Genomic DNA, 70,196 nt, shown 5'->3' on the forward strand with positions numbered 1-70,196 from the left:
CATGATAAATTTTGTCAATTTTGATTTATAATGCAATAATTTAACTTGCTCGACGTTATAGAGAAGAAAATTTGAACTTAGCTGGAAGGAGACGAATATACTACCTTGACTGGCTACTAACTTTACAAGCCATGTAGTTATGAGAATAACTTCTTTTCTTTTTTTTTTTTTTTTTTTTTTTTGGATAGTCGTTCTGGGCCCCAAAATAGTCCAATTTGATTCACCTGAAGTCTAGGAGCCCAGCCCAGAAATTTCAATCCATACAATTATATAGTTTCAAATTATCGCCAAAATTATAATTTAGAAAACCTTTGGGCTTTCTCCGAATTCTGACATTCCCATGATTCGCGGGGGCTAAAAGCTCTCCCCTCCCTTCCCTCAACATTTTACCGCCAAATCCACATTTCAGAAAGCTCAGCTGCCCTAGTTCCCTAATCCCACCCCGGAAAACCTCCATTCCCTCTGAAACCGGACGCCATGGAAACCAGAGCTCGGCCGCAACCAATGCGACTCGTCGGATTCATCGGCGGTCGAACTATCCTTGTGTCGGTGGCTTCCGAATCCGCCCTGAACCTCATAAGCACATCTATTGTAGGTGAACTCGGCCTCGAAGTCGATCGGAATCTCTCCCTTTCTTTTCCGCTTGCAAACGGCACGGCGGCGAGAACCGACGACGTCGTATCGAATCTGCGGGTGGAGATTGAAGTATACGAGTACGTTTCGGACTTTCACGTTTCTCCGCTGCCGGATTGCGACGTGGTGTTCGGGGCCGATTGGCTCGAGTCTCTAGGCGCTGTTGTTTGGAATTTTAGGGAGAAGTGGATGAAATTTACGGTGGATGGAATTAAGCACACGTTGGTTGGTAAGCTCCGATGACGATTCTTCTGAATTGCATTGCAACTGTTTGATAATATTGAGATTTTACTGAAAACAGATGAGATTGTTGGGGCCTTCTTCCAATTCTGTTTTCTCTGCAGGACTAAAGTGCAATTTCCAGTTTATTTAATTTCGCTTACTGTAGTCTGTTTGGTACTTCGATTTCTCTATGAGATTGGATATGTTGTTTAAACAGTTCGGATTTTAAAATTGGAAGAGCTAAATGTTTATTGCATGTTTAGTTTTTGTGTGAGGAATTGAATTGTTTTATATTTAAGGCGACAATTGTTCACTCAAATTATAGCGTTTTACGTAGTCTATACTTGCTTGTATAAGGAATTACATGATTATCTCGAGATATTGCCACCGTGGCACCTCATGTGCATGTAAGTTCTTATCGTAGAAGAAGTAGAAACGAAATTAGAGTCCTAGGGATTGGAACAAAGACCTACCGGACTTTGATGCCGTTAAGCAAATTATATGTATTTGTTAGGGCCATATCTCTGTGCTCAATTGGTTCATTGTTTGGAAAACCTGTAAATACTGACGACTCCCCCTCTACATTTGGAAGCGCAGGAGTTGGAGCGTTAGAAAGAATTTGGTCAATATCGAGGATGCCTGTCTGCGAAGATAAAAGTCACGAGGAATTTAGATGGGAAGATTATCAGTTGGGGAATAGAGGTACCTTTTAACTCACAAGTATTATATTTTTTAGTTTCCACTTTAGTCGCTTGTCAATAACCTCTATCGGCTTACACGTATTTGTTATCCGCGGTATTTCTTTGTTATTTGGTTAACATGTTCTTGAGTTCATTTGCGAGAGAGTCATCTTTAAATGCGCAATTACTCCATTATTTTGAATACCTTTAATGACTGAAGACTCTCTCTCTCTCTCTTTGGGAGCACAGGAGGTGAAGCGAGTACATTGCAGTCAATGTCGAGCATGCTGGTTTCTGAAGATAAAAGTCACGAGGAACTTAGATGGGAATATTACCAGTTCAGGAATATAAGTATGTTCGATTCTTCATTTTCCTGTCTTGCACTAGCGTGTGGTTTTCCAAAATCGAAGAGGCACCGCCCTCCGAATCTCGAGAGCCAGACTCCCAACATGATTACTTTCTCAAAAATCGAAGAGACTCTGCTTTCCGAATCTCGAGAGCCAGACCCCCAGCAGGATGGCTTTCTCAAAAATCAAAGAGGCATCGTTCTCCGAATCTCGAGAGCCAGATCCCCGACAGGATTGCTTGTTCGAAAATCGAAGAGGCACCACTTTCCCAACTTCAAGAGCTAGATCTCCTTGGATAAAGCTTGTCTGTAATCTTCACACGCAACATCAGCTTTCCAGATACCACAGACCACTTTTTCAAAGTGCTCTGACAGAGTTAAAACATGTGAAGCTGGCAGCTCCCACTACCGTGCTATAACCAAGCAGGGTAAAGGAATAGCATTATTACTTGATGTTAGGGAGACTTCTATATATGTCGACCTCCATCCCTAACGGACAGGCAGACCTGCAAAAATGCTCAACCCTTTCTCTTATCTGAGAGGGCACTCCCAACGAAGCCTTTCGAAATATTCAGCTTTCTTTCCCCCCGATAATACCTCTGTAAACAAGCTATACTAGAGCAAGAATATCTCATATCATCAGGGTTAAAAGCAAGAGTATCCCATATCATGCTTTTTCCCTGTCTTTTCCTTTGGCCTTGTTCTTACCTGCAAGACAAGGAGAAAGAGAGCAATCAGTCAGCACTTGGAATCAAGCTTCCAGCCAGGAACTGACTGCCTGGAACCCCTTACCTGATTACTTACCTGGCATTGCTCTCGAGTACTCATCTTCAACATCTTATGCTTCTAGGGAAGATACCGCATCTGCCTGAGGAACAAATAGGGCAAGTGAGAAGGATACAAGGAAGCATGTGGAGACAAGCGTAACAGCACACGTGCCGATACATCCACTACTCTGTCAAAAGCAAAAGTATCCCATATCAGCAGGGTCGAACGTACTCTAGATTTGATGGACTTGTTTTGACCCTCAAATTCTTCAGTCGGCCTTATACTCTGGAGGAAACCAGAAAACCCTCCAGCCCAGTTCAAGAATAAGCCTGTGGAAAGTTACTTCTTCAAAAGAAAAAGTATCCCATATCATCTCTCCTCATTTTTCTTCTCTTTATCCTTCATGCTGCCTGCAAGATAGGGAGAATGTGAACAATCAGCCGGAGCTCTGATTGCTTACCTTGTCTGTCACCTCTTTCAGCAGATCCCCTAGCTCGGCGACTTGGGGGACTCCTACTACATGGTTTGTATCGCGCTTGACCAAGCATGAAACTACAAGTAAGCTTCAAGTGAAATTGATACATTACCTTGTGCATCTCCACCAGTTACAGATACCACCCCTGGATGGAGGAAGAGTACTTCCAGAGAAGATGCCACATCTACCTATGAGACAGTGTTTGGACCCAAATTTACATCATCGGCCCGTGTAATCGAGACCGTAGAGTAAACATAGTTCTTAGCCGTCGGATGGAAAAGTGAAAATATTTTTGTTAAAAGATAATATTATGGTTTTTATCATGATTATCTTTTAATTTGAATTATCTTGACATATTCTTAAACGGGATGGATATGATGCAAATTATATCCTCAAGTAAGAGTGTTTGGGCTCAAATTAACATGTTGGGCCGAGTATAGAACCACTCTCGGCCCGGGAGGCCTGGCGACAGGGGAGCCTTGGATCATTTAGTACGTGGGCTCCTAAACCTAGGTCGGCTAGGTCATATTACATTTACTAGTCGAGTCCTAACGCGATAAGGAGTCTCGGCAAGGGTAATAACCCGGAAGTGAATCCGGCTCAATAGAGGACTAGGCTCACAATCCTAGTAAACATAGGACTGGTCGAGTGGGTGTTTGATCCGGAGAAGAAGACCTAGTTCGAGTAGGGTTTTGACTCGACTTCAAAGGTATCTAGTGCTATAAATAGAGGAGGCTGTGCATCATTCAAGGGGACCTCTCCAACACACACAAAACTGCCCTGCGCAAACTTTCTCAACACCTTGAGATTTTTTATTTTCTTTTTTTCGCCGACACATCTTCCGTTGGCATCAACAGCACTGTGAAGGCAACCGGTGATATCTTAAGTCGGCATAGATAGCTCTGTCACCGTAGAATCAGCTGATCTCGCAGCATCTTCCGTTGGCATCAACAGCACTACGGCGAGGACGACTGGTTACCTATCCAAGTCTCGGTCAAGAAGGATTTCCGAATCCTTATTGGTCGAGGTCATCTCATCAGCCTTCTCGGCGAAGTGAGGTGTTACCAGGTTACTGTATTCGGCACATTGACAGCCGAATTTGAGATTGAACTTCGCAAATTAGCAGCCTTGTCTTCAGGCTCTAGAACCCAAGAGGCCGAGAATTGTTCCTTCCTCGGCCGCAATCGCAAGACACAGAAGTCAGCAGCGCGCTCAACGCAACATCATCAAATTTACTCCTCGGCCGAGCTCGGTCGACGAGTTGGCACGCCCCGCAATCACCGAAGGACGTAGTTAGCTTAGAAAATACTCGGCCTGCGCGCCACGTAGGCTTTGTAATTTCTAGGGTCAACATTTTGGCACGCCCAGTGGGACCCAGTGCTAATACTACGAAGTTCATATGATATATCAAGATTCCAATCTGGCTCAACGTAGCCGATTGTACGAGCTCCTAGAGGAATTGAGAAAACACAATGAGGAATGTAAAAGATCTTTGGAAGTGGAAAAAGTTCTTCGTGGCCATGGAGAGATGCAAAAGTCATTCGCTTGCATGTTGAGAATAAAAGCTCCTGTTACCCTGCAAAGGCAATGGGTAAATGAAGACAGGGCTCGATTTAATGCCTGGCTAGATGAAGAAAATTTTCCTTACGTTTCTGATTACAGATCAATTCCATTTGAAAAATGGTTAGGCTCAAAGGCCGGGGGGCAATTTTTCGCTCCGGCCGTAATCAGACATCGGCCTAAGAAAATTGTTAATTTGGCCGAAGAACAAAGGCCACCTATTTTTTCGGTCGAGGCTGAAGATATGGTCGGCCACGAAGAAAAACCTAGGCCACCTATTTTTTCGGTCGAGACTGGAAGTGTGGTAGGCCTAGAAGAAAAAGTTAAAGTTTCTGAGCCACAAATCGACTCAGAAAATGATTCGTCAGAGGAGTGCTCCAATGACGAACGAGGCCGAGGCCTAGCCCAAGAATCTACGCCAATTGATATGATTATTGGCGATAAAGTCGATATGGAGAAATCCTATTCGGCTAAGTTGTTTGAATTAAACGCCGAAATTATGCCTGGGGGGCATAATACTTGTTCCACACATTCGGCGGCCGAAAATGCAAAATATTTCACCAAGTTAGAAATATTGGGAGATGATCTTTTATTCGGTTTTGGAAAATGTCAAAGTGAAAATTTTGATGTAAAAAGATCTCGGCTTGGAATAAAGCATCGTTGGCCTCCTCCTGACTACGTTTCGGCCACTTTTCTTTTCGTTTGCTAAAAATATAATTATATATAATAAATTATTTTCTTAACCATTCGGCCCTTGACCGATACTTAAGAAAATAAGAGGGGCAACAAGTGGTGTGCTCGGCAAAATTTTGGTCATTTTGTTTTTAGCCGAGCTCGACAAACAAGCCGACCCGAGAAAAGTTATTTTCGCTGCTATCAATAGTACCATGCCTATGGTTAAAGTGTGGGGACAAGTTTCAAAACCATTTAATCAGGAAGATGCTAGGGTCAAAGTTTGGCCGAATAAGTCATGGTTGCTGTTTTGAGGTTATATATATATATATATATATATATATATATATGTATATAGTCATGATTGCTGACAATGGGTTTGATATGCATATATATGTAGGCAGGCCGAGCTGCCAAGAAAAGACTCTTCTCGACCTCGGCCAAATTTATCCTCGACCCCAATTCCAATTCTTCTCGACCCTGGTTCATAACTGTTTATCTTCGGCCATGAGTTGTTCTTTGGTCGAAAGGAGCCGTGAGTAAACAGCAGCAAGGGATGACGGTCAAAAGTACATCTGATTAGGCTGGAGATACTTAATTTCCTTAATCATTCGGCTTACGAGCCGAAGTTCAAGGAAACTGGGGGGCAATGTTTGGACCCAAATTTACATCATCGGCCCGTGTAATCGAGACCGTAGAGTAAACATAGTTCTCAGCCGTCGGATAGAAAAGTGAAAATATTTTTGTTAAAAGATAATATTATGGTTTTTATCATGATTATCTTTTAATTTGAATTATCTTGACATATTCTTAAACGGGATGGATATGATGCAAATTATATCCTCAAGTAAGAGTGTTTGGGCTCAAATTAACATGTTGGGCCGAGTATAGAACCACTCTCGGCCCGGGAGGCCTGGCGACAGGGGAGCCTTGGATCATTTAGTACGTGGGCTCCTAAACCTAGGTCGGCTAGGTCATATTACATTTACTAGTCGAGTCCTAACGCGATAAGGAGTCTCGGCAAGGGTAATAACCCGGAAGTGAATCCGGCTCAATAGAGGACTAGGCTCACAATCCTAGTAAACATAGGACTGGTCGAGTGGGTGTTTGATCCGGAGAAGAAGACCTAGTTCGAGTAGGGTTTTGACTCGACTTCAAAGGTATCTAGTGCTATAAATAGAGGAGGCTGTGCATCATTCAAGGGGACCTCTCCAACACACACAAAACTGCCCTGCGCAAACTTTCTCAACACCTTGAGATTTTTTATTTTCTTTTTTTCGCCGACACATCTTCCGTTGGCATCAACAGCACTGTGAAGGCAACCGGTGATATCTTAAGTCGGCATAGATAGCTCTGTCACCGTAGAATCAGCTGATCTCGCAGCATCTTCCGTTGGCATCAACAGCACTACGGCGAGGACGACTGGTTACCTATCCAAGTCTCGGTCAAGAAGGATTTCCGAATCCTTATTGGTCGAGGTCATCTCATCAGCCTTCTCGGCGAAGTGAGGTGTTACCAGGTTACTGTATTCGGCACATTGACAGCCGAATTTGAGATTGAACTTCGCAAATTAGCAGCCTTGTCTTCAGGCTCTAGAACCCAAGAGGCCGAGAATTGTTCCTTCCTCGGCCGCAATCGCAAGACACAGAAGTCAGCAGCGCGCTCAACGCAACATCATCAAATTTACTCCTCGGCCGAGCTCGGTCGACGAGTTGGCACGCCCCGCAATCACCGAAGGACGTAGTTAGCTTAGAAAATACTCGGCCTGCGCGCCACGTAGGCTTTGTAATTTCTAGGGTCAACAGACAGATAAGGCAAGTCAAGACGATACCACACTCCGGTACTTAGAAGTTTCGTGGCTACGAGATCATTCTCCCATAATATTTCCTAATGTCATTTGTACTAAATCATTCACTTGTACTCACTAAAGGAGAGCTTGAACCTATGTACTTGTGTAAACCCTTCACAATTAATGAGAACTCCTCTATTCCGTGGACGTAGCCAATCTGGGTGAACCACGTACATCTTGTGTTTGCTTTTGTGTAAACCCTTCACAATTAATGAGAACTCCTCTATTCCGTGGACGTAGCCAATCTGGGTGAACCACGTACATCTTGTGTTTGCTTTCCTATCTCTATCCATTTATATACTTATTCCCACACTAATGACCGGAGCAATCTAGCAAAGATCACAAAAAGTGACCGTTTTCGCTACCTAGGATCTATCTTGCAAGAGAACGGAGAATTAGATGGAGATCTCAACCATAGAATACAAGCTGGATGGATGAAGTGTAAGAGTGCATCCGGCGTGTTGTGTGACCGTCGTAGGCCACTGAAGCTCAAGGGAAAATTTTATAGGACGGCAATAAGGCCAGCGATGTTGTATGGCACAGAATGTTGGGCAGTGAAGCATCAACGTACACAAAATGGGTGTAGCGGAGATGAGGATGCTTCGTGGGATGTATGGGCACACGAGAAAGGATAAGATTGGGAATGAGGTTATCCGAGGTAAAGTAGGAGTAGCCAAAATTGAAGGAAATATGAAAGAAAATCGGTTCCGGTGGTTTGGACATGTGCAAAGAAGGCCTACTGACGCTCCGGTTCAAAAATGTGACTACGGGACAGAGGTTCAGGGCCGAAGGGGTAGAGGAAGACCTAGGAAAACTTTGGAAGAGACCCTAAGAAAAGACTTGAGTACTTGGATCTAACGGAGGATATGACACAAAACCGAGCGCAATGGCGTTCTAGGATTCATATAGCCGACCCCACTTAGTGGGAAAAGGCTTTGTTGTTGTTGTTGTTGTTGTTGTTGATGTCAGTCATGTGTAGAACTATATCCACTTCAGAAGCTTGCCAATAGCCTCCATCTAATTATATGGATGTGTTATCAGCTCGTGTTCAGTTGACCGTGGTGACTTTTATGAATTGGTTGCCTTGCCTCTGTATGAAATGCAGGTTGCTTCAGTGGTTCAGCAGGCATTCTTGGTCAGAATCATTTGGGACGGTTGTAAGTTATCTCTTGTACTTAATGTATCCCCCATGCATGTTTACGTTTTAGATTGACTGTCGTTGTTCTTGATCCAAATTCGAAGAAACAAAAAGTGGTATATCTTCTGTTTGATCTTAAATGCCATTCACTGTCATTGGAAAAACATTGTGAGATGAACCAAATCTCATTATCTGTGAATGTCTTAGTATTTCGTCATTCATTCCCGTCCCTCTAACAAATAGTTTTGAGTTTACTTGTTTGTTACGGAGAAAATAATTCTAATCTCATTAGCTGTGAATGTCTTAGTATTCCGTCATTCATTCCCGTCCCTCTTTATATTCTGTCATTTGAAACTTTCTAATAAACATTTGGACTTGAATTGGGAAGCAAATGACATCCTGTTGTTTACTCAAAGCTCTGCAGGGACTCAGATGTCAATCCATCGTGGTGGAGCAGCACCGTGGATTCAATATGGACTTTCGACCATGCCTCTGATGTGAAAAATCGTATGTTGTTTTGTTTAATCTGAAATGTTGTTGTACTTGACTGGTAGAAGCTATTAGGGAGAGAGATTTCGAATCCAATGATTTAGATTAGGTAGTATCAAAGTTAAGTTTCTTGATTCGACTACGAAACATACTTAGACTTGAGTTAGAAGAAAAGAAACACATGAATTTTCAAATGATTATGTAGCTATTTCAATTCTAATCTCACCCTCTCTAGTTACTTGAGCAGTATTTGAGCGTAAAATTTTTAGCGTGTTTACTTATGTGGAATAGTTATTGAAAATATACATTTTCATAAACGCCCTCGATTGAAGATGTCCTAATCGATTTTTTCATTTTCTTGACTCGCGACTTCACTCATCTCGGATAAGTTAATAAGTCGTTAAAGATAATAACAATACCTTCGTCTCATTTTCCTTTTCAACATTATTTTTTTTTCTTGACTCCCAATTTCAATAATTGAAAATGAATTAAACATGTGATTCACAACAATGTGCATTTTCATTCAATTCGTTTGCTTTCTTAGCTTTACTAATTTTCTTCTGTAATTTCACCCATTCCAAATAAGTACGTTAGTATGGACGATACGATACTTTCATTCTAACTCATTTTCTTTTTCAACTCTACTTACGTTCTTATCTAACTTGCGATTTTACCGGTTTCGAATAGGGTAACGTGGCCCTAAAAATATAGACTATTTTCCATTCAACTCATTTTCCTTTTTAGCTTTACATATTCGTGATTCACGACTTCACCAACTCCGTATAAATAAACATGTCATTAAGGATAATACCTTTATTTTCTTTCTTATTAGGTAATGTGTTTGCATAACATCTTATGGTTGCAATTTGTTGGTTTGGACGCCACACTAGCAGCTAAACCCGTTTCATATAAATTAATCTCCTCGACAAAACTTTCAAGATCAATTTGATAAAGTCAAACATATAATCTTAAATAAATGAATAAATATTTTTAATCACTTGAGTTACAAGTTGTGTTTAGATAGCCTATTACTAGGCTGATGACTCTTGTAGTCTCATAACAAGTCCAAGACCTTAATCCACTTATTTTTAATCACTTAAGTCAATATTATTAATTACTTAAACTCCAAGTAGCTTGCAGATGTGAATTAAGAGTTTGAACACCTTAACTCAAATACTAGGAGTTTAGGGGACGGAGTTAGGAACTTAGGACTGCCTTCCATTATTCAAATTAATTTTAATATATGATGCTTCAAGGGGGTGGATTACCTAACTCTTTGGCCAGTTAGGTGAATCACTAACCATAACACTTGTTGCTATTTTCACAACCGAGAGTTCACTTGCTCTTGATTTAGGGATACTTCTCTTCCGAATATCGGAAGATATCCAAGTTTGAAGTCTCTCTCCGACTGATTCAAATTGATCCAAGAAACGCACACGAAATAAACAATAAGGAGTCGATTTAAAAGAGATTTGCCATTTCACTATCTCAATGAATCCATAATAATTCTTTTACAAAATCCCAGAGCATAACATTGATTATGCACCAAGTGAGTTAGAATAAAAGCTCAAATAAAAAAGAAGAAAAAGTAGAATTACAAGCAAATGGAGAAAAAAGAAAGAAAGAATATACTACCACATCTCTACTACCTTTCTTTTTTTTTCTTCGCCAGTCCAGTAAGTTTTCTCAGCAAGAGGAATTTTCTCTGGATTAAAAGGTCTGTTGGAGTATGTGGCCAAGTGGCCACCTTTTAATTAAACAAATCAAAAAGAAAAAAAAGACAAAATAATTATGTCTCTTCCTTGTTTTGGGGAAAAGAAAAGGGAATTGGTCTAAAGTTGTCTTGGTCCATGGGAAGTCACGGATGAGTTCTTTGAAAGAGAAATAATTGCTATTTTTGATGAAGTGTAGTAATGAAGCCATAAGAGAGGAAAAAACGTAGCAGAAAATGAGAGCAAAAACAGAGGTGCTGCAGCCCCATTTTGAAGAGAAGAAAGAAAGGTGATTTTCTTTCTTTGTTGGTACTCACTCAATCAAAGTTGTATTTGTGTATTAGCTTTGAGCTTTGTATAGAGAGGAAATTATTCACTATATTTCCCTCTCTATTTGTTTCTTTGGTGTGTGAGAGCTATTGGGTGTATTGGGCTTTTGGGTTGTGAGATTGTCAACACTTTGTAAACTCCCATTTGGTTGATAGTGGATTATTGGGTGAGCTCCTACTGCTCCGAGGACGTACTCCAGTTACACTGACTGTTGAGGAACCTCGTTAAAATCTTGGTGTCTTTAATATTTTGTTCTTGCATTTCATTTGATAAATTTCCTGTGGGTTAGCTTGAGTTGGTTCCAACGGGTTTGGTGCTATCTTAGCACAACAAGGTCCACTTTCATGATCCATAATTTGGCTCTTCCACCTCATTCCGTCGGTAATCGCCTTTATTTTCACCAGGATCTCTACAGTATCCCTGAACACAACAGTTCCTTCCGGCCTCAGAATCCTATCCATCTCCAGTAAAATGAGTGTTATGTCACACCTGCAATGTACAAACCACATTAGGCCTCAAAGTAACAAAACTCAAAGACCAAAGGCATATTGTCGCGGAATGAGCTTTACCTGTCCTGATATATGCTGAAGACTCCCCCAGCGTGGATGAGATCATATGTTCTGGGATAAGTTGAAAATGCCTCGCACCAATCCTGGTATGTTCCAATGAAACCCCGTTCGTAAATCACTCCAAGAGTGTCCTGGTTTGAGTTGGCAGGGACTGTGTTCATAACCCACACTGGATATTTTGACAACGCTGCAGCAAATCCACCGAGGTAAGCATTCATGTCCATCACATTCCTATACCTTCCATTGGAAATTGGTATGATACGCTTGTATTGTTCCACCCTTTCTTTCCACAGTTGATTATCCTCGCGGAGTTTCTCAGCAGTGATTCCTGGTATTGAACCACTGCTGATTCTAGGAGGGACAGCAAATGCACGCTCTGGCCATTTCTCCAACGCCCCACCAGCAACGTCATTGGGATTGCTGGTCTCCTGTAGAGGAGTAATGCATCTCTCCATGTCTCTTTCCCTTTTAAGCACAAAACATGGCACATTAAGCAGAGTTAAGTACAGGAGAATTTGCATTCCAAATCAAATAAACGAAATCACAAATGAAGCTCAGGGAGTATTACCAAGCCATATCTGGATTGTCTGATTTGCATATATGTGGTGTTTTATACACCTTCCTGCTCTTAACGCATTTGACGTGGTTTATAGGTTTTTGCCAGATTGCAAGATCGTTCTTCTCGATCACCTTCTTCCAGCACAGGCGCTTTGCAACAGACTCAATAGAATCTTGCTCTTGTTTTAAATCCTCTCGAGTTCTGTTCCATCCCCTCCAGTTCTTTTTCCAGTGAATAGGCGGCCCAGAAAGAATCCAATAACCACCAGGCCTTAGAACTCTGTCCACTTCAATTAGATACATACCACTGCAAAAATAGTCCAAGAAAAAATCCACATGCTTTCGAAATTGGTATCTAATCCAAAATTTAGTTGAAGCTGTTAGTTGAGGAGGTTTGAATAGATATATACATACATATACACACACACACACACATGCCTACTTGAAGTATGCAGCTCCAAAAACTTCAAGTAATGTGAGATAGTCTAATATGTTGAAGCAAACTAGAAAGAGAGACATAGACACTTACCATAGTTCATCCAAGGGATCAAGCAGCGGGAACAATGGGCCATATCGAAAGCTCTTGCAGGGTAGGGAAGCCTCTTTGAAGCCAGGGCACCAATCATAGCAGGAACTCCGCGCTCCAATGCAAACTGGACCTGTGCTTCGTGCGTATCTCTTGGCGCAAAAGACATTGTCACGATGTCCCTCTTCAACAGGTAAGCACCCCAACTGGCTACCTAAATACCCAAACAGGAAAGTGCATCAGAATTTTCTAGCAATACAGGAGTGTGAATCAATTATACATACATACATATATCTATACACATATATGTGCTACTTACACCACAGCCAGTATCAATTGCAGTTCTGATGTTGCCCTTAGTGAGAGGAATGAGCGCGTTAATGTCATCTATGTACGCATCAGCTCCCCTCCGAAACATGGTACCTCCCCCGGGGAATCTAAACCTGTCACCCATGACTTGAATCCAATTCTGGCCAGCTTTCTCAATGCTGAGTTCTCTATGGGGAATGTTGTCATACCAAGCAAAATCACGACTCCGAGGCCACTTGAAAGGGATCTTATACTTTGGCGGAGCAGGAATAAGGCAAAAAAGTTGTTCTTCTTGGGTAGGGCAATGCCTCTCTCTGTTTTTCCACATGTTCCTGTTGAATTTATTCCCCCTTGTTGGATCCTGGCATGGAGTGTACTCGCTGTAGGACATGTCACACGGTGGGAACTTCTGAACAGCCTTGGTTTTGTTGATGTCCGCTTGATGATGGCTTTCGAAGTCCAAGTGAAGCGATGATGATGACATGGATGAGGAAGTTTTGTTCCGGGACTGAGATAACGTTTCATCACAACTGACCCTTTGGTAGAGCTCAGATTGATTGACAGGGGCAGAAATGGTTTGCCAAGCTCCTATCATGTAACATACTATGCAGAGGGCACTAACCCCGAAGATCCAAGTGAGCCTCTTCTTCTTGGATTCTAGGTAATGGTGCTTTGGCGATCCACCACTACAATCCATGGTCATTTTTTTCTTTCTGCAAGAAGTTCCAATTCGAATGAAGCATCAAGAAATCACATTTTACCCATCAACCAATACCTCAAGAATTTCGAGCCTTTTTCACAAATCATAAGTTCCCAATTAATATAACCATTCACAATTCATCAAGATCACACTCTTAACAGTAACAATCAATCGAAAACGTAAAGATTCAATCTTTATTCATAAATCATAAACCACACATGAAAAAAAACATACATATCTCTATATAGGAATAAGCAGAAAAAGCAAAATGCAAAACATTAGGATCGCTCACTACTCTATCAACCAAATATGTAAAGATTCAATCTTTGCTCATAAATGATAAACCCAACATCAATAAAACTTACATATTTAACTTGGAAACGCAAACAAAGCAAAAAAATGCAAATCTCACAAAGCAAGAACAAGATCCAAACACTTGGAAGGAAAAGCTCAAAAATCCCATTGAACAAAAAAAACAAAAAAAATTAGGAAATGGAAGGAAAAGAAATGAAAAGCACTCAGAAATGTACCTATTTCCAGCAACAGAAGTTTGAATCTAGAAACAAAACAAGGTACTCAGTACCCTAAAGTTCTCACAAACTCTTAAAAGAAACTCCACTGAAGTCTGAATCTTTCTGTCCCCAAATTTTATTGGCAAGAACATCACAAACCCAACAAAGTCCACTGGAAACAAGCAAGGATTTGTACTCAGAAGCAGCAGCTGCAAACTGGGTAACTTGTATTTCTCTAAAGAAAAAGTTTCTGAAGTGGAAAGTGCTTTTTTTACCTGATGTGAAAAAAATCTCAGCCAAGGCTCTCTGTTTAGACCTTCCTGACCTCCCCCAGTAGAATAGTACGTCAAACAGAACCTCAGAACTGCAGAAATGGTAATTTCCAGTGGTCTTTGTTTCCATCTTTGTTTAATCAGAAAGATTAAAAATTGGAAAGAGGACGCAGAAAAGGTTATTTATTTAATAAGAGTGGGAAGCATGGGAGGAAAGGTGGCGTGTTTACGCGGAGAGCGGAACGAGAGGATGAACGAGAATTGCACTCAATATTCCATGTGATTCAAATGTTTAATCAAAATATAGGTGGGACCCATAAATTATGGAGATTAGACTCCCATTTTTTCGGAATCTGACTCCGAACAATGTGTGGCATTTGGATTCCGGGAGAAATCCTGCATCCGGAATCAACTTTTTCTATACAAAAGATGGAAGCTGAAAAGAGTTGGAGGATGGGGAAGAAGAACCAGGATGGGGTGCGGGCTTCACGAGAAAGAGTAAGAGAGAGGTTTTAAATTTCAATTGCCGCAAAATATGATTAGCTTTCAATTTGATTCAGTTTTATCAGAAATTTAATTCTACCTCTACCCATTTCAATTCCTCTTCAATTTATTGCCACTCAATTCTTCCTCCACGACTACAGGAAGAGGAGGAGGGTCGGTGGTGGTTGGGGAGTGCAGGCAATAACCTTTGTTTCTTAATCAAGTTTCCTTTTTTTTTTTTTTAATGAAATGGAGGAAGTGAAAGAACAAGCAGTGAGTGCAGGGTGATTTAGAGAGAGAGATGGAGTTGTGATTGGGTGCCATTAACAACAATGTGGTAGTTTCGTTCAACTCATTCTTTTATAATTGTATTTACTTTCTTTTTAACTCGTGATTTTATTCGTCTCGAATAAGTAAACATGTCATTAATAATAAAACAGTACTTTCATTCAACACATATTGCATTTCAGCTCTACTTTTTTTTTTCCAACTTACAATTTCACCCATTCCAAATAAGTAGGTAGAGTCTATATGATACTTCATTCAACTCGTTTTCTTTTCCAACTCTACGTACTTTCGCGTGTAACTTGCTATTGTTATACGAACTTGGATCCTCTCCTGAGCTAATGAAGAGGAACCTCCTGACCACTAAGCAATGGCCGTTGAATTTTTATCTAACGGTTACAAACAGGGGATCCCTTTAAAGTTATAATAATTATAGCAGTTGGATAAAAGGATACTCTCCATTAGCTCAGGAGACGATCCAAATCCTTGTTTTACTAGTTTCGAATAAATTAACGTGTTGTTAAAGCAATACAAGATTTTGTCAGTCAACGAACTTTCCTTTTCATGTATTCACAATTCAGACTTCCCAAATTCCTCAACATACTATCTGACATTTGTGAGAGTTCGGGAGGCTGCGCCAACTCGCCCTCGCTCTCTCACTCTTTTCCCTTCTGCGACTCCAAACCTTCCTCTCTCGACCTCTCTCCGCCGCCTTCTGCCGCCTCCGATCTCAAAACTCACCACGTCCGTCGAGTTCAGATCGACCACCGACGCCTCCGCCTTCCAAATCCCTACTTTCGCCTTCGCTCACTTTCAGGTACTTAGAAAACCCTAATCCTCGGGTTTCTTCTGGTAATTAGGTTTACGATTGCGCTTAAGGCCTGATTTAATGCGTTAATGCTGTCGTTTGCGTTTTATACGACTCGCGTTTTAGGGAGTTCTTGTGTTTTTGAATCCTCGATGCTTTGTTAAATATGTCTTTTGTGCTGCAATTTGTGTTAACGTTGTGTATGCGTTACAGCTCGAGATGGAGGAAATAGCCCGGGTTTTGATTGCCGAATCGTAAGAGAAGATGTTCGGTTCTTCTAATCGTAAGCTTTTTTATCACTCTATCTTTTATTGATCCTTGGAGTCAGATTTTGTTGCATCATTTTAACTGCATTCAATATATTTTAATTTGTTCCGATACAAATAATTGCTTCCTGTATTTTTCATCAATCATATGTGATATGCTTCGTTGTAAGATGAGTATGACATGCATTTATTAGCAGCATTTTTACGGGCAATTTCTTGTGTTTATCTGGTCTTCTGTTTATAATGTTTGATTGTCTGATAAATGTTCGGGCTTGGTAATTTTTTTCGTTGCGAAAATAATTTAACTTGTGGAATATTGTTTAACAGCTTTTGGGCAGTCATCTAGCAGCCCGTTTGGGTCTCAGTCGGTATTTGGGCAGACCAGCAGCACAAGTAACAATCCTTTTGCCCCTAAGCCTTTTGGTAGCACAACCCCATTTGGTGCGCAAACAGGGAGTAACATCTTTGGAGGAACTTCAACTGGTGTATTTAGTGGCACTCAAGCTTCTTCACCTTCGTCTTCCTCCACAACCTTTGGTGCTGCGTCCTCACCAGCTTTTGGAAATACAACGCCTGCTTTTGGAGCAACTTCTAGTCCTTGGACTGCTTGTAGCACCAAAGGTTGGGGTGCTTGTAGCACCAAAACTTGGGGTGGTGGTAGCACCAAAGGCTGGACTACTTGTAGCACCAAAGGCTGGGGTGGTGGTAGCACCAAATGCTGGCTGACTTGATCCACCAAATGGCGTGGAGGAACCAAATATACTGCTCCCAAATGCTGGCTGTGATGCTTGAGTTGTACTTCCAAAAGGACTTGTTTGAGCAGGATTGGACCCAAATGCTCCAAACACAGGCTTCTGACCAAAACCAGATGAACCTGTTGAGAGAGGTGTGTGCATACGGGGGAGAAAACAGAGAAAAAAATCATCAGTGACAAGAAGTTATCAAAATAGCGAAACAATTGAGCTCAGAGAGATGAATAACATGTACCCAAATAACACAGGAATTGTATGGATTGAGCATCCCATTATAACTAGATCAATCTTGTTGATAAGCTTCTAAAGTGGAAATGATTCCGCACATAAACTAAGAAGCAAAGTGAACACATGCCCCTTGAAATACAAGATGAAACATATACCAATCGAAGTGTGGAAAGTTTTGGGAGAGACAGGTATAACATGGCTCACTGACCTTTTCAATAGGATTTTGAAAACGAAGAAGATGCCAAATGAGTGGCGAACGAGCACTTTGGTGCCTATCTACAAGAATAAGGGCGACGTACAAAATTGCATGAACTATAGGGGTATTAAGTTAATGAGTCATACAATGAAGCTCTGGGAGAGAGTCATTGAGCATAGATTGAGGCAAGAGACACGGGTTTCGGACAACCAATTCGGGTTCATGCCAGGGCGCTCAACCATGGAGGCAATCTATCTCTTACGAAGATTGATGGAAAGATATAGAGATGGGAAAAAGGATTTACACATGGTCTTTATAGATTTGGAAAAAGCGTATGATAGGGTCCCAAGAGACATTCTTTGGAGGATCTTAGAGAAGAAAGGAGTACGAGTAGCATATATCCAAGCTATAAAGGATATGTATGAAGGAGCAAAGACTGCCGTAAGAACTCATGAAGGACAAACCGAAAGCTTTCCCATAACTGTAGGATTACATCAAGGCTCATCCTTAAGTCCTTACCTTTTTGCGTTGGTAATGGATGAGTTAACAGGACATATTCAAGATGATATTCCTTGGTGTATGCTTTTCGCAGACGATATAGTGTTGATAGATGAAACTCAGGAAGGGGTAAATGCAAAGCTTAACCTTTGGAGAGAAGTGTTGGAATCTAAAGGTCTTCGCCTAAGCCGATCAAAGACAGAATATATGGAGTGCAAGTTCAGTGCAGATGGAGGCCAAAACGAGTTAGGGGTGAGGATCGGAGATCAAGAAATACCAAAGAGCGACCGTTTTCGTTACCTAGGATCTATCTTGCAAAAGAACGGAGAATTAGATGGAGATCTCAACCATAGAATACAAGCTGGATGGATGAAGTGGAAGAGTGCATCTGGCGTGTTGTGTGACCGCCGTATGCCACTGAAGCTCAAGGGAAAATTTTATAGGACGGCAATAAGGCCGGCGATGCTGTATGGCACAGAATGTTGGGCGGTGAAGCATCAACACGTACACAAAATGGGTGTAGCGGAGATGAGGATGCTTCGTTGGATGTGTGGGCACACGAGAAAGGATAAGATTAGGAATGAGGATATCCGGGGTAAAGTAGGAGTAGCCGAAATTGAAGGAAAGATGAGAGAAAATCGGTTACGGTGGTTTGGACATGTGCAAAGAAGGCCTACTGACGCTCCGATTAGAAGATGCGACTATGGGATAGAGGTTCAGGGCCGAAGGGGTAGAGGAAAACCTAGGAAAACTTTGGAAGAGACTCTAAGAAAAGACTTAGAGTACTTGGATCTAACGAAGGACATGACACAGGACCGAGCACAATGGCGTTCTAAGATTCATATAGCCGATCCCACTCAGTGACTTAGATTTTCCAAGTCTCCAACCGAGAAGTTTTCCTCACTCGAAAAATTAAGGGAACACTACCCCAACCTACATGCTCCACTCAGAAAGCTTCAACATACAAGCTTCAACAAAAGAAAATTCAAAGAACTTAGCGAAGAAGGCTTTGGTGTATTTAACACAATACGTTGAAATGAAGGAAAACTTATTTATTGATATCCCCGATAAGCTACAAATATGTACATATACATGAGTCAAAATAAACAAACAAGATGGAGCCTTCACAAAGGTTGCTTAGGAGAAGTCTCAGCAGTCGGTAGAGCCCCAGAAAGAGAAGGCATCGGAGGGGGATCATTCGGAGCCTCAGTACTGGACAGAACCCTAGACGGAGGAGGCATCAGAGGTTGATCATTTGGAGCTTCATTACGCGGTACAGCCCCAGAAGACGAAGGCAATAAATGCCTTTGGAACAAACCCACAAATCTCTGATGATCAAGTAAAACCTGACCATCAGTTTCCTTCATCTGGTCAAGCTTCCTCTTCATGTTTGTAGCATAGTCATGTGCGAGCCGGTGCAACTGTTTATTCTCATGCTTGAGCCCTCTAATCTCCTGTTTGAGACTCATCACTTCGGCCGCCAATGATTCAACTTGGCGGGTTCGAGCAAATAGGCGTTGGGCCATATTAGACACAGAACCTGCACACTGAACACTGAGAGCCAGTGAATCCTTAACAGCTAACTCATCAGACCGTTTGGAAAGTAGTCTGTTATCTTTGGGAGTGAGAAGGTTCCTGGCCACCACCGCAGCGGTCATATCATTCTTCATCACGGAATCCCCAACGGTAAGAGGACCAGTAGGGGAGACGAAGGATGGGCGCCATATGTTGTCTGGAGAAGGCGGGGCTGCCTCTTCAACAAGGTTCAAGTCAAAACGACGGTCGGAGGGGCCAGACATTTTCAAAGGTATTGAAGAGAGAAGAGGTCGGACAAATCAAGATCTTAGAAGTGCAAGAATGGAGCTTCTACTGGTGGAGATACAAGTGTGCTTTGGAACTTAATGCCAGCCCCTATAAAAAGCTGCACTCGACGGAGCTTTAGACATCGAAGAGGCGCCTGCTCAGAAATCGAAGAGGCGTTTGCTTTCTCAAAAGCTGGGCTGCTTAGAGACCACGAGGGTTGATCTCATAAATCGAAGAGGTGTTTGCTTTCTCAAAAGTTGGGCTGCTCAAAGACCACGAAAGCCGATCTCAGAAATCGAAGAGGCGCTCGCTTCCTCAAAAGCTGGGCTCCTCAGAGACCACGAGGGCCGATCTTAGAAATCGAAGAGGCACCTACTTTTCCAGCCTTGTCAGCACCTGTCACACGCACACTCAGCTTTGCGGAAATTATGGGTATTCTGTCGAAGACTTCTGGGGAAGTAGAAAACACATGAATCTTACTGTCCAATCACCCACTTCCCACACGCAGCAATAGCTCATGGGTACCACAGATAACTTTGCCAAAGTTCTCTGCCAAAGTTGAGCACGTGAAGCTTGCAGCTCCCACTACATCGCTCTGACCAAGAAGGGTAAAAGAATAGCAAAGAAACAGCACTAACAAAGTTTAGACCCATAAATTTTGAAGGTCTAGCTACCATATTATTACCCACAAGGGTAAAGGAACAGTACCACTGTTGGATAATTGGAAAGTCCCTGTGTGTCAACCTCCGTGCTTCGTGGCAAGGCAGACTAGCAAACATGCCCAACCTTTACTCACATTCGAGAAAACACTCCCAATAAGATTGCTTGCTCCAAAATCGAAGAGGCACCGTCCTCCGAATCTCGAGAGCCAGACTCCCAACATGACTACTTTCTCAAAAATCGAAGAGAAGGTAAAGGAACAGTACCATTGCTGGATAATTGGAAAGTCCCTGTGTGTCAACCTCTGTGCTTCGTGGCAAGGTAGACTAGCAAACATGCCCAACCTTTACTCACATTCGAGAAAACACTCCCAACAAGATTGCTTGCTCCAAAATCGAAGAGGCACCGCCCTCCGAATCTCGAGAGCCAGACTCCCAACATGATTACTTTCTCAAAAATCGAAGAGACACTGCTCCCCGAATCTCGAGAGCCAGACCCCCAGCATGATTGCTTTCTCAAAAATCGAAGAGGCATCGTTCTCCGAATCAATCGAAGAGGCGCTCGCTTTCTCAAAAGCTGGGCTGCTCAGAGACCACGAGGGCCGATCTCAGAAATCGAAGAGGCACCTTCTTTTCTAGCCTTGTCAGCACCTGTCACACGCACACTCAGCTTTGCGGAAATTATGGGCATTCTGTCGAAGACTTCTGGTGAAGTAGAAAGCACAGGAATCTTACTGTTCAATCACCCACTTCCCACACGCAACAATAGCTCATGGGTACCACAGATAACTTTGTCAAAGTCTCTGCCAAAGTTGAGCACGTGAAGCTTGCAGCTCCCACTACATCGCTCTGACCAAGAAAGGTAAAAGAATAGCAAAGAAACAGCACTAACAAAGTTTAGACACATAAATTTTGAAGGTCTAGCTACCATATTATTACCCACAAGGGTAAAGGAACAGTACCACTGCTGGATAATTGGAAAGTCCCTGTGTGTCAACCTCCGTGCTTCGTGGCAAGGTAGACTAGCAAACATGCCCAACCTTTACTCACATCCGAGAAAACACTCCCAACAAGATTGCTTACTCCAAAATCGAAGAGGCACCGCCTTCCGAATCTCGAGAGCCAGACTCCCAACATGATTACTTTCTCAAAAATCGAAGAGACACTGCTCCCCGAATCTCGAGAGCCAGACCCCCACCATGATTGCTTTCTCAAAAATCGAAGAAGCATCGTTCTCCGAATCTCGAGAGTCAGATACCACATACCACTTTTTCAAAGTGCTCTGACAGAGTTAAAACATGTGAAGCTGGCAGCTCCCACTACCGTGCTATGACCAAGCAGGGTAAAGGAATAGCATTACTACTTGTTAGGGAGACTCCTATATATGTCGACCTCCATCCCCAACGGACAGGCAGACCTGCAAAAATGCTCAACCCTTCCTCATATCTGAGAGGGCACTCCCAACGAAGCCTTTCGAAATATTCAGCTTTCTTTCCCCCCGATAATACCTCTGCAAACAAGCTATACTAGAGCAAGAATATCTCATATCATCAGGGTTAAAAGCAAGAGTATCCCATATCATGCTTTTTCCCTGTCTTTTCCTTTGGCCTTGTTTTTACCTGCAAGATAAGGAGAAAGAGAGCAATCAGTCAGCACTTGAAATCAAGCTCCCAGCCAGGAACTGACAGCCTGGAACCCCTTACCTGATTACTTACCTGGCATTGCTCTCGAGTACTCATCTTCAACATCTTATGTTGCCAGGGAAGATACCGCATCTGCTTGAGGAACAGATAGGGCAAGTGCGAAGGATACAAGGAAGCATGTGGAGACAAGCGTAACAGCACACGTGCCGATCCATCCATTACTCTGTCAAAAGCAAAAGTATCCCATATCAGCAGGGTCGAACGTACTCTAGATTTGATGGACTTGTTTTGACCCTCAAATTCTTCAGTCGGCCTTATACTCTGGAGGAAACCAGAAAACCCTCCAGCTCAGTTCAAGAATAAGCCTGTGGAAAGTTACTTCTTCAAAAGCAAAAGTATCCCATATCATCTCTTCTCATTTTTCTTCTCTTTATCCTTCATGCTGCTGCAAGATGGGGAGAAGGTGAACAATCAGCCGGAGCTCTGATTGCTTACCTTGTCTGTCACCTCTTTCAGCAAATCCCCTAGCTCGGCGACTTGGGGGACTCCTACTACATGGTTTGTATCGCGCTTGACCAAGCCTGAAACTACAAGTAAGCTTCAAGTGAAATTGATACATTACCTTGTGCATCTCCACCAGTTAAAGATACCACCCCTGGATGGAGGAAGAGTACTTCCAGAGAAGCTGCCACATCTACCTATGAGACAGATAAGGCAAGTCAAGATGATACCACACTCCGATACTTAGAAGTTTCGTGATTACGAGATCATTCTCCCACAATATTTCCTAATGTCATTTGTACTCTAATGTCATTTGTACTAAATCATTCACTTGTACTCACTAAAGGAGAGCTTGAACCTATGTACTTGTGTAAACCCTTCACAATTAATGAGAACTCTTCTATTCCGTGGACGTAGCCAATCTGGGTGAACCACGTACATCTTGTGTTTGCTTTCCTATCTCTATCCATTTATATACTTATCCACACTAATGACCGGAGCAATTTAGCGAAGATCACAAAAAGCGACCGTTTTCGCTACCTAGGATCTATCTTACAAGAGAACGGAGAATTAGATGGAGATCTCAACCATAGAATACGAGCTGGATGGATGAAGTGTAAGAGTGCATCCAGCATGTTGTGTGACCGTCGTAGGCCACTGAAGCTCAAGGGAAAATTTTATAAGACGGCAATAAGGCCAGCGATGTTGTATGGCACAGAATGTTGGGCGGTGAAACATCAACACGTACACAAAATGGGTGTAGCAGAGATGAGGATGCTTCGTGGGATGTGTGGGCACACGAGAAAGGATAAGATTGAGAATGAGGATATCCGAGGTAAAGTAGGAGTAGCCGAAATTGAAGGAAAGATGAGAGAAAATCGGTTCCGGTGATTTGGACATGTGCAAAGAAGGCCGACTGACGCTCCGGTTCGAAGATGTGACTACGGGACAGAGGTTCAGGGCCGAAGGGGTAGAGGAAGACCTAGGAAAACTTTGGAAGAGACTCTAAGAAAAGGCTTAGAGTACTTGGATCTAACGGAGGACATGACACAAAACCGAGCGCAATGGCGTTCTAGGATTCATATAGCCGACCCCACTTAGTGGGAAAAGGCTTTGTTGTTGTTGTTGTTGTTGTTGTTGTTGTTTCGTTTTGTGTTCGCTCACCACTTTTCAACTGATTCTTTTGATTCAACTCTTATGATATATGGTTATTGGAAATCATTGGCATTGTCCCTTCAAGTTTGCATTGAGTTTTTTTTCTGGAAATGTATGAGTGGATTATGCTTTCAGTACGTGATATTAGTGGATTATGCATTCTGTACAGGATGGATATATTGTTGTTGAAACTTTCTGTTCGGTACACATCTATTGGTGCAGTTGGCTTGTGAAACGACAAATATCATAAAGGGGGGAATTAAGACTTTGAGAGTGGAATAGGGATTATTACTATGCCTTTACTACTCTGGCTGTAATTTTTGTGTGGTGGATTGGTTTCATCTTGTATTTCAAGGGGCATGTGTTCACTTTGCTTCTTAGTTTATGTGCGGAATCATTTCCACTTTAGAAGCTTATCAACAAGATTGATCTAGTTATAATGGGATGCTCAATCCATACAATTCCTGTGTTATTTGGGTACATGTTATTCATCTCTCTGAGCTCAATTGTTTCGCTATTTTGATAACTTCTTGTCACTGATGATTTTTTTCTCTGTTTTCTCCCCCGTATGCACACACCTCTCTCAACAGGTTCATCTGGTTTTGGTCAGAAGCCTGTGTTTGGAGCATTTGGGTCCAATCCTGCTCAAACAAGTCCTTTTGGAAGTACAACTCAAGCATCACAGCCAGCATTTGGGAGCAGTATATTTGGTTCCTCCACGCCATTTGGTGGATCAAGTCAGCCAGCATTTGGTGCTACCACCACCCCAGCCTTTGGTGCTACAAGTAGTCCAGCCTTTGGTGCTACCACCACCCCAAGTTTTGGTGCTACAAGCACCCCAACCTTTGGTGCTACAAGCAGTCCAGCCTTTGGTGCTACCACCACCCCAAGTTTTGGTGCTACAAGCACCCCAGCTTTTGGAGCTACAAGTAGCCCAGCCTTTGGTTCCACAACAAGTTCTACATTTGGAAGCACATGAGCTGCATTTGGGGTGTCAAGTTCTCCCTTGTTTGGATCTGGGGGAGCATATAGGGCTTCAAGCACTTCGGCTTTTGGTTCATCTAGCTCGACCTTTGGTACTTCAAGTAATCCAGCTTTTGGTGCTTCAAGTGCTCCTAGTTTTGGTTCATCCAGTACTCCATCTTTCAACTTTCTATCAACTCCCGCCTTTGGCCAATCAAGTTCTACATTTGGGAGCAGTATATTTGGTTCCTCCACGCCATTTGGTGGATCAAGTCAGCCAGCAGTTCGTGCTACCACCACCCCAGCCTTTGGTGCTACAAGTAGTCCAGCCTTTGGTGCTACCACTACCCCAAGTTTTGGTGCTACAAGCACCCCAGCCTTTGGTGCTACAAGTAGTCCAGCCTTTGGTGCTACCACCACCCCAAGTTTTGGTGCTACAAGCACCCCAGCTTTTGGAGCTACAAGTAGCCCAGCCTTTGGTTCCACAACAAGTCCTACATTTGGAAGCACATGAGCGGCATTTGGGGTGTCAAGTTCTCCCTTGTTTGGATCTGGGGGAGCATATGGGGCTTCAAGCACTCCGACTTTTGGTTCATATAGCTCGACCTTTGGTACTTCAAGCAATCCAGTTTTTGGTGCTTCAAGTGCTCATAGTTTTGGTTCATCCAGTACTCCATCTTTCAGCTTTCCATCAACTCCCGCCTTTGGCCAATCAAGTTCTACATTTGGTAACTGTATATTTGGTTCCTCCACGCCATTTGGTGGATCAAGTCAGCCAGCATTTGGTGCTACCACCACCCTAGCTTTTGGTGCTACAAGCACCCCAGCCTTGGTGCTACAATTAGTCCAGCCTTTGGTGCTACCACCACCCCAAGTTATTCATCTCTCTGTGCTCAATTGTTTCGCTATTTTGATCTCTCTGTGCTCAATTGTTTCGCTATTTTGATAACTTCTTGTCCCTGATGATTTTTTTCTCTGTTTCTCTCCCCCATATGCACACACCTCTCTCAACAGGTTCATCTGGTTTTGGTCAGAAGCCTGTGTTTGGAGCATTTGGGTCCAATCCTGCTCAAACAAGTCCTTTTGGAAGTACAACTCAAGCATCACAGCCAGCATTTGGGAGCAGTATATTTGGTTCCTCCACGCCATTTGGTGGATCAAGTCAGCCAGCATTTGGTGCTACCACCACCCCAGCTTATGGTGCTACAAGCACCCCAGCGTTTGGTGCTACAAGTAGTCCAGCCTTTGGTGCTACCATCACCCCAGCTTTTGGTGCTTCAAGCACCCCAGCCTTTGGAGGTACAACGAGCCCGGCCTTTGGTTCCACAACAAGTCCTACATTTGGAAGCACATGAGCTGCATTTGGGGTGTCAAGTTCTCCCTTGTTTGGATCTGGGGGAGCATTTGGGGCTTCAAGCACTCCGGCTTTTGGTTCATCTAGCTCGACCTTTGGTACTTCAAACAATCCAGCTTTTGGTGCTTCAAGTGCTCCTAGTTTTGGTTTATCCAGTACTCCATCTTTCAGCTTTCCATCAACTCCTACCTTTGGCCAATCAAGTTCTACATTTGGTAGCAGCCAATTTGCCGCTTCATCTCATTTTGGAGCACAGAGTTCTCCGTTTGGTGAGTATTCCCAATGCATATGGGTGGTGGTACATTTTGAAAAAAATAAAATGGTCCAACGAGATGCCTCATTCTGTTTTGTATCGTTGTAGTTGTATTATATTCTTATAATTTGTGATGCAGGAGCTCAATCAACAACATTTGGGAACATTGGTGCCTTTGGGCAGTCAGCTTTTGGGGGCTAGCAACGCGGAGGCAGTAGAGTGGTAGCATATGCTGCAACTCCTGAACCCGATGGTGGAACTGGGACTAGTGCTGCTGGGAAATTGGAGTCAATATCAGCAATGCCAGCATATAAAGAAAAAAGTCATGAAGAACTCCGCTGGGAGGATTATCAATTGGGGGATAAAGGTTTGGTTTCTAGTTATATCGTTTCAGTATCTAGGAACTTTTCTGCGTTTGTCAGCAATAATGACATTTGCTAAGTTCAAAATGTTATTTTTTTTTACTTCCAGGTGGTCCAGCCCCTGCTGGTGGGAGTGGGTTTGGCATTACTACCTCACAGCCAAACCCTTTGAATCCTGCACCGACATTCCCTCAAGCATCAAGTCCTTTTAATGCCACAACTTCATCTAATTTGTTTGCTCCAAAAACTTCATCCTTCACGAATACAGGCTTCACAACAACGTCTACACCAGTCAGTTCAGCAAGTTTTGGGATTTCTACTTCAACCAGTCCTTTTACACCATCACAACCTTCTACGGTTTTCCCTCAAACCTCATCTCCGTCTCTCTTTAGTTCGTCAAGGTCTGCATTTTTATTTTCTGCATCTTCACCTTTTCCTTCCTCCACAACCTTCGGTGCTGCGTCGTCACGAGCTTTTGGAAATACTGTTGTGCTAGGATAACACCAAAACCGTTGGAACCAACTCAAGCTAACCCACAGGAAATTTATCAAATGAAAATGCAAGAACAAAATATAAAAGAACACCAAGATTTTAACGAGGTTCCTCAACAGTCAGTGTAACTGGAGTACGTCCTCGGAGCAGTAGGAGCTCACCCAATAATCCACTATCAAACAAATGGGAGTTTACAAAGTGTTGGCAATCTCACAACCCAAATAACCCAATACACCCAATAGCTCTCACACACCACAGAAACAAATAGAGAAAGAAATATAATGTATAATTTCTTCTCTATACATATAGCTCAAAGCTATTACAACAACAATTATGATGGATGATTGCTAACAAAAAGAAGAGCACTTTCTTCTTCTTTTCAACGAAGGGTTGCTGCACCCTTTCTATTTTTCTGATGCACTCCTTTTCTCTGCAGCTCTCTACTCACTCTTCTCTCTTCTCTAAAACAAAATGAGCCTTTTTTTTCTCTTATTGCACCAACCGAACCCTTATTCTTTTCTTTAAGAAAAAGCCAAAGAGACATCATCATCATCCAATAAAAAATTCAAAAACATCATCATGACCATCAACTTTTCTTTTCAACAAACATAATCATGATGCCTCCTCATCATGATGTCTTTCACCTTTTTTTTATTTTGGTTTGTTTATTAGCCGAAAGTTGTTTTGTTTTGTTGTCCACTTGGCCACTTGGCCACAATTCAACAATCTCCACCTTGGCCAAGTTCCGAAAAACGCCATGATAAGCCAACCAACACAATTAACACACAACATCACTCCCAAACACTAGCAAGAGAACAACTCATACCGAGCCAAATCCTCCAAAACTCCTACTGCTCAACGCCTTCTTTATATAGGCATAATGTGAGCCAAGTTCAAACAGTGAACAAACTTGGCTACACCAACAACCTTAGTCAACATATCAGCGGGGTTGTCTTTAGTTGGAATCTTCTGGAGAATGATTTCCCCTTCACCAACAATTTCACGAACAAAGTGATAACGCACATCTATGTGCTTGGTCCTCGCATGATGAACCTGATACTTAGCCAAATAAATGGCACTCTGACTATCACAATGTACCTCCACCTGCTTCTGATCAACCCCCAAATCTCTAATCAGCCCATGTATCCAAATGGCCTCCTTTATAGCTTCATCAACTGCCATATATTCAGCCTCTGTAGTAGACAAGGCAACAGACGACTGCAAAATTGACCTCCAACAAACTGGCCCTTTAGCCATAGTAAACACATAGCCTGTAGTAGACTTCCTTCCATCCAGATCACCTGCATAATCTGAATCAACATAACCAACTGCAAAATGACCAATACCAGAGTCATCTCTCTCAAAGCATAAACCAATATCTCGAGTACCATGGAGATATCTCAATATCCACTTAGCTGCTTGCCAGTGCTCTTTACCTGGATTATGCATATATCGACTCACCATGCCAACTGCATGAGCAATATCCGGTCTAGAGCATACCATTGCATACATCAAACTACCAACCAAATTTGCATATGGTATATTTTTCATTTGCAGCTTCTCTTTATCATTTTTAGGACATTGTAGAGAACTCAATTTAAAATGAGGAGCCAAAGGGGTACTAACCGGTTTGGTTGAATCATGAACTCCAAACTTCCGAATCAACTTCTCAAGGTATTGTCTTTGATTCAAACTGACCAAACCCTTCTCTCTATCTCTAGTGATCTCCATGCCAAAGATCTTCTTCGCTTCACCAAGATCCTTCATCTCAAACTCATTCTTCATTTGCTTCTTCAATTTTTCAATCTCTTCAACATTTTTTTTCTTGGCATACACCCATTTGCAACCGATAGCTTTCTTGCCCTTAGGCAATTTAGCTAACTCCCAAGTCTTGTTCTTCAAGAGAGAATTCATCTCATCACCCATGGCATTGCACCACCTCTTCTTCTCCTCACTCTCAATGGCTTCCTCGAAATTAGATGGAATATCATCAGTGATAATAGGAAGAGGAAAAGAAACATAGTCACTATACCGAGCTGGCTTGGTAATTTGTCTCTTTCCTCTGTTTTTGGCAATAGACTCTTGAGGTGAAACTTGCTCTTCAACTTGAATAGAATCTTCAAGTTCAACTTCTTCAACATCCTCATGGTCTCCCACTTCTTCACTTGTAGTGGCTTCGACATCAGCGGAAATAGGATTTGAAGTACCAGAGGCAACTTTATCAAGCTCCACCTGTTGGACATCTTTCACATTCTTCTCAGAGACTTTGTACATACTTTCTTCGTCAAATGTCACATCTCTGCTGATTACAAGTTTTTTCATCTCTGGGCACCACAACCTGTAACCTTTGACACCACTACTAAAGCCAAGAAAGATAGCCTTTTTGGCTCTAGGATCAAGTTTATTTTCAGTCACATGAAAATAAGCAGGTGAACCAAAAATACGGATATAGTCATAATCAGAAGAAGGTTTTCCAGTCCATACCTCCATTGGTGTCTTACCCTGAACAGCAGCTGAGGGTAACCGGTTGATGATGTGACATGCATAATTAACTGCTTCTGCCCAAAATGACTTGCTTAAACCCGACTGGGACAACATACATCTAACCTTCTCAAGCAAGGTTCGATTCAATCTTTCTGCAACTCCATTTTGTTGTGGAGTTCCCCTAACACTGAAATGTCTCACAATTCCTTCTTCTTTGCAAACTTTAAAGAAAGGATCGGATGTGTATTCACCACCATTATCCGATCTCAAAATCTTAATCTTTCTCCCAGTCTGGTTCTCAACCATTTTCTTCCAACCCAAGAAAATGCTTAACACCTCACTCTTGTGCTTCATAGTGTAGACCCAAGACCTTCTTGAATAATCATCAACAAAGGTCACGAACCAATGTCTACCACTCAAAGAGGGAGTCTTTGTAGGACCCCAAACATCCGAATGCACATAATCAAGAATGCCCTTCGTCTGATGTACAGCAGTACCAAACTTCACTCTAGTTTGCTTCCCCAAGACACAATGCTCGCAGAAATCAAGCTTACAAGTCGTGGCACCTTTTAGAAGACCTTGTTTCACAAGCCCTTGTAGAGCTTTCTCACCGGCATGGCCTAATCTCATATGCCACAGTCTAGTAGTATCTGAATCAGATGTGCCCATATTTTCAGAGACTACAAATGCTTCACCTGTCACAGTGCTTCCCTGCAATAAATACAAATGGCCACATCTAGGAGCTTTCATCACAACAAGTGCACCATAAGTAACTTTCAATGTCTGTCAATCTGAATGAAACCTGAAACCCTTGGATTCCAAAGTACCCAAAGAAATAAGATTTTTCTTCAAATTCGGTACATACCGAACACCTGTCAACTCTTTAACCATGCCATCATGCAACTTCAAACGAACTGTACCTGTTGATGCACAAAACCGGATGGTCTTGGTACAACGTAAATCCGATCGTGAATCTGCATGTAATGTAAATAACACAAGATGTATCGTGGTTCACCCCAATGTTTGGGCTACGTCCACACTGTAGTTGATTCTGTTTCTCTGTAAGTGTATGGATACAAGTGTTTGGGGGAAGTCCCCCAGAGAAAGAAGAGAAGGGAGAGGAGAGCCTCGGTGGTGTGAGGTCTCTCCTGAATGTAATGAGAGCTTCTCTTAGCCTTCTTAGGCTTGGCTATTTTCCTCCCCTAGAATGAGGGTAGGAGTCCCCTTTTATAGAATAAGGGGCTCCTCCTCCTTTACAAAGTATGGGCTTTAGTGTGAGGTCTAAATACAAGGCCCAAGGCCCAAATATACGAGGCCCTAAATATGGTATAAACAGTAGTCCCCCAAGTCTTCAGTCAAGAAAGTCTTTTGGCTGGAGACTTGAAATTCAGTCCATGTGTGGGCCGAAGTAACTGATGCTCGATATAAGGCGGTGCCCAATCTGAAATGATGCTCAACTAGAAGTAGCACATGTTGCGATGCCGCTCGGCTCGTGGTTTATGTTGCCTTGGCTGGCTCGGCTTGTGGCGTTTGAAGGTGAGGGAGTCCCTTTTATAGAATAAGGGCTCTCTCCTCAATACATAAGTGATGGGTTAGAGTTGATGCTCGCAGTGAGACGGTTGCTCAGTAGGCGGCGATGCTCTCTAATGGTGGTGAGGGAGTCCCTTTTATAAAATAAGGGATCGCTCCTTAATACATAAATAATGGGCTAAGTCCCCCAAGTATTTTTCATGAGGCCCAGTTGAGGCCCAATATATGGTACATAATGTAGTCCCCCAAGTCTTCGGTCAATAGAGTCTGTTGGCTGGAGACTTCAAATTGTATCCATGTATGGGCTTAAATGAAGGTTGTTCGGAGGCGGTATTTGTATACCCTGCACTGAAGTTTTGTAGGTGAAGCTTTGCAAGTGAAGCTTTGAAGCTAGAGCTCTGTAAATGAAGCTTTCGAAGCTGGAGCTTTTGTAAATGAAGCTTTGAAGCTAGAGCTCTGTAAATGAAGCTTTCGAAGCTAGAGTTCTGTAAATGAAGCTTTTGAAGCTGATTGACATGAGTGATGCTCATGAATGTTTATATTGATTGACATGAGTGATGCTCATGGATGTTGTCATGAGTGATGCTCATGAATGTTAACATGAGTGATGCTTATGAATGTTGATATGAATGATGGTCATGAATGTTTATGTATGATTGTCATGAGTGATGCTCATGAATGTTTATGTATGAATGACATGAGTAATGCTCATGTATAATTTGGAGTACTGGGCGTACTTTTGATCGTCTGGTTGGAGCTATTTTGGGCTTTCGCCCTCTACAACATTCCAGCCCATTTACTTTGGGCTTTGCCGTTTTTTTTTTTTTTTTTTTTTTTTTTTTTTTTTTTTTTTTTACCCTCTGATGGGGTTTATACATATTACCTTCTGATGGGGTATTTATTCCTTACTTTTGCAGTATTTTTCTTCTGCACTCTCTCTGTCTCTGTCTTTGCGTTGCCAGAGATCTGGCTTCCACTTGGTGACGCTGTTCCTTTCCACTTTGGAAAGTAGACAGCTCCTGTTTGTAAAAGCAAGAAGATACCGTTTGTAAAAACATCTTTTCCTTTTGCTTTTTTCTTTCACTTTGTTTCCCACTACTTTTCTCTTTTGCTTTTTGTGCTGTCATCTGCTGCTGGGGATCTGAAAGTGTTATGCAGTGGGCATCTTCTCAATGGGAGTGACAAAGCATCATCGTGGCCTTGTTATGCCATTATCGTCACAGCAGTGCTTTACAGTAATGGCTCTAGCTAAAGCATCAAGGTCTTCAAGCAGTTTCCCAATTCTGACCTCATTCCAAGGATCCATGTACTGCTCCCGCAATATATAATCCGTCGAAAAATTGCACAGAAACTTGACCCGGACCTTTCCAGCCTGCGGCGGAGCCACATGTACGTCTTCGATCACCAACGGCTTATCGGGTTCCCAGGCCATCGCTGCTTTGTTGGTGACGACTTGACCTTGGGTAACCATGGATTTGAATCTACTTGTCGAGCTCCTGCCATTTATTGAGAATCTGGGTGCAGCCTAACAAGGCTTCGGTCCTCATGAAACCCATAGCATTGGCAAACTGGCTGTACGAAGCAATACCATTGTTGGCGGTGAGGATGACACATGCATACCATTATTGGCGGTGAGGATGATCTTCCATGGTTTGTTCACCATTTTCTGAGGTTTGTGAAGCTCACTCACTGTGTGTTGATCGTGGTGCGTACGGGATTCGGCAAGGTCGCCTACTATTTTCTTCACGGCGGCGGATGAGGCCATGGCTGCCTTAGAAAAACCACTGGCCCAGGTGGAGGCTCGTTTTGAGCTTTATCAGCACATTTGTTTTCTCATTCTCTAAAAGCTGTGTAGGTGATTTCCGACACGGGAAGGAAGGAAGGGCTGCAGTGTGCATTCAAGGAGAGTCCAAGAGAAGTAGAGAGAGAACTGCGGTGGGCTCACGGTATCCGAATGTCACCACTTTGCTGCTGCCTTTCCGTTGCTATCGGCCGAGACGAGTGTGCACGTTGCTATCTGGGCTCATGGATGGGACTCTCGCTGGGCAGAGAGGAACAAGGAGCAGCCGCCTGGACCTTGGGGGAGTCGACAGCAGCAGGGAGCGGAGAGCGTCTCTCTTGCTGCTCTCATGATCTCCGGCTAAGCCGCAAGTGGGAACTGCCGTGCCATGCTCGGGTCGCTGCTGCTGGGACCCGGTTCTCCTCCACTCGGGCCGGCTTGCTGCTTTAAATCTGACGGGGGTAGGTAGCATGGATGGCGCTGGTGGCAGCTCCTGGGTTTGCTGAATAGTCAATTCTTCTGTTCTCTTCCTTCTTTTTTTTTTTTTTTTTTTTTATTTGCTCTTTCTCTTTCAATCTTTTGTAAAAGCTTTTCAGAACCTCTCTGACAAGTTACCAATTTGACAAGGGCTGTTTGTTTTTCTCCACCTCTAGTTTTCAGATCTAGGAAGTAGTAGTTGCAGAGAGATTAATTGTGAATTAGAGAGAGAGAGAAAGAGAGAGAGTGAAGGGAGGAGACAGAGATTTGGATCTTTTTGTTTCTGGGTTTTTGGGTGGATTTTGCAGATTCAAGGTGGAGATAAGAAAAAATGAAAGAATCAACATAGCTTTTCGTGTCGATTCCCACAGACGGCGCCAAATGTTGATGCACAAAACCGGATGGTCTTGGTACAACGTAAATCCGATCGTGAATCTGCATGTAATGTAAATAACACAAGATGTATCGTGGTTCACCCCAATGTTTGGGCTACGTCCACACTGTAGTTGATTCTGTTTCTCTGTAAGTGTATGGATACAAGTGTTTGGGGGAAGTCCCCCAGAGAAAGAAGAGAAGGGAGAGGAGAGCCTCGGTGGTGTGAGGTCTCTCCTGAATGTAATGAGAGCTTCTCTTAGCCTTCTTAGGCTTGGCTATTTTCCTCCCCTAGAATGAGGGTAGGAGTCCCCTTTTATAGAATAAGGGGCTCCTCCTCCTTTACAAAGTATGGGCTTTAGTGTGAGGCCTAAATACAAGGCCCAAGGCCCAAATATACGAGGCCCTAAATATGGTATAAACAGTACCAATCCCTTTTGTTGTGCAAGGATTGTCATCTCCCATGAACACAACGCCACCATCAAACTCTTTCAAGCTTGAAAACCAATCCTTGTGATGAGTCATATGATGAGTACAACCCGTATCCAACACCCATTTAGTAGCACAATCAAAAGATGAGGAAGTGGTTAAAGCAAAATCAGAAAAATCTGTTTCAACCTCAGCAACATTAGCTTCAGAACTTTCTTTGCCTTTGGTCTTCAATTTAGGACAATCTTTCTTCCAATGGCCCTTATTACGACAAAAGGCACATTCATCCATTTCCAAAGGTTTTCTACCTTTAGAGTTTCCTCTAGGTCGAGACTGTGATTTTTTTCTGCTAGAAGATGATCTTCTCTCCGATGATCTACCTCTAACAAATAAAGCTTCAGAGGTACCATCATGATTTTTATCTCTATGCCTCATTTCATAATTCATCAAGGCATTTGACACATCTTCAAATTTCACAGTTTCTTTACCATGCATAATAGTGGTAACAAAATGCTCATAAGAGTCCGGCAAGGAATTCAACAATATTAAGGCCTTATCTTCATCCTTAATATCCTCATCTAAATTTAACAAGTCGGCAATCAACTTATTAAAAGCATCAAGGTGTCTAATCATTTTTGTACCTTCTTTGTATTGGAAGCGGTAGAGCTTTTTCTTCAAGTGTAGCCGGTTCTCTGCACTCTTTGTCATATACTTGTCTTCCAATTTTTGCCACAACACACTTGCTACCGTCTCCCGCATCACAAAATACTTCTGAGTTTTTGCAAGGCACAACCGAATTGAAGAGCAAGCCCACAAATTTAATTTCTCCCATTCCGGCTTCGACATAACTTCCGACTTCTCTCCCAAAGCGGCAAGTAGATCTTGTTGAGCCAACACATCTTTGACCTCACATTGCCACATCCCGAAGTTGTTTGTGCCATCAAACTTTTCCACTTCGAACTTTGCATTTTGCATCGTAGTTCTTGCAAACCCAGAGCTGCTTCCAAAAGGATTCTCATCTTGCCCGTCTGACATCTTTGGCAACTAGACAGTACCCAAGAGCAACTAGTGCTCTGATACCAATTGTTGTGCTAGGATAGCACCAAAACCGTTGGAACCAACTCAAGCTAACCCACAGGAAATTTATCAAATGAAAATGCAAGAACAAAATATAAAAGAACACCAAGATTTTAACGAGGTTCCTCAACAGTCAGTGTAACTGGAGTACGTCCTCGGAGCAGTAGGAGCTCACCCAATAATCCACTATCAAACAAATGGGAGTTTACAAAGTGTTGGCAATCTCACAACCCAAATAACCCAATACACCCAATAGCTCTCGCACACCACAGAAACAAATAGAGAAAGAAATATAATGTATAATTTTTTCTCTATACATATAGCTCAAAGCTATTACAACAACAATTATGATGGATGATTGCTAACAAAAAGAAGAGCACTTTCTTCTTCTCTTCAACGAAGGGTTGCTGCACCCTTTCTATTTTTCTGATGCACTCATTTTCTCTGCAGCTCTCTACTCACTCTTCTCTCTTCTCTAAAACAAAATGAGCCTTTTTTTTCTCTCTTATTGCACCAACCGAACCCTTATTCTTTTCTTTAAGAAAAAGCCAAAGAGACATCATCATCACCCAATAAAAAATTCAAAAACATCATCATGACCATCAACTTTTCTTTTCAACAAACATAATCATGATGCTTCCTCATCATGATGTCTTTCACCTTTTTTTTTATTTTGGTTTGTTTATTAGCCGAAAGTTGTTTTGTTTTGTTGTCCACTTGGCCACTTGGCCACAATTCAACAAATACAACGACTGCTTTTGGAGCAACTTCTAGTCCTTCACCATCACCTTTTGGTGGTAAGCCATTGGATTAAATTTAACTTTTTTTGTTTGTTTTGTGTTTGCTCACCACTTTTCAACTGATTCTTTTGATATAACTTTTATGATATATGGTTATTGGAAATCATTTGCATTGTCTACTATGCCCTTCAAGTTTGCATTGAGTGTTTTTCTGGAAGTGTATGAGTGTAATATGGTTTCTGTACAAGATGGATATATTGTTGTTGAACTTTATATTTGTTACACATCTATTGGTGCAGCTGGCTTGTGAAACGACCAAATATTATTAGGGGGGAATTAAGACTTTGAGAGTGGAATAGGGATGATTACTATACCTTTACTACTCTGGCTGTAATTTGTGTGTGTGATGGATTGGTTTCATCTTGTATTTCAAGGGGCATGTGTTCACTCTACTTCTTAGCTCATGTGCGGAATCGTTTCCACTTCAAAAGCTCATCAACAAGATTGATCTGGTTATAATAGGATGCTCAATTGCCTGCCCCTGGCAGCTTGGTGGTTTTGCGAACCTCGCGTTACCCACAAGGTCCAGGGTTCAATAGGCTATGTATAATGGGATGCTCAATTCCTCTGTTATTAATTTACATGTTATTCATCTCTCTGTGCTCAGTTGTTCCTCTATTTTGATAACTTCTTGTCACTGATGATTTTTTCTCTGTTTCGCCCCCCCATATGCACACACCTCTCTCAACAGGTACATCTGGTTTTGGTTCTTCCAGTACTCCATCTTTCAGCTTTCCATTAACTCCTGCCTTTGGCCAATCAAGTTCTACATTTGGTAGCAGTCAATTTGTCGCTTCATCTCCTTTTGGAGCACAGAGTTCTCCATTTGGTGAGTATTCCAAATGCATATGAGTGGTGTTACATTTTGAAAAAATAAAATGTACCAGCCTGATGCCTTGTTCTGTTTTTGTATCATTGTAGTTGTATTATATTCTTAAATTTGTGATGCAGGAGCTCAATCAACAACATTTGGGAACACTGGTGCATTTGGGCAGTCAGCTTTTGGGGGCCAGCAACGCGGGGGCAGTAGAGTGGTTGCATATGCTGCAACTCCTGAACCCGATGGTGGAAGTGGGAAATTGGAGTCAATATCAGCAATGCCAGCATATAAAGAAAAAAGTCATGAGGAACTCCGCTGGGAGGATTATCAATTGGGGGATAAAGGTATGGTATCTAGTTATAACGTTTCAGTATCTTGGAACTTGTCCGCGCTTGTCAGCAATAGTGACATTTGCTAAGTTCGTAATGTTATTTTTTCGACATCCAGGTGGTCCAGCTCCTGCTGGTGAGAGTGGGTTTGGCATTACTACCTCACAGCCAAACCCTTTGAATTATGCACAGACATTTCCTCAAGCATCAAGTCCTTTTGATGCCACAACTTCATCTAATTTGTTTGCTCCAAAAACTTCATCCCTCACTAATACAGGCTTCACAACAACGTCTACACCATTCAGTTCATCAAGTTTTGGAATTTCTACTTCAACCAGTCCTTTTACACCATCACAACCTTCTACAGTTTTCCCTCAAACCTCATCTCCGTCTCTCTTTAGTTCGTCAAGCTCTGCATTTTCATTTTCTTATCCGGCTGCTACAACAACTTCCACATTTAATTCAAATCCATTCAATCCCACACCTCAAGCTGCCCAGACAGGTGGTGCTTTTACCAGTCCATTTGGGCAGAATACAACTCCTTTTTCTCACCCATTCAGTAACCCTTTTTTGGGGGGCCAACAACTCGGGGGCAGTAGAGTGGTTGCATATGCTGCAACTCCTGAACCCGATGGTGGAAGTGGGAAATTTGAGTCAATATCAGCAATGCCAGCATATACAGAAAAAAGTCATGAAGAACTTCGCTGGGAGCAATGTTCTAAAAATCGGTTTAGGCGGCCGCTTAGGCGGTGCCTTTGCTCTAGGCGGTGCCTAAGCGCTAGGCGGTAAAGGCCCGCTGTGATATTGTGCAAATCGTTTTGTAAAATCAATCTGGAGTTATGCGGTCCTAGGAGGCTTGGCTGTTTGGTTTTATTTATTTATTAAAAAATAATTAACTTAAGTGGCTCGTGTCCTTGCCCCGGTAACCTAATTGCCTAAATCGAATTGAAGAAGTATTTCCACATTTCTCCCTCCCCGGTCGTCTCGACCCTGAAACTCTCGTCCCTCTGTGCAAGTTCTCTTGCCTGGTGTCTGGCCATCGTCTTTTGGTCTGCAACTACAAGTCTACAACAACCCCAGCTCTCGTCTTAAGCCGTCTCCAACTCCGTCTCTAGCTCTCATCTAATTGTACAATATGTGCAAGTTCCCTAGCAAATACAAACTCGCATCTCCAGTTTGGCAGGTTTGCATTCCATTTGAGTACGTTTCTTGTTAGCTTTTTCGTTTGATAATAGCTCCACGGTCTCCAGGTACTTCTGCATCTGCAAGGGAAACATTTGTTTTGATATTACAGAAAGATAAAAGTTAATTGGTTAATTAACTTAATTGGTATCTCCGCTAGGGATGGGCACGGGCTGGGCCAGGCCGGACCGGACCCAAAATTGAAGGGATCAGACTCTACTCTTTTGAAAATATAGTGGGGCGGGGCAAGGTGAATCATGCAAAAATTGAAATGGGAACCGGATCTAATCCGGCTTGTTTCCTAGGGGCCTCGCGGGTACAATTCCAATTCATTCCCTATCAAATTTCCCAATACAACCAATTTACCCAAATCATAAAACTCAATCATAATTTACACACCCAGCCCATCTCCTCAAGAAAAACCTTCAAAGCAACAAACTTTAATACAAAAATTGAATTTTTTACAACCCAGATGACTACTTTTCCAAGATTGCTTAACAATATAATAACCCAATTGATCAAAATCCGAAATTTAACAACTTACTACAACTTTAGCTCCAAATTAGTGATTGCATACAACATAAAAAATAACAAATTCCCTCTTTGGATCCTTTTGTTTTATTTAGAATTCCCCACAAACAGCTTCAAATCAAAAAATAAACCAGAAAGATGGCACAAATGGAAGACCTCAAGCGGCAAACACAAGCTCAACTTCAATAACTGGGTAAGCTTCGAACATTTTCTCCTAGTTGGCGAGGACGCCGATCTCCTTCTCCGTGAGGCCGTCGAGGGAGGTGGTGATGTCCTTGTCCTTGATCATCTTTGCCAAACACCTGCTGGCATCCTTGCGGCGACCATCGCTTATGGATTAATGAAGAAGCTGAAGTCACGATGACAAAGCGATGGTAGGTGAAGTCTGGAGAGAGTCCTCCAGATCGATGCTCCACTTGGGAATTCGAGCGAGGAGAGTCCACTCTTGACTTAGGAAATCAAGAGAGGAGAGACCGAGAGTAAGAGATGTATAAATCAATGGTGGAGATTTAATCTCCGGATGGTATCAACGGTCTGGGCCGATGGTCCCATTTTTTCAAAAATTTGGACCTGGCCTGCCCCGCCATTCACATGGACTCGCCATATCCCGTCCCGTTCTGTTTGGAGTTTACAAAATTTGTACCCGTCCCGTACCTGCCTCGAATTGACTAGACCCACCCCGTCCTGCGATTCCTAGACCTGTTTGCCCACTCCTAATTTCTGCATCTAGATATCAAAGTTTGAATTTCCATTCCTTATTCTGTTTTAACTTTTATAATAGTTTACTTAGTTTAACCCTATCAGTAATTTAAGTTCTGCTTTTTAAATGGATTAATGGGTTTCCTACTTTGCTTGATATCAAAGTTCTTAACTACATAACTAGATCACCGAAAATATGACTTGAATTTGAGTCTTCATCATTCGTACCGAAAAATGACTTTGTTGACCCTAAAAACTACAAAGCCTACGTGGCGCGCAGGCCGAGTAATTAATGAGCTAACTACGTCCTTCGGTGAATGCGGGGCGTGCCAACTCGTCGGCCGAGCTCGGCCGAGGAGTAAATTTGTTGATGTTGCGTTGGGTCGCGCTACTGACTTCTGCGTCTTGCGATTGCGGCCGAGAAAGGAACACGTCTCGGCTTCTTGGGCTCTCGAACCTGAAGACAAGGTTACTATTCTTACGAAGTTCAATATCAAATTCGGCTTTCAATGTGCCGAATGTAATAACTGTAACACCTCACTTCGCCGAGAAGGCTGATGAGATGACCTCGACCAATAAGGATTTAGAAACCCTTCTCGACCGAGACTTGGATAGGTAATCAACCGTTCTCGCCGCAGTGCTGTTGATGCCAACGGAAGATACTGCGAGACCGATTAACTCTACGGTGACAGAGCTATCTATGCCGACTTAAGGTATCACCGGTTGCTTCCACAGTGCTGTTGATGCCAACGGAAGATGTGTCAGCGAAAAAAGGAACAAGAAAAATCACAAAGTTGTGAGAATTTGCGCAGGGCAATTTTGTATTGATTTGCAGGGGTCTAACTTGGTGCACAGCGTCCCCTATTTATAGTACTGATCCTTGAGTCCGAGTTTAAATCCTACTCGGACTAGGTTTCCCTCTCCGGATCACCTCGACCAGTCCTATATTTACTAGGACTATGAATCTAGTCCTTAGCTAAGCTGGATTCGTTTTCTGGATATCCGATCCCGTCGAGACTCCTCATTGCACTAGGACTTGTCCTAACCGCTCTAGGTTTGGACTCCCACGGGTTGACCGATCTATGGCCCTTTTGCCGCCCGGCCTCCTGGGCCGAGAGTGATCCTACCCTCGGCCCAAACTATTATTTTGGGCCCAAACATTGCCCCCTCGCTTCTGAGGTCCTCGGCCTGAAACCTTCGGCCGAGTTTCGGCCTTGAAGAAGCGAATCTACCATTCAGAGTCCTAATATCCGAGTTCCGAGGCGCATTTATTGAACACGATCGCACGATCTTGATACTGCTAAACCATTCGCCACGTGGCGTCCCCTAACATGGCCAATCCCCAAGAATGACGTCCAAAGCGTGCAACAGCCTGAACCGTCTTGCCATCATGATCTTATGGCTGAACTTAAACACTACCTCAATCCGCGAGCCACTACCTCAATCCGTGAGCCACTTGTCATCGTGCGGGCGTCGAACCGTCTTTCGTCATCAATTTCGCCGTCACACGCGATCGTGCGCCCTCAAAACCTAAAACCTTCAGTCTTCTCAACCGCATTTCCCAAATGTTCATCATGATCAACGATTCCTTCGGTCGATTTTGCCCTTTGTTTTGAATTTCGAACGATTGCTCTTCCCTCCACAACTCTATAAATACCGACATTCTCTCATTTGTACTTTACGCTCCCAAAATTTTCTGAAATCCCTTGCCATTGCCTTCTAGTGCATTTTTCCATTCCAGGTCTCCGTCTTCAAATCCCCACCCCAAAAAATCCTTTTACGCCTTGCTTCCTTCTTACAATGGCGTCCTTCATCTCCAAGCTTACCGGGGAATGTGACCAACATCAGAAGATTCTTGATCGGAGTTCGATCAAGACTATACGTTTTGAAAACGATATGAGTACTCAGCACCAGATCCTGGGTCCTCTCTTCAATGCTGCGATACCGCCGACCATCACCAGCCTTCTCCAGGAGCACTGCCTAACACCCTTGCTTCAAGGGTTTGAATGGTCGCGATGGGATGTGGCGAAACCCCAGGGCTCCTGGCCTTCGACGACCACAACCTGGGCAGCCTGGGTTGTGCGAATGGAACGGCTCTTCGGCGAGCAATGGAAGACCCTCGGCATCTACGATGCCATCCTCCTCTCGTCCATGGATGTCATCCTCGACAAGGAGCTTCTCCTAGCCGCTCTGTGCTTCTGGTGCTCGGCCACCAACACAATGGTTCTTCCTCTTGGTCCCATTGGTCCCACCACCCTGGACATCACCGCCATTCTGGGGACTTCGGCAACCGGGATCCCTGTCGACGCAACCCTCTCTAGGCACCCGTCGAATATCGATCTGAAGACGCTTTTCAATCGTCGAGCCTTCGAGATCCTGAACCGTGACGGTCACATCCCGTCGAAGGAAGACATTCAGAAGCTCCACAAGAACTTCTGTAATTACAACACCCTTTATCTTCACTTCGCCGGCAGAGGAGAAGAGGACCTGCGAGAAGGAGAGCATGAAGCCTTCCTCTTCTATTAGTACAACAAATACATTTGTTGTACCAAGTCAAACAAGTGTTTGGTCGAGAACATGCCGGTAGCCGAAGCCCTGGCTAGTGGTCACGTCCTGGCACTGAGTTCCAACATTCTCGCCCAACTCTTCCGTTGCCTGGCCGAGGCAACCCTCCACAAGGTCGACCCGCACCAGAATGGTCCCCTCTGGGTCTTCCAGCTCTGGTTACAGGTGTACTTCACCTCCCTTCAGCCGGCCATAGCTGACTTCACACCAACGGAGGCGCTTGGACCTCAGCTGGCCTCTCGACCGATACCTCCCCATCAAGCCGAAGAGGTATTTCGGTACCTCTTCGCTCTCGACGACTTCTCCAACGACGAGTTCCTGATATGTCGTCGTCGGAGCTATCCTTCCTTCATCAGGCTGCCTACCTCTACATGGGGCGCAGAGGAGGACGCCGATCTTCGTCAGACCTGGGGGTCGTTTGTGCTTGCTCGCGACCTACCTCTCGGCTGTGATGGGAAACGGTCGGGTTGGGAAGTATATCATCCGAACTTCCTAGCCCGACAACTCGGCTATCTTCAGGGCTGCCCTGTCCCCCTTCTCTCCTCCCGAACAGTCCTAAGCCGTGGCCGTGAACCTCGTTCCTCGGAGAAGGAATGTAACATGGCCGCGAGGGAGTTCCAGGAGTCCTGCCAAAAATTCCGCCTTCGACCGGCCACCCCAGAAACCCATTGCACCGACACCTTTGGTGAGTGGTGGGAAAATTACACCCAGGAATTCTTTGGTGCTCCGGTCGAAGAGGTACTGAACAGACTCTTCGGTGACCGACCTAAGAAGGCCTCGGTCCCCCAAACTCAAGGTAATTGTTCATTTCTCACAATTTTTTTTTTTTTTCAACCTTGCATATTGCTTTGCCTTACTGACCCGTTTTTATCTTCTTAGGTAGTCGGCCTTCCAGAAAAATGGAGGCTGTTGCCGCGGTCACGACCGAGAAAAAATCGATCGTGGCTAAAAAGGATAAAACCGCCGGTCGGGCCGTGCTGACCAAACGACCTCGTCAAGAGGTCGAGCCGGTCGTTGAACCTCCACAGCCTGCCAAGCGGGTAAAACAGCTGGCAAAGAAGGGTGCACGGGAGATCCACGTCATCTCCAGTCAAACTACATGGGCGACTACTCCCAGTGTTTCCCCTTCTCCTGCCGTTGTTGAAACCTCAGTCGAGAAACAGCCGGCCCCGGCCGCAGAGACAATTGGAACGCGGCCTGTCTCTGGGACTGGTATACCAGTTGCGCCTCCCTCCGCCGAGAAAGCACCCGTTCCAAAAAATGTGGTTTCTGTGACCGAGGGAAAAACCCCTGAAAATCCAAAGCCCTCGGTCTTCATTCTGGAAGAGAGTGAGGGGAGCGACGAGGTCCCGCTGGCAGATTGTCCGCACCCTCGCCGGCAACCTCCCCCAAGGTCCGAGATGGTGGTTCAAGCCGGCCCCTCCACGGCTGACCGTGGCAAGCGTCCGGTCGAGGAACCCACGGCAGTGGCCGAACCTCTCGTTCCCTCTCAGGACCAGGATGTCCCTGCCTCCTCCGAAACGGCTGTTCCGGTCGGCCCATCTGCAGCCGACCGTGGCAAACGCCCGCTCGACGAACCCGAGGCAACGGCGGACTCGCCCGTTCATCCCCAAGACCAGGGCTTCCACATTCCTCCACAGGAGGTTACTTCGGCCTTCGTAAGTACCTTCGACCATCTTTCCTTGATTGCTTTTTTCTTTAGAATTCTAAACGAGGAAAATAATAAATGTCAGGTGCCTGTACATTCTTTTCACCGAGAATTCTATGCGCCGAAGGGCGTTATCTACATTTCGTGGCCGCCTCAGTGGCCATCAAACGTAGATAACCTCCATCGGCCGCGTGAACTGAGAAGCAACCTGAAACACTGGGCTCGGCCATTGAGTTCTTTAGGTTCGACCAACGATCCTGGAGACATGGCCGAGGTCTCCTCTCGGCAGGTTAAAAAACGAAACCTTCTTGCTACTCCTGTCATGACTTCTTTTAAACTTAACCTGATTTGTATGTGCAGGCTTCCTGGGAGGTCGAATTCAAAGCCCTCCTCTCCAGTACTATTGCAGAGTCTGGTCCTTCGGCCGCTACGACCGAAGCTGCCGATCCCAGCGCCCTAACCCAGCTGCGAGAAGTCCTGTCGCTCTCATCATCGCAAGTACTTGAGCGCAACGGTCTTGATCTGCTCGGCGTGTGTCTGAACGACCTTGGAGCCGACGGTCGCCTGAGCGGAGATGCCATAGTTCGGGCATCGTCTGCCTTGGAGCGCGTTCGGGAGACATTTAGCATCTTCCAAACCGCTCTAAAGGCCGAACAAGACCTGCAAGCCGCCACGGCCGTTCAAGACACCCTCCGTCCGAAGATTGACGATCTACGGGCAAAAGGAGACGCGTTAGCCGAGCTCGACCGTCAGATGGCCGAACTACTAAAGCGTCGGTCGGCCATTGCTTCCGAGCTTGCTAGAGACTTCGAGTCAGGCGGGAAGGATCGCCTAACCGAGTATGCAGCAGCCAAAAAACGGGTCGAGCGGCTGAAGCTGGACAAAAAGAATCGGCAAGCCGAAGTCCTCATGGCCGACGTGCGGTGGTTGGAGTTGAAGGCTCTGCTCAGCACTCTTCTTCCATCTTCTCCTTAAATGTATCTGAATGTAAACCAACCGACCTACTCATTTTGTAAATACTTATCAATTTTAATGGACTGGTTTACTATTCCCGCATTTCCCATGTGATCGGATAATATTTCTTCAAAAACTTCCCATTAATCGGTAATCTGTGGACCGCACTGGTTCGGTCTTTAAGATGATACGCCCCTTTTCCATATACTTTATGCACAATAAACGGCCCTTCCCAATTCGGCGACCACTTGCCGAACCTAGGATCTTTCATTCCTACGGGTAACACCGTTTGCCACACCAACTCACCCTCGCCGAATGTTTTCTGTCGCACCTTTTGATTATAGGCTCGCTCGGCAATCTGTTTTTTCGCCACTAGTAAGTTATAAGCGTCAAGTCGCGCTTCTTCCAAATCTTCTAATTCCTGTCTCATGGACTGACTATATTCGGCGCTAAACAAACTACTTTGTTCAATTAATCGCAACGAATTTATGCTCAACTCGACTGGTAGCATTGCATCGTGTCCGTAGGTTAATGCGTATGGGGTTGTCGCAGTCGCCGACCGGGGCGACGTTCGGTATGCCCATAATGCCTCGTTCAACTTCAAATGCCACATCCCAGGCCTTTCTTTTATTATTTTTCCAAGGATGCCGATCAAGACTTTATTACTTGCCTCGGCCTGCCCATTCGCCTGTGGATAATACGGTGTGGACTGCTCCAGCCGAATTTTCAAATTGGCCGTGTATTCCTTAAACCTTTCGGCTGTGAAGATTGTTCCATTGTCGGTTATGATCGTTTCTGGCACACCGAACCGGGTCACAATATGTTCCTCCACGAAATCGCAAACTTCTTTAGATGTTAACTCGGCATATGATTTTGCTTCGACCCACTTAGTAAAGTAATCAGTTGCGACTATTATCCATGCATGCTTAGCAGCTCCAGAAGTCGGCGTGATTTTGCCGATTACGTCCATGGCCCATCCTCTAAACGGCCACGGCTTAATGACCGAATGTAGTGATTCGGCCGGGGCCCTTTGTATAGGCCCATGGATTTGGCACTGCACGCATCCTCGTGCAAACTCGATACAATCTTTCAGTATTCTCGGCCAAAAATAGCCGTGTCGTCGGAGTAGCCATCGCATTTTCCGTCCAGACTGGTGAGCTCCGCATACCCCTTCATGAACCTCTGCGATCGCCCGAGCACTCTCTTGGGGGCCGAGGCATAGCAATAACAAACCATCTTCGCCCTTTCGGTACAACTCGTTCTGGTATGTGACATAGTTCGTGGCATGAACCCGTGTCCTGCGACTATGTTTTCCGTTAGGATTGTCAAGGTACTGCATAATGGGTTTTCTCCAATCATCTGGTACTGCCTCGACCGCGCAAATTTCTATAGAGTCCTGTCGATCTAACAACGAAGGCAGGGACATGACCCTGGTGCGTATCACATTGTCTCGACGGAGGATTTGCTGATTAACCAAGGCCGGGTATAGTTGTCGTAATATTGGTATCTCCCGGCCTAGCTTGCCCCCCAGGAGTTGTGCACCGGAGGCGATTTGAGCCAACTCGTCTGCGTCGGTATTATGAACCCGAGAAACATGCTCGAATGTAATACCGTCAAAGGACTCGGCCAAATAGCTGGCGACCATGTGGAAATGCGCCAGAGTACAACTCATGCAACGAAAAGACCCATTAATTTGGTTAATCACCAGTTCAGAATCCCCGAGGACGAGGACACGAGTGGCGCGTAGGTCAAGAAGGAGGCCCAGACCAATGACCAGAGCCTCGTATTCGGCCTGGTTATTGGTGCAGTCGAAATCCAATTTGAGCGAAAAATACCAACGATCGTTGTGAGGAGATTGAATGACGATGCCTGTGCCGGCCGAGGACGAAGTACTGGAACCATCGAAATACATCGTCCAATAGTTGTCGCGGGTCAACACCATGTCGATTTCGACGTCAGCACCCCCGAAACCGTAAGGCGAAGGGTGCTGGGCAAGGAAATCGGCCAACGCCTGTCCTTTCACAGCTTTTTGCGGCACGTATTGCAAACTGAACTCGGACAACGCCATCGTCCATTTCCCAATTCGGCCCTTCACAATTGGCCGGGTAAGCATGTACCGGATAACGTCGGTCTGGGCAATGACTTGGGTGACCGACGGGAGCATGTAATGCCGAAGCTTGGATGCAGCGAAGAACATGGCGAGACAGAGCTTCTCAACGGCGGAATAATTGATCTCCGGGTGACTCAGATTCCGGCTGAGGTAGAAGATAGCCTGTTCCCGTCCGGCATCGTTGTCTTGCACGAGGAGGAAACCGATGGACTCTTCGGCCGCCGAAATGTATAGCTTGAAAGGCTTACCGCGCTGAGGAGGGACCAGGACATGTGGGTTTGTAAGAGAAACCTTGATCTGCGTAAACGCCACCTGATGCTCCTCATTCCACACGAACTTATCTGAGTCCTTGAGTTTCAAAAGTGTGGAAAATGCTTTCATTTTTCATGCCGAATTAGCAATAAATCGGCGTAAAAAATTGATCTGGCCGAGTAAGGACTGTAATTGTTTCTTCGTTGTTGAGGGTGGGGCAGTGATGATTGCGCGTGCCTTATTCTCATCGACTTCAATCCCACGATGATGTACGAGGAAACCAAGAAAATTCCCGGCCGATACACCGAAGGCACACTTGGCAGGATTCATCTTGAGGTTGTGCTGACGCATGCGGAGGAAAGCCTGTCGAAGATCGTCCAGATGTGTCTGTCGGCGTTTAGATTTGACGACAACGTCGTCGATATAAACTTCGACGATTGTGCCAATTAAATCATGGAAGATGGTGTTCATCGCCCGTTGGTACGTGGCGCCAGCATTCTTGAGGCCGAATGGCATGACAACCCATTCGTAAGTGCCGAGTGCCCCCGGGCAACGGAAAGCAGTTTTGTGCACGTCGGCTTTGGCAATAAATATTTGGTTATACCCGGCATGTCCATCCATAAAGGATAAGATCGCATGATTGGCCACAGCATCGATTAACAGATCTGAAATCGGCATTGTATACTCATCTTTGGGAGTTGCCAGATTCAGATTTCGAAAATCGGTGCAGATGCGCAATGCACCATTTTTCTTTAATACAGGAACAATATTCGCCAACCATTCGACATATCGAGCTGTCCGAATGAATCCGGCTTTCAAAAGCCGAACTAGTTCGTCCTTGACACTGAGTTGTACTTCGGTCGAGAATCGGCGAGGTGGCTGACGGAAAGGCTTAAATCCGGGCTTAATACGTAGTTCATGCTCGACCAGAGCACGATCTAAGCCGGGCATTTCATGATAACTCCAAGCAAAGCAATCTTTGAATTCCGTAAGCAAGGCACGCAACTCGTCCTTCATTTGTTGAGGAAGTAAAGCGCTAACAAACAAAGGTCGTGGTCATCGGCCGTCCCAACATTAATTTCTTCTAGGGGGTCCTTAACTTGGGGCCGATGATCCTCGAGCTCAGCCGGGGCGGCTCGGACTTTATCAAAAGATAAGGCAGGACCATGATCCTTTTCGGCAAGGAACTCAACGAGGTTAACGCCGGAATTCGGTTGCCGAGATATAGCATACCAATGGGCCAGCAGTCGTTCCATCGTAGATGAAACCGCGGCCCTACGTTTGTCCTGATATGTGTCAGACATCAGATTCGGGGAGAAAATTGGCCAATCCGAGTCTCGCCGAATCCTGGTGGACAGTCTCGGCGCCAACCTCGATAGCTTTCTGAACTGAAATCCGAGTCGGCCGTCCGTCTTCATTGAAGCCTTGCAACGTAATATAGCCGACGTGGTCATCATAATACCGGGCTTGGATCATGTTCGCTTCGAAGGGCTGGCTATCGGCCGGGTGAACAGTGACCGATTTGCCGTCCCAAAAGACAAGCACTTGATACAACGACGAAGGAATACAACTGGTTTGATGGATCCAATCTCGGCCAAGCAACGCATTATACTCGGTTTTGGAATCAACCACAAAAAAAGCGGTCATGTGGGTGCGACCAGCAATATTCACAGTTAACGGAAGTACACCTTTGGTTTGGGATTTGTCGCCGACGAAACTACTCATTGTGATTCCTGACGGAATAAGCTCGTCATTCGAACGGCGTAAGGCCTTCATGATGTTCAGAGGCATGATATTGACGGTAGCCCCACAGTCGACAAAAACTTTAGAAACTGGATATCCCTCAATGTGGGCCGTCACATACAATGGCTTTAAATGGTGAAGCTTGGTCGACGATGAACGAGGGAATAATTCGGCCAAGGCAGCCTTTAAACCATCATCTTTCGTTGCTGACTTAGCTTCAGCAATCGACACAAAATCAATATGGCCGAGTTCTTCGGCAACCACATCTCCATCGAGGAAATTTGGTTGAGCCGTGCTTGATTGAAAATCGGCAGGTAACACATGGACCATACTAATTTCCATATTATCCAGGACTGACGGGCCCATTTGGTCAAGACCCTCCTCATTTGGTTGGTCGGCGACTACGGATTCAGTTGTTGTCAAAGTCGGACAACGAGACTCTTCTGTCCCTTCTTCGACGACGTCAACCGGCGGAGCTGCTTCGGCGACAGGTTGGTTCTGCGTGACCGCCTCAGGCGAGATTGACAATGTACTTGGGATCAAGACCTGAACCTGATCCTGGTAGTGTAGCCGAGCATCCCTAGTGTCGAGATAAGCATCCAGACGGGCAATACGTGCGATTTCATCGGTCGTAAGGCCGAAGAGAGAAACTGCTGAAAATACTTCAAAGTGATATCGCAAATATTGAAGGTCCTCCAGCGAGAAAGGAAGGTCGGCTGCATTGATATCGGTGTATGGGTCGACTTCAAATCCAAGGACACGAGCTTCTCGGATGTGCTGGAACCTTGCTTTCAATCCTGGATCTGAGGTCTTCTGGATGATCCGCTCAGCATCCGGGCAAGTCAGGACCAGATCAATGGTGTCCTGGCATGCCTTCGGCAAACCATACAGATCGTTGGCCGAATGTTTCTTATGAAATTCTCGCATATACTCCAAAGACTCCCCAAGGAATGGGGGATGCAAATTCCGTCGAATTTTGACCAAAGGTTCTGGTATAGCCGGTGGGTATAATTTGCTTTCGGCCTCTTGCCTGAAATGTTCAAGGCGTGCCTTCATCTCCCCTGGTCGAATGAGAAGTTTAATCCGTTTATCAGCGTCTTCAAACATGGTCTCGACATCTTGATCGACCAGCCGTTTCCCTTGAGCCAACTCTGTCATAATTGCTGGAGGTGGTCACTCATCATCAGTGGCAGCTGTGTCCTTTGGCCGCCACTTAGGGGCCGAAGTTTCCTGGGCTGCTCGTCGGCGAGCCATGCAATCTATCCGTTGATGCCGGCGTTTCTGAGATTTGGATAGCGCGGTGTAGACGCCCTTCGAAGAATGGTATGTATACCAACGTTGATCTCTAGGCTCGGGAGGCTTGAAGGTCTTTTGGCTCCGCGATGATTCTGAACTGCTAGAATTACGCTTATGGTAATCATCGTCATAGAATGAAGCATCAAAATCGAGGCGCCGCCTGACCGGGGGTGTCTCTTCCATCCGTACTTTAGGACCGAGCCTCTCAAAAACCCCATGATGTTGGCCTTCATTGGCTACCTTTGGCCGAGTTGTGGCCACAAGTTGCGAAGAGGGCTTCTCCTCTGGTTCACTGTCGACCTTCGCTCTACATTTCCCGCACAAAACCGCCGCCCCACTGTCTTCATCGGTGCTATAATCCATCATAGGTTTGACAATAGCAGGCCCCGTTAAAACCGTATGTGGCTTGTTTGAACGAAAATCGGCCATGAACCGTGGCCGACAATTCTGACTCCGCGGGCGTTGCGTCTCCACCACTTCGGCCTTGCCTTTCCCTTTGTCCTTGGGTAGGTACGCGTCGACCATATTTACTGTTGCCGTGGGGAACGGATCAGTATCAACACTCATCTTCTTCTCGGGAAACTTCAGTTTGCCATTATCAATCCAGCTTTGGACGTTATCGCGAAATACAACGCAATTGTTTGTCGTATGTTTGCTCGAATTGTGGTATTTGCAATACACCTTTCCTTTAAGTTCTTCGGCCTTAGGAATGTTATGACCAGGCCGAAGCTTGATGATTCTTGCTGATAACAGTTGGTCAAAAATTGCGTCAGCCTTGGTAATATCAAAAGTATAAACCTTTGGCGGTTTCAATGTTCCTTCAGTGGCCGAGCGACTTTTGGCTTCTCTAGAATCAACCTGAGTCAATGCCTTGCAAACGTATGGCTTATCTATCACTATCTCAGCCGCATCCACACTAACGCATTCATCCTCGGTCGATGCATAATTAACAGTAGGATTCTTGTAAATCGTCCCCCGAGTTGGAGTCTTCGAAATCTTTTCCTCACGGAGCAAATAATCGTACTGCTCGACATGTTGGGCTAATTCGTACATATCACGAAAATTTGCCCCCAGGAATTTCTTTTTGTATTCGACGTCGAGGCCGTTCAAAGCAAGCTTGACAAATTCGACTTCGGGTAAAGGCACTCGGCACCAATTCCTAGCTGATTTAAACCTAGTAAGATAATCCATTGGTGACTCATCAGATGCCTGAGCCATCCGTGCCAATGAAGAGACTGACATCTCCATCCCAGGCCGATAAAACTGCTCGTGGAACTTCTCGACCAACTCCTCCCAGTTTTGGACGGAATTAGGAGGGAGATTGATGTACCAGGCAAATGCCGAGCCGGTCAATGAAAAATTGAACAGCCGTAACTTGTGGAAATCACTATTAACATCTCCGCATTGCGCGGTGAAACGAGCCACGTGCTCCAACGAAGACAGGGACGATTCACCGGCAAAAAGACTAAAATCTGGGATCTTGAAACCCTTCGGGTATCCAAACGTTTCCACGTAAGCTGGGTACGGATGAATAAACTTGGGAAAATTCAGCCTTTTCTTCATGGCCGAGTCGATCATCCGCTGAACTTCGGTCATATCAACAGGTGTTGCTTCGATCCTCTGGTCGGTTCCGTCCGACCTACTATTCAACCCTCCTCATTTTTCCAAGTTAATTGGTTTGAGCGGAACAGGAATAGGCTCGGCCGGTACAATCGGTACCGGGTTGTTTCCTGGTGGACAATGTTGAAGAAGCTCGAAAGGCCTGCTGCCCCCAACTTTACTAACCAGCATCTCGAGCAACCTGGTTTGTCGGTCATTGGAACTGAGTATTGCATCATGCAGCTTGTCAATGCCTCGACTGAACGTCTGCTCGACTGACCGAGATTGCTCGTCTAGTCGCTTTCGGAGAAACGACCTCGTTGGTGGGTCAGATCCTTCACCACCATCCTCATCACACTCCTCTACTATCCCTTCATTGAGAACGCATGTGTTCCTGTTAGGGATCTCTGAACCACGGAGTTGACCGCCGAGATTAACTTCTCTCTCTCGGCGAGTCGCGCTCGTGGACTCAGGCGTACCAGCGCTAAGGGGATTCTGCGCCTGTGGCACACTCTGTCCTATGCTCTGACTCGGCAAATCGGCTGTCGACTTTCCCATAGCTGTTTTCTTTTTTACCGATCGTGTTTCAATTGGCATGAACTTCGTAGTTTAGCACTGGGTCCCACTGGGCGTGCCAAAATGTTGACCCTAAAAACTACAAAGCCTACGTGGCACACAGGCCGAGTAATTAATGAGCTAACTACGTCCTTCGGTGAATGCGGGGCGTGCCAACTCGTCGGCCGAGCTCGGCCGAGGAGTAAATTTGTTGATGTTGCGTTGGGTCGCGCTACTGACTTCTGCGTCTTGCGATTGCGTCCGAGAAAGGAACACGTCTCGGCCTCTTGGGCTCTCGAACCTGAAGACAAGGTTACTATTCTTACGAAGTTCAATATCAAATTCGACTTTCAATGTGCCGAATGTAATAACTGTAACACCTCACTTCGCCGAGAAGGCTGATGAGATGACCTCGACCAATAAGGATTTAGAAACCCTTCTCGACTGAGACTTGGATAGGTAATCAACCGTTCTCGCCGCAGTGCTGTTGATGCCAACGGAAGATACTGCGAGACCGATTAACTCTACGGTGACAGAGCTATCTATGCCGACTTAAGGTATCAACGGTTGCTTCCACAGTGTTGTTGATGCCAACGGAAGATGTGTCAGCGAAAAAAGGAACAAGAAAAATCACAAAGTTGTGAGAATTTGCGCAGGGCAATTTTGTATTGATTTGCAGGGGTCTAACTTGGTGCACAGCGTCCCCTATTTATAGTACTGATCCTTAAGTCCGAGTTTAAATCCTACTCGGACTAGGTTTCCCTCTCCGGATCACCTCGACCAGTCCTATATTTACTAGGACTATGAATCTAGTCCTTAGCTAAGCTGGATTCGTTTTCTGGATATCCGATCCCGTCGAGACTCCTCATTGCACTAGGACTTGTCCTAACCGCTCTAGGTTTGGACTCCCACGGGTTGACCGATCCATGGCCCTTTTGCCGCCCGGCCTCCTGGGCCGAGAGTGATCCTGCCCTCGGCCCAAACTATTATTTTGGGCCCAAACAGACTTAAATTTGAGTCTCAGTTTAAATTAGTTCATCATTTGTACTATTTAATTTTCCTATTCTTTTTAAGTTGTTGTGTTCTTGAACGCTTTTAATGTACCCGTACCCCATTTTCCACTTTACTCTATGAGAATGGTTCTCATATTGGTTTGGTTAAATTTTTTTGAGATGTCGAATTTGACGCTAATTCTCATTTTGGTTTGGTTCTCATAATGGAATATTATATTTAGATGTTAGGCATTGCATTATTCGGAGCATCTAATGCAATGTCATCTTCCTCTTAAACTGAAAATTTGTTGAAGGGTAGTTCAGACGATGTGGGATGGGAGTATGGGATTTGGCAAATCTTACAAGCTCAGATAAGGTGCAATGTAAGTTGTGCAACGAAATAATTAGTGGTGGAGTATATAAATTGACACAACACATAACCAACATAAAAGGGAAATGTAGCATCGTTCACAAAGTCTTCGGATGAGGATAAAGTCAAATGTAGAGCTCAATTAGAAGAAGCCAAAAGTAAGAAGAAACGTAGGAATAAACACAACCAGGAAGTGAGGGAAGAGGTTTAGCTTCAAGAAATTGAAGAAGAAGAAGACATTGACGTTGTTGGGTCAAGGAAAAGGTTGCGCACTCTTGGATTAGGATATGGCATCCACAATCAATCCTGATTCTTAAAAAAAGCAAGAAGACGGGGTAACAAAACATCCATGATGCAATTTGGGGGGATAGAGCTCATCAAGTATCAATTTTTTGCTCGATGGTGTATAAAACCTATATTCATTTATGTGCCATTGATGATGATAGTTTCAAACACTTTGTATAAGCAGTTGGTCAATTTGACTCGGGTTACCAACCTTCAAGCCAATACGATTTAAGAAAGCCTATATTGAAAGAAGAGGTAAAGAGTGAAAAATTCACTTAAGAATAATGAAGAAGAGTGGGCTTTGAATGGTTACATAATTATGATTGATGGTTGGAGCGACCAGAAGAGGAGAAGCATACTGAATTTGTGTCACAATTGCAAGGAAAGCACCATATTTCTTTCTTCCAAGGAATGCCCTAGTGAAGCACTCAATGGAGAATACATTTTTGAATATGTTGATAAGTGTGTTTAAAGAAATCGAGCCTCAAAATGTAATTTAAATGGTTAACGATAATGCTTCTAACAATATGGCGGTGATCAACACGATGAAGAAAAAGAGGCCAAACATGTTTTGGAAATCATCTAAGTGGAACCTCATGCTTCAAGGGATTGATAATCTACCTAGGTTCAAGGGAGTTATTGACAAGGTAAAAATTTTCACTATCTTCATTTATGCACATCATAAATCTTTGGCATGGATGAGGAAGCATACAAGAAAAAAGAGAAATAGTGAGGCTGGAGTCCATTAGATTTGCAACCTTTTTCTCACATTGCAAAGCTTGAGTGATTAGAGAAAAGACTTAAAGAATATGGTTGCTAGTGATGAATGTTAACATTGCAAACATTCCAAGAGCCCCAAGGGGAAAACGACATATGCTACCATAGTGAGTGCGCATTCTTTGAGTGGGGTCTCACTTTGCTTGAAAGTGTTTGAACCTTTATTTATGGTACTTCGAATATGGATGGAGATAAAAATGCATCAATGAGATTTTTGTAAGGCGAGCCACAAAAAACAAAGAAGGAGATTAAAGAGGCATTAAAAAATAGTGAGGCCAACTATCAACCAATTCTCTAAATAATTGATGAAAAAGTTTGTGATCGGCTCGATAGTCTATTGCATTTGGCGAGCTACTTCTTGAACCCTTATTACTTCTTCAAAGATCAAAGCATACAACATGATCCAATTGTCATGGAGGGCGTCTTTACTTGTCTTGAGAAGTTATTTCCGGATAACTATGATGTCCAAAACCAAATGATAAATGTTTGAGATGCATAAGTATGACAAAAAGAGAGGATGAATTTGGCCGAGGTTGGATGCGTTGAGAATGATGACAACTATAATCCAGGTATTCATATTCACATAATGCTTGTATTTTATTTATTAAATTTGGCTTTCCTACTTCTGTTTTTTTTTACTAATCGTGTTTTTTTTTTCTGCTTTAGTTTCATCGTGGTATATTTATAGAAATTGTATACCTAATTTGCAAAGGAGGGCTATAAAGATTCTCTCATTGACTACAAGTTCATCCGGTTGTGAGAGGAATTTGAGCACTTTTGAGGAGATACATACAAAAGAAAATTAATAGATTAAATATAACAAGATTAAATAATTTAGTCTGTCCAATTCAATGCAGAGATCATGAATAAGAAGAAAAGAAACAAGAAGCAGAAAATGGATATATTACTTGTAGTATGGTGCAAGGATGGATTGTGGAGGGTAGTGATGAAGAAGTTGAGCTTGATTCAGGAATGGATGGAGAGACATCGGAGGTGGGTAAGTTTCCTAGAGCCTAGGAGGAGTTTTAGAAATGTTGAAGTGAGAGAACTTCATGATGAAGATTTTGTATCGGATGAGGACACGGAAAGAGATGATGAAGTTGAGTTTGAGTCTGACATAGAGAAAGAGTCTTAGAGGGATATGGAGAAGAAGAGATTGATGCTTAGCTTTACAACTTTGCAATTATCTTATATAATTATATTTTCTTATTCCTTCTAATTTGCATTTTATGTATTTTTAAATTGTGAACTTGTTGGATACATGTATCATCCATGTATACTCCTCACAATGATAATATGTTTAATGAAAACTCAAGATATTTGATATCTTTCTCTTTGAATGAGATCTCAATTCTAACGATGGTTTCATTAGATATCTTACAACTAGAAGCCCTCCTTTTTCCGATCCATTTCCTCCACCACCACGAACCCCAGTTAGATTCAGGCATGATACCTTTTTAAATATTGAACTTGTTAAATACATGTACTTTATGTATTATTCTACTTCTATTTTTGCATTTTATCATTTTTTTTATTATCCAGGTAAGTATAGGTTTTCTTTGAAGTGTTAATAAACACTTATTTAAAAGATATACAATAAATTTTACATAAATCCACCTAGGCCACTTAAGCGCTGGGTCTCTAATAAATGTATGGTTTCCTAGTTATATAACATTTCAGTATCTTGGAAATTTTCCGCGTTTTTCAGCAATAATGACACTTGCCGAGTTCAATGTTATCTTTTCGACTTCCAGGTGGTCCCCCCCCCCCCCAACAAGGACATTTCCTCGAGCATCAAGTCCTTTTAATGCCACAACTTCATCTAATTTGTCTGCTCCAAAAACTCCATCCTTCACTAATACAGCTTCACAACAACTTTACATTTCAGAAATTCTCCCCGATTTCGATCTATTTGACACAGTATGTATGGACAAATAAAAAAACAAGAGGAAACAAAATGGAATTCTTTTGTATACTTTATAGTTTATATGCATATGATATATAAGGGCTTTGACACCATCCCAACCTCTTACAGTTTTCCCTTAAACCTCAATCTCCATCTCTCTTTAGTTCGTCAAGCTCTGGATTTTCATTTTCTGCTCCAGCTACAACGACTTCCACATTTAATTCCAATCCTTTCAATCCCACACCTCCAACTGCCCAGAAAGGTGGTGCTTTTACCAGTCCATTTGGTTTGAGGATATATGTGGCAAATTAACTCATCGGATTCTTAATGGATATCTATTAAAATCCGTTCAATTTGATATCACTTTAATATAAATGTGAGATTGGTAGTGTGATGATGGTGTAAGGTGAAATCAAACTAAAAGTCTTAATGGATACCATTAACAATCGAATTGGTTGATTTGCCACCTCTATTTGGGAATCTTCAGTGATGCTGGTGCTACAAGCAGCCTAATGGGTTTTAATTAAGGAGCTGTAAGTTTTTAATTTTTAATCATAAAAGGTTTTAATTGATGATTGGTTAACTTTTTTCTCTATTTATTGCCCAAGCAACTGATTTATTGTTCTGCGCCTTTCCCATCTCAATCACATTTCGGATTGAAACAAGACTCCTGTGTTGTACAAATAGGTGTTGCTAGCGCTACTAGCGCCTAACGTCTTTTATGTTACTTGAAGTTGTGCCCTAAGCTTGCTTTGATAGGGTTGTGATCCCACCCTTCTCATTATCTTGCCATCTAGCAAACTAAGTTTCGTGTGTTAATTTTTGTTGAGTGATGGTTTACTTTGTTAATGTTAAAACTCACATTAAAGAAAATGGACGTTTCTGTATCTAACATTCGCCTTTTTTTTTTTTTTTGGGAAACTAACATTCACCTTGTTCTTTTTGTGCCAGGAAAAAGGGGCGTGGCTGATCTAATGCGAAAATGATCGAACGGTGAGGATGATCCTTCTAAATTTAATTGAGAAGGATGGGGTGCTTTCTTCACCAGAAAGAAAAAAGAAAAGGGCGTTTACAAAAAAGAAAAAGAAAAAAGAAAAAAAAGGGGGGATGGGTTTTCTTATATTAACTACAAAAATATCTTTTCAGTATTTTCAAAAAAAAAAAAAAGAGAGAGAGAGAGAGAGAGAGTTGTGATTGGATGTTCGGTGTAGCCTTAGGGTAATTTCACCTGTTTCAAATAAAGAAATATAACATTAACAACAATGCGGTACTTTCATTAAACTCATTTTATTTTTTAGTTGTATTGGCTTTCTTCTTTGACTCGTGATTTCACCCGTTTTGAATAAGTAAACATGTCATTAACAACAATACGGTATTTTCATTAACCACATTTTCCATTTCAGTTTTACTTACTTTCTTCTCTTAGTTACAATTTCACTTGTTTCAAATAAGTAAATATGTCTGTAACTTGTGATTTCAACTCTACTTACCTTCCTGTCTAACTTGTGATTTCACCTGTTTCGAATAAGTTAACGTGTCGTTAAGGACATACATAAAAAAATATTCCAAAAGAAAAAAAATATATATAAAGAGGACAAATATTGAAAACCGACTTGTCCGAAGTGAAGACTCCTCCTTTCCTTGGATAGGTTTACGGACTTACTCTTCACGCTAAAATTACGTGCTTACTATTTACGCGACGCGCCCGTCGCTCACTTCCCTCCCACTCGTGTAAATACCTTTCGCCTTCTTCCTCTTCTGACATTTGTGAGAGTTCGAGAGGTTGCGACAACTCGCCCTCGCTCTCTCATTTCTCTTCCGCGGCTCCGAACCCTCCTCCCTCGCCCTCTCTACGTCGCCTTCCGCCGCCTCCGATATCAAAACTCACAACCTTCGTCGAGTTCAGATCGACGACCGACGCCTCCGCCTTCCAAATCCGTACTTTCGCCTTCGCTCACTTTCAAGTACTTAAAAAAACCCTAACCCTTGGTTTTCTTCTGGTGATTAGGTTTAGGATTGCGTTTAATGCCTGATTTAATGCGTTAATGCTGTCGTTTGTGTTTTGTTCGTCTCGCGTTTTGGGGATTTCTTGTGTTTTTGAATTCTCGATGCTTTGTTAATTATGTGTTTTGTGCTGCAATTTGTGTTAACTCTGTGTTCTGTATGCATTGCAGCTCGAGGTCAAGGAAATAGCACGGGTTTTGATTGCTGAATCGGAAGAGAGGATGTTCGGTTCTCCTAATCGTAAGCTTCTCGCTATACACTTTTTATTTGCTTCGTTGATGTATTTTCATCAATAGCTCGAGGTCAAGGAATAATTGGTTTATGTATTTTCATCAATCATATGTCAGATTTTTGGAAGATGTCGATACACTTTTTATTTGCTTCGTTGTAAGATGAGTATGACATGCATTTATTAGCAGCATGATTACGGGCAATTTCTTGTGTTTATCTGGTCTTCCGGTTATACTGTTTGATTGTCTGATAAATATTCGGGCTTGTTAATTTTTTGCGGTGCGAAAATAATCTTACTTGTGGAATATTGTTTAACAGCTTTTGGGCAGTCATCTAGCAGCCCGTTTGGGTCTCAATCGGTATTTGGGCAGACCAGCAGCACAAATAACAATCCTTTTGCCCCTAAGCCTTTTGGTAGCACAACCCCATTTGGTGCGCAAACAGGGAGTAACATGTTTGGAGGAACTTCAACTGGTGTATTTGGTGGCGCAACTCAAGCTTCTTCATCTTTTCCTACCTCCACAACCTTCGGTCCTGCATCCTCACCAGCTTTTGGAAATACAACGCCTGCTTTTGGAGCAACTTCTAGTCCTTCACCATCACCTTTTGGTGGTAAGCAAGTGGATTAAATTTGAATTATTATTATTATTTTTTTCGTTTTTTGTTCGCTTACCACTTTTCAAATGATTCATTTGATATAACTTTTATGATATATGGTTATTGGAAATCATTTGCATTGTCTACTATCATTCTTAATGCCCTTCAAGTTTGCATCAAGCGTTTTTCTGGAAATGTATGAGTGGATTATGCATTCCGTACAAGATGGATATATTGTTGTTGAAACTTTCTATTTGGTACACATCTATTGGTACAGTTGGCTTGTGAAACGACAAATATCATAAGGGGGGAGTTAAGACTTTGAGAGTGGAATAGGGATTGGTTTCATCTTGTATTTCAAGGGGCATGTGTTCACTTTGCATTCCACTTCATGTGTGGAATCATTTCCACTTTAGAAGCTCATCAACAAGATTGATCTAGTTATAATGGGATGCTCAATGCATACATGTTATTCATCTCTCTGTGCTCAATTGTTTTTCTATTTTGATAACTTCTTGTCACTGATGATTTTTTATCCGTTTCTCTCCCCCATATGCACACACCTTTCTCAACAGGTTCATCTGGTTTTGGTCAGAAGCCTGTGTTTGGAGCATTTGGGTCCAATCCTGCTCAAACAAGTCCTTTTGGAAGTACAACTCAAGCATCACAGCCAGCATTTGGGAGCAGTATATTTGGTTCCTCCACGCCATTTGGTGGATCAAGTCAGCCAGCATTTGGTGCTACCACCACCCCAGCTTTTGGTGCTACAAGCACCCCAGCTTTTGGTACTACAAGCACCCCAGCCTTTGGTGCTACAAATAGTCCAGCCTTTGGTGCTGCCACCACCCCAAGTTTTGGTGCTACCACCACCCCAAGTTTTGGTGCTACAAGCACCCCAGCTTTTGGAGCTACAAGTAGCCCAGCCTTTGGTTCTACAACAAGTCCTACATTTGGAAGCACAGGAGCTGCATTTGGGGTGTCAAGTTCTCCCTTGTTTGGATCTGGGGGAGCATTTGGGGCTTCAAGCACTCCGGCTTTTGGTTCATCTAGCTCGACCTTTGGTACTTCAACCAATCCAGCTTTTGGTGCTTCAAGTGCTCCTGGTTTTGGTTCATCCAGTACTCCATCTTTCAGCTTTCCATCAACTCCTGCCTTTGGCCAATCAAGTTCTACATTTGCCGCTTCATCTCCTTTTGGAGCACAGAGTTCTCCATTTGGTGAGTATTCCAGATGCATATGAGTGGTGGTACATTTTGAAAAAATAAAATGGACCAGCCAGATGCCTCAATCTGTTTTGTATTGTTGTAGTTGTATTATATTCTTATAATTTGTGATGCAGTTGCTCAATCAACAACATTTGGGAACACTAGTGCCTTTGGGCAGTCAGCTTTTGGGGGCCAGCAACGCGGAGGCAGTAGAGTGGTTGCATATACTGCAACTCCTGAACCCGATGGTGGAACTGGGACTAGTGCTGCTGGGAAATTGGAGTCAATATCAGCAATGCCAGCATATAAAGAAAAAAGTCATGAGGAACTCCGCTGGGAGGATTATCAATTGGGGGATAAAGGTATGGTTTCTAGCTATAACGTTTCAGTATCTTGGAACTATTCCGTGCTTGTCAGCAATAATGACATTTGCTAAGTTAAAAATGTTATCTTTTCGACCTCCAGGTGGTCCAGCTCCTGCTGGTGGGAGTGGGTTTGGCATTACTACCTCACAGCCAAGCCCTTTGAATTCTGCACCGATATTTTCTCAAGCATCAAGTCCTTTTAATGCCACAACTTCATCCAATTTGTTTGCTCCAAAAACTTCATCCTTCACTAATACAGGCTTCACAGCGTCTACACCATTCAGCTCATCAAGTTTTGGGATTTTTACTTCAACCAGTCCTTTTACACCATCACAACCTTCTACAGTTTTCCCTCAAACCTCATCTCCGTCTCTCTTTAGTTCGTCAAGCTCTGCATTTTCGTTTTCTGCTCCGGCTGCGACAACAACTTCCACATTTAATTCAAATCCATTCAATCCCACACCTCCAGCTGCCCAGACAGGTGGTGCTTTTACCAGTCCATTTGGGCAGAATACAACCCCGTTTGCTCAGCCATTTAGTAACCCTTCTACTGGCTTTGGTTTGGGGATCCCCTCTGCTGCTGGGGCTACAAGCAGTCAAATGGGTTTTAGTCAACCAACTGTAAGTTTTATTTTTTTGTTTTTACTTTTAATAGTAAAAGGTTTTAATTGATGATTGGTTAACTTTTTTCCTTATTTTCGTTCCCGTGCAGCCAACTTCATTTTCTATGCCTTTCTCATCTCAGCCAACTCAGAATAGTGGTTTTAACTTCAACAGTTTTAATCAAACTCAGCCAGGTAACATATGTTTTGAGCATCCTTATGTTTCTCAATCATATAGCCATTGAGGTTTTATTTGTCAGTTGATGGTTCTGATTTCATCAATTGGTGTTTGCTTTGTAGTTTATCCTTTTCTTCTCAAAAAAAAAAAAAAATTGGTGTTTGCTTTGTAGGCAACACAAGTGGCTTGGGAGGAGGTTCAACAGGAATTCTTGGTCAGAATAACTATGGACAGTTGTATGTCATATGACTCGTATCTCTCATAGTTCTTTACTTTTGTGTGCATGTTTACGTGGTATATTTACTGTTATGGTGTTTAAATACACATTTTTAGTTTGCATACCCTTCTGGTTTCACTTACACGGATAAAAAATTGCGGAAACTTTTGGGATGAAACAAATCTCATTTGATTTGAAATATCTCTATTGAAACAAATCTAAAAAAAAGGTTCCTTTTCTATTCGTTTGGTAGTTGAAGAGGTATGTTTTTTGTTGATCTTATTGCTTATTTAATAGATAAGAAAATTCTAACTTCAGAGTATTAATTAGGTTGATACTTTTTTTTTTTTTTTCCTTTTGTTCTTATCCCAATATGTAGGCTTACTATGCAGGGGCTTTTGTTAGCTACTTGGGGGTTTACTTTTCGTTCTCTATGTCCATGGACTACAGCATTTAGAGTTTTCTTTTGTTTATTTTTTTCATTTTGAATTTTACAATTAAGTTTTGAACTAGAGAATATGGGTCAATGCTGTCTTTCGTAGGCCTGCAACTCAAAGCTCTGCAGCTGTACAACCAGTCCCTGCTAGAAATCCATTTGGAACGCTCCCTGCAATGCCACAAATGTCAATTGGTCGTGGTGGAACTGCACCATCAATTCAATATGGAATTTCGAGCATGCCTGTAATATAATTTTCTTATGTGGTTTTATTTTTGTTTAATTTGAAATTGAATTTGACTTTAAGGTGTTAGTTCTGTTGAGAATGACTTGTATGTGGTTGCACAGTTTCTTTAAACCTTCTCCGAAGGAAAATGGAATGTGATATTGACTTTTTTTTTTCTTTCCCTGCCAGGTCGTAGACAAACCTGCACCTGTTAAAGTATCATATTTGTTGACCTCTCGACACCTGTCGCAGAGGCGGGTCAGGTTGCCTGCGAGAAAATATAATCCTAAGAATGACGATCCAAGGGTGAGGGTGATGCTTCATGTAAACAGTTAATCTGTATTAGGTTTTCTGCATTTTAATTTTGTTCTTACACCTATTTGCCTTTATTGTTTTGCAGTTCCCTTTCTTTATTGACGATGAAGAAATAGACAGCACACCCAAGGCGGATGCCCTTTTCCTTCCCAGAGAAAACCCAAGAGTACTTGTCATTCGTCCAAAAGAACAGTGGCCTCAAAGGGTTGTTGCTGAGAAAGCATCCCCATTAAAGGATACTTCTACTCTGGTTCATGAGAATGGTAAGTTCTGTTGTGCCATTATCATTTTCTTTCCTTTTGGCCTTTCACTTATACAGCCTCTTCATGTTTGGCTTGAGAAATAGTTCAGCTTTGGAATGGGCATATTTAATGTTTATGAAATGCTTTTAGTAGCCATTATTAAGGGAGTTTTTGGTTTGTTTACATCCATTAGTGTATTTTTGTCGACGGGTTCTGGGCCTTCTGGCCTAATTGAGAGTTTTTTCTATTGTTCATGTAATATCAATACCACACACACTAGATTATTATGCACTAATGCGGAGAGTTTTGAGTTAGTTTTCAAATTTATTGTGTCTGAGCATATTTTGGCTTGCTGCACATTGCTTACTCTTCTGAACAAAATGTTTATTCACGAAAAATTCCGGGAGAAGCTCTTTCTAGGGAGAAAGACAGTTTTTAATTAGCTTGTGGTTTATTGTTAATGTATTTTGTTAGGAATTCACTGGAACACCCGACCTTTAGTTTTTTGTGGCTGTATTTGGTTTGATAGTATCTGTGGTGTTGGCTGACATTGCTTTCTGTTGTTTCAGAAACTCGAGAAGAAAATGGCTTTGTGAAAGAGTGGGCGGATCATGCCAAAGTCAACCAGAAACCGAATGGAGTTCATGATGATCATTCTGTTCAGAAAGGGGACTCTTATATGACACTGAGTGGGCATAGAGCCGGTGAGGCTGCTATTGCGTATGAGCATGGCGCTGACATTGAGGCACTAATGCCAAAGCTCCGTCGTACCGACTACTATACAGAACCTCGAATCCAAGAATTGGCAGCTAAGGAAAGGGCAGAACCAGGGTTCTGCTGTTGTGTCAAGGACTTTGTGGTTGGACGAGTTGGGTATGGTAGCATCAAGTTCTTTGGGGAGACAGATGTGCGATGCCTTGATCTTGAGGCTCTCGTGCAGTTCAACAACCGGGAGGTGATAGTGTATATGGATGACAGTAAGAAACCTCCTGTCGGGCAAGGCCTCAACAAACCTGCTGAGGTTACACTTCTCAACATTACATGCACTGACAAAAAAACAGGGCGTCGGTTCACAGAAGGGCCGAAGACAGAGAGATACAAGCAGATGCTGAAGAAGAAGGCAGAGGATCAAGGAGCCGAGTTTGTTTCTTATGACGCCTTGAAAGGCGAGTGGAAGTTCAGGGTAAAGCACTTCAGTAAGTACGAGTTGGGAGAGGAAGACAACTGGGATACCGATGCTGCCCAAGATTGCTGACGGAATATGAAAGTTTGATCCGATGTGTTAAATATGTGGTTCGGGGAATGTTTGTGTGTTTTTTATTCGGAAGGGTTGGTTTGTGTTTTTTGTGGTGGATGCGGCTTAAATTTGGAATTGTATAGAATTTTGGGATGTGTATAGCTGTTGAAGCCTTTCTGGCGCTCTGACTATTATCCACTGGTGTATGTTGTGTTTTGGGGTTTTGCATTTCCATTCTTTTGAGCTTTCACTGTCGTTGTTGGTTTTTAACCGAATTCGCAACCAAGAGGAAACGAATAATTTATCTACTCGTGTGTCTGTGTTTTGCATGCATGTAAATGCTTAAATGCTTCCTTTTCGTTGTATGTGTGTTGAACTGTGATTTACAACTAAGAGAAAAAGGATTGATAAAAACACAACCTGATATCAATTAAACCCTACAAAACTTGTAAATATAAGTTTGATTACAGTGATGGAAATGTATTGAGCTCTTTATTACAGTGATGAAAAGGTATTGAGCTCTTGCATGACGCCGTGAATTTAAAATCCATCGGTTGCTAGCTTAACATCTAATTTAACAAAATTTATTGTTTGACAAAAAAAATGTCTGATTACTCAAAAAGCAAGTGATCAAACGATGGCGGCGTGGAAACCGGCCCAATAGACAACGACAAGTCGTACTGGTTTGTAGCCACTTTTCGATGCACTTGACAAGAAGTGCACGTCGTTTTGGTATTTTCCAAACCATGCCTTGGCCTCGCCCTTGCAAGGTCCGATTTATAATTCTTAGTCGCGAGTCATGACTCATGGCACACACACACAAGGCATCTCCGTCTCGGCAAGGCATCGTTTCTGAGTCTTCTTCATCACCAGGCCCACCACACCCGAGTGACTCGAAGCTTGAGCCGCCTTAAAATGAGCTAAAACGGGTTCGATGGCAAATAAGTGCTTTTTCTCTACAACGTTCATAGACAAAGAGCGTCCGCAATCACGCGCTTCGGATTCAAATTTGAAGTCACTTTCTTGATCGGACAAGAGACCGGCGCGGGAGAGCGTGACGTCCATCTCGGACTTAGCGTGGCGGCTCTCCTAATTGATTTTGGAATAGTTAACTCGGTGGGACGCCAATTCAAATTATGGCGGGAGGTAACGATCTCCCAGCGAGGGGTAGGAAAAGTGTTTGGGTCTCCTATTGGTACGACGCGTCTCGCTACCCTATTAGGCTATTTACTACCAGTACCAGTAATTCTTTAGTCGAAAGAGGTAGATGAGAAAAATAGCTAGCATTCATTTTTATTTTATTTTATGAGGAATAAAACATGATTAGACATGGAGGAAATTCTAGTCCTCATTTTAAAACCCTTAAGTTTGCCACGATGAAAAATGTTAAAAGATAAACAAGAAAAACGATGAATATTTATTTAGGGGTGTGATGTTCACACATCTTATTTTACTTTTTACACACATTTTTAATTTTCGGCCGTCAGATCGAATGAATTGAAGAAGATTAACGGACAAAAATCATCAAGGGGTGTGTGAGAAGTAAAATGAGATGTGTGGATAACACATCCCTTTATTTCGTACATTATTTGTATCTTTAGTGATTCTCATAATAGTTTGGGTTTTTTTTTTTTTTTTTTTTAAATGAGGACAACTGGTGGTAAGCCACAATTATTCATCTCTTCTGGGCTCAGAAATGCTATGAGGAATTTCACTCTATCCATGATCCTCATAATAGCTTGTGCAATTTTTCTTAAAGTAGTGACTTTCACATTTTTGTTTCATATAGGTATTTACCTTCCAGATCCCGTTTTTAGTCATGGACAATTACTTGTGGCTTTATCGAGGGTCTCAAAGTCAACGACAAATGTGCTAGTAAAAAGTGGCTCTGTAGTTGGTGAACAAGGTGTTTTACACGAAATGTAGTATACAAAAAAAGTCTTGCTTCAATCCAGCCAATCTTGGTGACTTGTAATAGGTAATAACCTTCCGTATACATTTCTCACTGGTCAATTAACTAACTTTTACAGATTTTTAATTTTTCACTATCCTTTGAAGATTAGCAATGAAAACTGGAGATGGCGCAATTGCGTCCAATTAGCCTAAGCAATTTCCTGTACAAAGATTGGAGCCAAGGGCCTCACGAATCGGCTTCAGCGCATTATACCAAATCTTATTTCTCACTGTCAGAGTGCTTTCGTCCCTGGGCGTCTCATCTCTGATAATGTTATTATGGCCAACGAAGAGACGAATTGCTTGAGCCGCCGGAGGAGGGGAAAGAAGGGTTTCATGTCGCTCAAGCTTGACACAAGCAAGGCCTACGATAGGATTGAGTGGAGCTATCTTCGAAGTGTACTGAGACTCGGTTTTTCGCTTCGGTGGACTGATCTCATCATGACTTGCGTTACCTCGGTCACCTACTTTGTTATGGTGAACGGCTCCCCTCGTGGCTACCTTCATCCGACCCGTGGGCTCCGACAAGGAGATCCCTTTTCCCCTTTCCTCTTCCTGCTGTGTGCAGAAGGTTTGTCAGCTCTTATTGCTAGGCAAGAACGTGAGGGGTGGCTAAGAGGTGTCACAATTTGCAGAGGGGCTCTGTTAAGAGTATAGTCTCACACAGCAGCAATGCATCTCAACCTCCACCAGATTAGATTCTTTCACTAGGTTGTTATGCTTGGAATGTTTGTAATTAGTTATATACTTTATGCTGAGCTGGCACATATATTGGGATAGGATATTTATGTATAAATACCATGTGTATTATTCAATTGATTAATGAGAATCACAATTACATTTTTCACTCTCTCTCTACATCTCTCTTTCTCTCTCTAAATGAATTCCTCTCTCTGAGTTCTTAACTTCAACATGGTATCATCACCATCGTCTAACCGACTCCGATCCGGCGCTTCCCTTTTCTCGCAATTTTCTTGCTGTTCTTGCATTTTCTGATCTTCCAAACAGATCCCTACTGCTCTGATCTCTTCTTTTTCCCTCTCAATTTAGCCCCTCGTGCTATGTCGGCGGCAGCATCCTCTTCGGATTCTCCTTCTCCACCACCTGCAAACCCTAATTCTCCAGCAAATCTTCCTCAGAGTGCCCTCTCCAACCCTCCGATCATGACGCTTGGCACCATTTCCATTGCCAATGTCGCTGGAATGGTTCCGACGAAACTCAATCGTCAGAACTACATTACTTGGCGTAGTCTCTTTCTTCCTGTGCTAAAGCGCTTCAAGCTTATTGGACTCGTCAATGACGAAGATCTGTGTCCTCCTCCATTTGTTCGCGATTCCTCTGGTACTTGTGTTCCTAATGCATCTTTTGAGACCTGGTGTGAGCGCGATCAAATCTTGATGATCTGGATCAACTCTACTCTTTCTGAAGATCTTCTTCCCTTGACGATTGGCATGGAAGACTCTCGCTCTCTGTGGCAATCTCTTGAGCGGCGATTCTCAGGCGCTTCCCGCACACATGTTCACAGTCTTCGTTCGAAGATTCAAACGATTCAGAAAGGTGACTCTTCAATGACTGATTTTCTTAATTCGATCAAAGAAATCTCTGATAAACTTGCTGCTGCTGGTGAACCATTGTCTGAATCTGATCTTGTTGCATATATTTTATCTGGTCTTCCTGATGAGTATGAGTCCTTTGTTGACTCCATTGAGACTCGAAATGAATCTGTGACTGCTGATGAGCTGCATGGCCTCCTCTTGAGCAAAGAAATCTCACTCCAGAAACGCAAAACCAGAGCTTCTTCCTCCTCGACTGCACCATTTCATGCCTATGCTGCTCAATCTTCTACTCCTGTTGGTCATTTCAACAAAGGCAACTCTCGTGGTCGTTTTCATAATCGCAATCGGTATACTCAGAATCGAAATTTTGGGGGAAACAAACCTCACAACTGGCATGCCAATAACTCAGGTGGCATTCTTGGTGCTGGTCCTTCTCGCCAGCCTGCTGGTCCATCTTCTTCCTCTGGTCGCTCAGCTCAATGTCAGTTATGCCTTCAATATGGTCATTGGGCTCCTATGTGTAATCGTCTCTCTCAGTTTGCTCAATCTCAATCTCCTACTGCAATGTCTGCCATGACTTCTCCTGCATCTCCTAGCTATTGGCTCACTGATAGTGGCGCCTCTCATCATGTCACCCCTGATCCCTCTGCACTCAACTCTGCCATTCCCTACTCTGGCACTGATCAGCTGTTTGTTGGTGACGGCAAAGGTCTGTGTATTTCTCATACTGGTTCTGCTCTCATTCGCACCAAACATGCTACCTTTCGTTTAAATGATGTTCTGTTAGTTCCTCAGGCTTCTCATAACTTGTTATCTGTTTACAAGTTTGTATATGATAACTGGTGTTCTCTGACCTTTGATCCGTTCGGGTTCTATGTCAAGGATCTAAGCACTGGGAAGATGCTTTTCCAGGGCCCCAGTGAAGGAGGTTTGTACCCTTTCTACTGGAATGCTTCAAATGGTGTCTCTGGAATTGCAATCTCGCCAACTGCTCTGATGATTGCTAAGGCTGATATCCATACTTGGCATCGTCGGCTTGGCCATCCTTCTGGTGGGACTTTACATTCTGTTGTGCATAAGAATCATCTCCCTGTAATTGGTTCTGTTAATAATTTGTCAGTCTGTACTGCTTGTCAACTAGGGAAGTCCTCTAGGCTATCATTTTCCACTTTACCTTGTACTTCCTCTCGGCCCCTTCAATTGTTACACACAGATGTATGGGGTCCTTCTCCCACATCTTCATGTACTGGCTACCGGTTCTATCTAATAATAGTGGATGATTTTACCAAATATAGTTGGCTCTATCCTTTACATTTCAAGTCTGATGTCTTCTCCACTCTCAAGACCTTTATTTTAAAACTTCAGACTCTCCTTGATCTCAAAGTGCAAAGTATCCGGTCCGATTCAGGGGGTGAGTTCTTGAATAAGTCACTCCAAAGTTTTTTAAATGAGCAAGGTATTACACAGCAGTTGAGTTGTCCCCACACTCCTGAGCAAAATGGGTGTGCCGAGAGAAAACATCGTCATGTTGTTGAAATGGGCAGAACATTGTTATCTCAAAGTGATTTACCTGCACAGTTTTGGGTTGAAGCTTTTCAGACTGCTGTCTACCTCATTAATCGGTTACCTCCTCAGTCTTCTGTGATCAGTCCTTGGGAACTCTTATTCCATGCTTCTCCCAAGTATCATACACTGAAGGCTTTTGGTTGTGCTTGTTATCCATGGTTGCAGCCCTATTCAAGAGACAAGCTGGATTTCAAAAGTAAGCAATGTGTGTTTTTGGGTTATAGCCTCAATCACAGTGGATATCGGTGTTGGGATCCTATCTCTAATCGGCTCTACATTTCCAGACATGTGGTGTTTGATGAATCCTTATTTCCTTACAAGTCTCTGTCTTCTCAGGCCTCACATCACAGTCCTTGTGTGCCTTCTCCTCTCCACACTCCTATGTCTCTCCATCTGCCTTTGCCAGTGTCTCATCTTGAGCAACAGTCTTCACCTGCAGCTGCTCCAGAAGGCCGCAATGCATCTCCATCCCTATTTTCGACTGCCGCGAATACCACTATACCATCTTCTGATCAGGAGTCCATACATACTCCTCCAGTATCTTCCCGCTCTGCAGAGACTCCACCCTTGCCCCCTCCCCTTCCTGTCAACACTCATACTATGATTACAAGGGCAAAGGCAGGTATTCATAAACCCAAGGTGTTCACTGCCACTAAACACCAACTTCCTTCCACTGTTGATTC

The 70,196-nt window shown here is 43.3% G+C and overlaps 5 protein-coding genes across 6 annotated transcripts; 4 read left to right on the forward strand and 1 right to left on the reverse strand.

Moving 5' to 3' along the window:
* Positions 1-334: 334 nt before the first annotated feature.
* LOC103438763 (uncharacterized) lies at positions 335-9,078 on the forward strand. Its single transcript, XM_029103772.2, has 5 exons — positions 335-862; positions 1,453-1,557; positions 1,785-1,886; positions 8,311-8,362; positions 8,760-9,078. Exons 1-5 carry the CDS (start codon positions 478-480, stop codon positions 8,842-8,844), a joined length of 729 nt encoding a protein of 242 aa, XP_028959605.1. The 5' UTR covers positions 335-477; the 3' UTR covers positions 8,845-9,078.
* A 1,254-nt stretch (positions 9,079-10,332) lies between these two features.
* LOC103420534 (probable methyltransferase PMT18) lies at positions 10,333-14,202 on the reverse strand. The gene is made up of 7 exons (XM_008358594.4): positions 14,067-14,202; positions 12,847-13,549; positions 12,527-12,741; positions 12,012-12,308; positions 11,444-11,908; positions 11,215-11,363; positions 10,333-10,579 (listed from the first exon to the last, which is right to left on the reverse strand). Exons 2-7 carry the CDS (start codon positions 13,537-13,539, stop codon positions 10,464-10,466), a joined length of 1,935 nt encoding a protein of 644 aa, XP_008356816.1. The 5' UTR covers positions 13,540-13,549; positions 14,067-14,202; the 3' UTR covers positions 10,333-10,463.
* Positions 14,203-15,562: 1,360 nt separating this feature from the next.
* LOC103420535 (nuclear pore complex protein NUP98A-like) lies at positions 15,563-38,020 on the forward strand. Of its 2 annotated transcripts, XM_008358596.4 has the most exons (11): positions 15,563-15,905; positions 16,110-16,179; positions 16,490-16,789; positions 24,188-25,434; positions 25,575-26,183; positions 26,307-26,534; positions 26,639-27,008; positions 35,912-35,967; positions 36,662-36,799; positions 36,922-37,134; positions 37,238-38,020. In XM_008358596.4, the coding sequence occupies exons 6-11, from the start codon at positions 26,468-26,470 to the stop codon at positions 37,906-37,908; spliced, it is 1,515 nt and encodes a 504-aa protein (XP_008356818.2). In that variant the 5' UTR covers positions 15,563-15,905; positions 16,110-16,179; positions 16,490-16,789; positions 24,188-25,434; positions 25,575-26,183; positions 26,307-26,467; the 3' UTR covers positions 37,909-38,020. The 2 variants fall into 2 exon arrangements, with proteins under 2 accessions (XP_008356818.2, XP_070679725.1); XM_070823624.1 differs by lacking the exons at positions 15,563-15,905; positions 16,110-16,179; positions 16,490-16,789 and adding an exon at positions 23,674-24,074.
* LOC139196896 (nuclear pore complex protein NUP98A-like) lies at positions 24,166-26,368 on the forward strand. The gene is made up of 6 exons (XM_070823250.1): positions 24,166-24,526; positions 24,692-25,024; positions 25,190-25,369; positions 25,575-25,859; positions 26,031-26,183; positions 26,307-26,368. The coding sequence occupies exons 1-6, from the start codon at positions 24,166-24,168 to the stop codon at positions 26,366-26,368; spliced, it is 1,374 nt and encodes a 457-aa protein (XP_070679351.1).
* Positions 38,021-58,289: 20,269 nt separating the features above from the next.
* On the forward strand, positions 58,290-64,746 carry LOC103438682 (nuclear pore complex protein NUP98A). Its single transcript, XM_008377224.4, has 12 exons — positions 58,290-58,547; positions 58,758-58,827; positions 59,137-59,430; positions 59,991-60,632; positions 60,755-60,982; positions 61,086-61,606; positions 61,698-61,782; positions 61,938-62,001; positions 62,525-62,663; positions 62,834-62,950; positions 63,045-63,222; positions 63,771-64,746. Exons 2-12 carry the CDS (start codon positions 58,809-58,811, stop codon positions 64,454-64,456), a joined length of 2,973 nt encoding a protein of 990 aa, XP_008375446.3. The 5' UTR covers positions 58,290-58,547; positions 58,758-58,808; the 3' UTR covers positions 64,457-64,746.
* Positions 64,747-70,196: the final 5,450 nt, after the last annotated feature.

Source organism: Malus domestica, chromosome 06 (genome assembly GCF_042453785.1).
Source record: "Malus domestica chromosome 06, GDT2T_hap1".
In the NCBI taxonomy this organism is placed as follows: Eukaryota; Viridiplantae; Streptophyta; class Magnoliopsida; order Rosales; family Rosaceae; genus Malus; species Malus domestica.

Bases quoted from the DNA above. Each gene is read 5' to 3' on its own strand.
- LOC103438763 (XM_029103772.2), top strand. From the start codon at position 478: ATGGAAACCAGAGCTCGGCCGCAACCAATGCGACTCGTCGGATTCATC. The intron at 863-1,452 runs GTAAGCTCCGAT...TTGGAAGCGCAG, and splicing joins AATTAAGCACACGTTGGTTG to GAGTTGGAGCGTTAGAAAGA. The intron at 1,558-1,784 runs GTACCTTTTAAC...TTGGGAGCACAG, and splicing joins TTATCAGTTGGGGAATAGAG to GAGGTGAAGCGAGTACATTG.
- LOC103420534 (XM_008358594.4), bottom strand. From the start codon at position 13,539: ATGACCATGGATTGTAGTGGTGGATCGCCAAAGCACCATTACCTAGAA. The intron at 12,309-12,526 runs GTGTCTATGTCT...CTATTTTTGCAG, and splicing joins CCTTGGATGAACTATGGTAA to TGGTATGTATCTAATTGAAG. The intron at 10,580-11,214 runs GTGGACCTTGTT...TTTAATTAAAAG, and splicing joins CCAAATTATGGATCATGAAA to GTGGCCACTTGGCCACATAC.
- LOC139196896 (XM_070823250.1), top strand. From the start codon at position 24,166: ATGCACACACCTCTCTCAACAGGTTCATCTGGTTTTGGTCAGAAGCCT. The intron at 24,527-24,691 runs GTAGCCCAGCCT...CAAGTAATCCAG, and splicing joins CCCAGCTTTTGGAGCTACAA to CTTTTGGTGCTTCAAGTGCT. The intron at 25,860-26,030 runs GTACAACGAGCC...CAAACAATCCAG, and splicing joins AAGCACCCCAGCCTTTGGAG to CTTTTGGTGCTTCAAGTGCT.
- LOC103420535 (XM_008358596.4), top strand. From the start codon at position 26,468: ATGCCAGCATATAAAGAAAAAAGTCATGAAGAACTCCGCTGGGAGGAT. The intron at 26,535-26,638 runs GTTTGGTTTCTA...TTTTACTTCCAG, and splicing joins TTATCAATTGGGGGATAAAG to GTGGTCCAGCCCCTGCTGGT. The intron at 35,968-36,661 runs GTAAGCCATTGG...CTCTCTCAACAG, and splicing joins TTCACCATCACCTTTTGGTG to GTACATCTGGTTTTGGTTCT.
- LOC103438682 (XM_008377224.4), top strand. The intron at 60,983-61,085 runs GTATGGTTTCTA...TTCGACCTCCAG, and splicing joins TTATCAATTGGGGGATAAAG to GTGGTCCAGCTCCTGCTGGT. The intron at 63,223-63,770 runs GTAAGTTCTGTT...CTGTTGTTTCAG, and splicing joins TACTCTGGTTCATGAGAATG to AAACTCGAGAAGAAAATGGC.